The sequence below is a fragment of the Myotis myotis genome, unplaced genomic scaffold, assembly GCF_014108235.1.
Source record: "Myotis myotis isolate mMyoMyo1 unplaced genomic scaffold, mMyoMyo1.p scaffold_m19_p_1, whole genome shotgun sequence".
Classification (NCBI taxonomy): Eukaryota; Metazoa; Chordata; class Mammalia; order Chiroptera; family Vespertilionidae; genus Myotis; species Myotis myotis.
The window spans coordinates 147752027-147820089 of record NW_023416313.1 but is presented as its reverse complement, the minus strand read 5'-3'; the positions used below and the strand labels follow the sequence as shown (position 1 = coordinate 147820089).

Sequence of the window (68063 nt, the reverse complement as noted above, 5' to 3'; positions counted from 1 at the left end):
TAAAATTAAGCAAAAAGTAAATTTCAAAGCAGGAGTCAAAAATGGGCATGAAACTACCAAGAAGCCAAGTATTTATGTTTAGTGAGAAAACTTTTCCCTTCCAGACAAAACTGGAGATATCCTCATTCATTTTACTAATTTAATTCTCCTTTTTGCAATTGCACTGACCATTCACTTCTATTAACACATTTTTCCTTCTTGAGTACATCACTGAGTTTCAGTTTTCCCAAAATTCTTCAGCTCTCTATTGATAGTTTATTACTGAAGGAAAATAATATACATAATGGGTGGATCTCATATTATTACATATACTAACTTTAAAAAAAAATTCTCAGAATCATCTCTTTGATGTTCTTTATACATTAATAACAGGCAAGAAATCAGATTTTACAGAAGATGATTCACTTAGTTACCACTTATTGAGCACACAGGGATAGGGAATGGGTAAATATCAGTAAGATGGCATCCATGCCTTCTAACAGGGAAGTATCTTTACAAGTCACCATTCAAATATCTTTTTTAATATGTTTGAAAAAGTAATCATGCTTATTAGAGTAAGTTTGGAAGTTGGCGTTTTTACAAATTTTAAATAGCCCCCCCCCACACCACCACCACAAAAAAAATAATAATATATGATATTGTGGAAAAATTTTAGAACATAGAAAATTATAAAGAAGATGATCAATCATAATCCTACTACCCGGAAAGAACCACTATTAATGTTTTGGCATATTGCTTTCCCATCTTTTATGATCATACTTATACATAATATATAATTTATACTCCAATTCTGATTATTATTATATAGCAAGCATTTTTCTTTATCATTAAAATATTCTGAAGGTATAATGACTATGAAAAATTACACCTATGTTTGTACAATAATTTTCCTGAAAATGCCCACATGGACATTCAAGTTGTTTACATTTTTCAGTTTGATGGATGTTTTAATTCTCAAATATTTTCCCAGTTTTTAGATTATTTGTTAATGAAATATGTTTTAATTGATTTTAGAGAGCGAGGGAGGCAGAGGGAGAAATAGATAGAAACATAAATGATGACAGAGAATCACTGATCGGCTGCCCCAGTAGGGGACTGGGCATCCAGCGTGCAACCCGGGTATGTGCTCTGACCAAGAATCAAACTATGCTCTCGTTCACACCCACCAGGCTAGATTACTTCTTTAGAACAGATGATAAGAAACACAATTGCTGAGTTAAGAATTTCAACATTTTTTTTCTTTTTTTTTTAACACCAAGCAACTTACAGGGCTACTGCTTCAAGAATTTCAACATTTTAAAAGCTTTTGGTGCCTTAACCGGTTTGGCTCAGTGGATAGAACGTTGGCCTGTGGACTCAAGGGTCCCAGGTTCGATTCTGGTCAAGGGCATGTACCTTGGTTGCAGGCACATCCCCAGTAGGAGGTGTGCAGGAGGAAGCTGATTGATGCTTCTCTCTCATCGATGTTTCTAACTCTCTATTCCTCTCCCTTCCTCTCTGTAAAAAATCAATAAAATATATTTTTAAAAAAGCTTTTGGTACATACTGCCAAAGATAAGACTATACTGGTTTTTGCTCCTTTTTACCCCCAATACCTAATTTTGGGGGTTTTTAAAAAATAAGATATACATAATTTTAGTCATTCTTTATATACAATTTTGCATTCTACTTTTTTGGACTAACAAAAATGTTTATGTTATCACACACTATGTGTAAACCTTTTATTTTTATTTTGTTGGTTAATCCTCACCTGGGATCTTTTTCTATTGATTTTTAGAGAGAGTGGAAGGGAGAGGAAGAGACAAAGAGAAACATCAATGTGAGAGACACATTGATTGGTTGCCTTCTGTACGCACCTCGACCAGGGCTGGAGAACCTGCAACCAAGGTGCGTGCCCTTGACTGGGGTCGAACCTGGGGCCCTTCAGATTGAGGGCCAATGCTCTATCCACTCAGCCAAATCGGCTAGGGCTGTGTAAACCTTTTAATAGGTACATAATAAACTTTCGATGTAGTATAGTTTGCCTACACACTTGTCTATTGTTGGACAAGCTCCTTCTTGGGCACCTCCATTCAGAACCCTCCATTTCAAGTTTTTTTCCAGTTTCAGCATCAGATATAATGTAATCTTTGTGTTTTAAAACAAACCTTACAGTAATTTTGATAGATCTGAACTTTGAAAACTGACTTTTAATTCCCTGCTCACTTCTAATTAGTCTCATGACTTGGGCAAGTTACTTTACTTTTTCCTCATCTGTAAAAAAGATAGGATTTTGGAAATACTTCCTAGGGTGGTCATGAGACTTCAATGAGATAATATAGTAAAGAGGCTAGGATCGTGCCTGTTACAAAATCAAGTGCTCAACAAAATTAGGAATGAAGGCATTTAAAAAAAATCCCATTTCTCTTAATTGGTTTGATTAGATTAAACTAGGTCCCAATAAAACACCCAAATCTTTATTGGATTAGGTACAGTATAAAAGGTTTTTCTTCCAGTGAACTCACATTTTAGAGCTTGTTTTCTGTGCTGAATTTAGTTCTCCCAGACCACTGACGCTGATGAAGAAATTTTCAGTGAAATGTTTAAAGGACTGTGACTGTCACTCTGCTCCAAGTTCCCCTGTTTCTGAGGTAAGGATTTGTGAGAAAAAGTGAGTGAGCGGGGAAGAGTGGGGTATACTGAGAAGCTTTTGACTTTTGTTTTTGCAAACAGGGATGTCCTCTAGTCCAAATCCTCCTGCTCCTATTGGGGTTAACTATTTGGTTGGGCTCGCGTTAAACTGGCTTTCAAACCATAGCTTGGTCTGGCTACAAACATCCCTCTTGCCGACTTAGCACCTCCGTTCTTTCATTCTTAACAAATGCATAGGATCACTATTGAAATATGGCAACCCTGCCTTCCAGGACTAGGTCTCACTGGTATCTAATAGTGCAACAGTGTGGTGGGATCCTGACTGGAAAGTCCTCTGGGGTCTGAAGGAGGGTTTGGGGGCTGGGAAAGCACTGAAGATGAAGGGTGGTACCCAGAGCCCCAGTCAATGCATCCTTTGTCAGCGAACATTATTGGACACTTAACTATGTCTAGGTATATTACCCCACAGGGGAGATGCAAATATAAATAGGATCCAGCCTCTTATCTCCAAGCTCTCAGGACCTAGTTAGGAAACTCAACACAAAATAATTAAGGCCACAGTGAAGTATTCCCCCCACCCCACCACCATGGGAGAGGAGGGGAGGCTAGTGGAAGGCTTCTCAGAAGAGGTTTGTAACGGTCTTGTTGAAGAGGAGCTGCAGGTACAGAGGCTCCGGCGGGTGCAGATACACGCACTGGAGCGAGTGTGGAAATAACATCTGCGTAGTAGTCTAGTCCTGAGGTCTGTAAGCCACGGTGACCTGGACAGCAAGGGGGAGCAAACTCAGTCTGGGAGTGGTGCTGATTGGAGGGGCGACCCTGGAAGCCGAGAGACCCATTACGGGGACAGAGCAAAAAGTCCAAGCAAGACAAGGAAGAGGCGAAACTGGGACATGCGCAGAGGTCTTGGAAAATACGCCCGTGCAGGAAGACGGAACGGAGAGGACTCGTGCCTGGTAGCTCTGGAATAAGGATTCCTCCCTGCTTTCTTGTTTGGGAGACCTGGTGCATGGTAGTACCAATAATTTGAACGGCAAAGGCAAGCTCCATCTTGGGCACCTCCACTCAGAACCCTCCATTTCAAGCAATATCCCATCTGCGGGTGCTTTTCTGGTCAGGAGACCAGTTTCCAAAGACCGCCGCAATGTGTCCGGCTCGTACCTTCCAACAGTTAGCAACCAGTAGTGTCAAATGGTGGCCACCTTAAGACTAGTCACGTGACCTGCGTTTTCCCGTGCGGTAAGCCCGGCATGCCATTTGGGGGCAAGGTTCATCCATCAAAACGGATGTCAGCCCTTCGCGAGCCAATCGACATCTGAGACTGGGCCGCTGCGTCCAAGCAATCGGAGGATTGGTCCTTTCCACTTGTCGAGCCAGCGACCAATCACGAAGCGGCATATACCTCGTGCACCCGCCCATAAACGGAAGAAGCAGGAAAGTCGTCACAGCGTGTCGGTATTGTTACCTAAGGACTTGAGAGGAGGTGGGACGCGTGTTGATTGACTGGCCGATTTCACCTACCGGGATTTGAGAATTTGGAGCAATCCCCCGCCTCGGAGGTGGGGTCTTATTTGATTGCCAAGTAACATTCCCCAATGGAGTCTTAGCTCGTAGTGACGGGCAGGCTGCTTGACTAATGAGTCGTCGGCGTGGCCCGCACAGCTCTCCAATCGCTGGGCGGCGGGCCCCAGTCTGAGCGGCGATGGCGGCGGCGGCGGCGGCGGCAGCGGCAGCGGGGGCTGCGGGCGGTCGGGGCTCCGGGCCGGGGCGGCGGCGCCATCTTGTGCCCGGGGCCGGTGGGGAGGCCGGGGAGGGGGCCCCGGGGGGCGCAGGGGACTACGGGAACGGCCTGGAGTCTGAGGAACTGGAGCCTGAGGAGCTGCTGCTGGAGCCCGAGCCAGAGCCCGAGCCTGAAGAGGAGCCGCCCCGGCCCCGTGCCCCACCGGGCGCCCCAGGCCCTGGGCCTGGCTCGGGAGTCCCCGGCAGCCAGGAGGAGGAGGAGGAGCCGGGACTGGTCGAGGGGGACCCGGGGGACGGCGCCATTGAAGACCCGGTGAGGGAAGGAGGCGAGCGAGCTGGCCGCGGACCGGCCGTGTCACGGGAGGCCCAGGGCCCGGGCGGGGGGTGCGGGTGGGCGGGGAATAACGTGGCTGGGGCCGGGCCCGGATCCTCGGCCGCCTGGAGAGGCCCGGCCGGGTGGATTCGGGCGTCATGGGTGCCTGGTGTTGTTGCACAGAAGATTGCCTGCGTTTCTTCTCGTAATGACCCTCGCCTGGGGTGAGGGAAATGGCCGAGCACGGCCGGGGCCGCGTGCGGTGCGAGAGCAGGCAGAGCCCTGCGGTGGTTCCTCTTCAGCTCTTCTCCATACCTTCCCCGCTCATTGTAGGAGCTGGAAGCGATTAAAGCTCGAGTCAGGGAGATGGAGGAGGAAGCTGAGAAGCTGAAAGAGCTGCAGAACGAGGTGGAGAAGCAGATGAATATGAGTCCACCTCCGGGCAATGGTGAGTGGCTGGCGCTTGCACGCGGAGCCGGTGGCCGGATGGGAAGGGTTGTGCGGGATGAGATGGCCTGGACCTTGGAGCTGCTTGTCGGCAGTGCCGACCAGGTGCCGGCGGGCATAGTCCATCGTGTATTCCGTTGACCTTTGTGAAGCAAGCTGTTTTGGTGAGGGTAGTGGGTGCCTCCCTTTGTCCCTGTTACACACATATTTCTCTTTGTTCTTAGTCTACCTCTACCCTTTGTGGAGGTTGCCAGCTGGCATTTGACCTTCAAGCTTAATAGTTCTTCCTCAAATTGGTGACTCTTTAGTTAGGAACCCTGAGATAAACCGCTCAGCTGCAGGGCTTCCCCTTTAATCAGATCATTTCAACCAAACCTGTTCATTAGGGACTTGACTTGGGAATGGGAGGGGATTCCTGTACTGTTTTCTTTGACTTTTTTTTTTTTTTTTTAAGAATGTATTACCTTATTTCTTCATTTGGCTAGTATTTAGTGAGAACCTACTGTGTGCTAGGCACTATTTTAGGCAGTGGGTACAGCAAAGAATGAACCAAAATCTTCGTGTTCACTAGTGATGATGGTGGTGGTTCATATATTGGTCAAGTAAAAAGCAAGTTTGTTTTTTTTTTTTTCTCCTCCAAAGCTGGCCCAGTGATCATGTCTATCGAAGAGAAGATGGAGGCTGATGCCCGATCCATCTATGTTGGCAATGTATGTACTAAGGCCCAGATTGGGGTTGGTGGGAGGTCTTATTTTGGGGGGGTCATTTAATAGAAGCCTTGAAAGGAACATCTCTAGGATAGGTGATAGATTTGGGGGCTGAGGGAGTGTTGGGAGGTGGTAAAAAGTAATAGTAATCAGCAGAGCCTCGGGTTGGAAAGAAAAGAGATTAGTTCCTTAGAGAACCAGATTTGATGTACTTTCCTCGGTATCAGTGATGGCGAACCTTTTGAGCTCGGCGTGTCAGCATTTTGAAGAACCCTAACTCAACTCTGGTGCCGTGTCACATATAGAAATTTTTTGTTATTTGCAACCATAGTAAAACAAAGACTTATATTTTTGATATTTATTTTATATATTTAAATGCAATTTAACAGAAAAATCAACCAAAAAAATGAGTTCGTGTGTCACCTCTGACATGCGTGTCAAAGGTTCACCATCACTGCTCTATATGGATAACGTATACCTCAAAGGCTAAGCAGTGTATCTATTGAGGTGGGAATTTATCCAGTACCTATGAAATGTACCTCCCCTTCAAATATATATGTGTGTGTGTGTGTATTTATATATCCCCACAGGTGGACTATGGTGCAACAGCAGAAGAGCTGGAAGCACACTTTCATGGCTGTGGTTCAGTCAACCGTGTTACCATACTCTGTGACAAATTTAGTGGCCATCCCAAAGGGTAAGTGTGGGGTCATTTTAGTCACAATTTAAAAATAGATTATTTTAGCCCTCGCTGGTTTGGCCCAGTGGATAGAGTGTTGGCTTGCAGACTGAAGGGTCCTGGGTTTAATTCTGGGCGAGGGTACATACCTCGGTTGTAGGCTCCTCCCTAGTGCGGGTGCTTGTAGGAGGCAACCAATCAATGTATTTATCTCACATCAGTATTTCTCTCTGCCTTTCCCTCTCTCTTCTACTCTCTAAAAATCAATGGAAAAATACTCTCAGGTGAGGCTTTAAACAAACAGATAAAAACAAGTAGATTTTATATTGAGGATTAAGTTAACTTGCTGTTCCAACAAGTGTCCTTTGTCTTTTTTAAGAAATATATTTTTATTGATTTCAGATAGGAAGGAAGAGGGGGAGAGAGGAATAGAAACATCAGTGATGAAAGAGAATCATTGATCGGCTGCCTCCTGCAAGCCCCCTACTGGGGATGGAGCCCGAAATAGGGCATGTGCCCTTGACCAGAATCGAACCCGGGACCCTTCAGTCCGTAGGCCGACGCTCTGTCCACTGAGCCAAACCGACTAGGGCTTAACACATTAATGTTGATGTAAGGGCGTAGGCAAAAGTAGGTTCACAGTAGTGGGTATGGGAGAATATATAATACAAGAATAAACTTGCTTACTCACAACTGTAAACCTACTTTTGCCCATCTTTGCATTTCAGAGGTTGCACATAAATGCTTTCAGGGGCTAGACAAAATAAAGATGAAGGCTAGATATGAATGGGATCATGAACTAGAAGGGGAGGGGCAACTTCTGCTTGGCCTTACCTGGTTCTGTCATAGAAATTCAGGTCCTATATACCCTGTTTTACAATTTTCTAAGAGTAGCTGGACATTTTGATTAAAATTTTTCATTAAAAATTATTTGACCAGCTGGCTGGCATGGCTCGGTGGTTGAGCATCAACCAAGAGGTCACTGGTTCGATTCCTGGTCAGGGCACATGCCCAGGTTATGGGCCAATCAATGGTGTTTTTCTCATTGATGATTCCATCTTTCTCTCCCTTCTCTCTCTAACAATTAATGAAAACATTAAAAAATTTTTTTTAGCCGAAACCGGTTTGGCTCAGTGGATAGAGTGTTGGCCTGCGGACTGAAGGGTCCCAGGTTCGATTCCGGTCAAGGGCATGTACCTGGGTTGCGGGCATATTCCCAGTAGGAGATGTGCAGGAGGCAGCTGATCGATGATTCTCTCTCATCGCTGTTTCTAACTCTCTGTCTCTCTCCCTTCCTCTCTGTAAAAAATCAATAAAATATATTTAAAAAATAAATAAAATAAAATAAATCAATAAAATATATTAAAAAAAAAAATTTTGGCCAATAACTTAAAGGGTGAACACATTGTACCCAAACAAAGCATGCCTGCAAAGTTGAATTTTACCTGTGAGCTACTATTTGCATTCTCAGATAGCTAAAGTCTCACTTTTTTGCAGGTTTGCATATATAGAGTTCTCAGACAAAGAGTCAGTGAGGACTTCCCTGGCCTTAGATGAATCCCTATTTAGAGGAAGACAAATCAAGGTAAGCCCCATGCTCATTGCTATTTTGGTTCTATGTAAACTCTCCAGGTTGATTAAAGCTCTACATTGTACATCCTTCGCTCAGGTAATCCCAAAACGAACCAACAGACCAGGGATCAGCACAACAGACCGGGGTTTCCCACGAGCCCGATACCGTGCCCGGACCACCAACTACAACAGTTCCCGAGCTCGATTCTACAGTGGTTTTAACAGCAGGCCCCGGGGTCGTGTCTACAGGTCAGGATAGATGGGCTGCTCCTCTCCCCCACTTCCCATGAACCTTTATGTTTACTTCTCTCCTGATCTGAGGAACCTTCCCTAACCCACCCCTTGGTCTCCAGGGACTTGGTCTCCTGCCTGTGCAGGGTGAGGAAGGTAGTTGCAGGCCAGGCCAGGCGGCCAGTCTCATCATCTTTTTCTGGAGCAGGAATTGGTCATAAGGGCTGGATTTCTCCACTCTGTGCTGAGATGCTTCTTCCCCCAGCATGATTTTCCTTGAGAGTTGGTGGCAGTGAATGGGTTTACACAGAAAGTTTGGAAGAACAGGGCCTCAGAGCAGCGAAAGTACTGCTTGGACATTTTTACTTTTCCCAGTTAGGGAGGGTTGACGTTTGAAGGTTCCTTGGAAGAATACCAGAGGCTAGTTGATCCTCAACAACCATGAGGGAGGATATTGAGATATTTACTCTTTAACTGAGCCAGTCTTGTGCGGTGCCCATGTTGCTTTACTTCTCTTTTCACTTAAATAGGTAAGTTAGGTATATAGACCTGGGCTTTTCATAGTATTTACCTATCTGTTCCCAGGAGTTAGGTTCTGTTGGTGAGGGCCTAGAGCAGCCGTGGGCAAACTACGGCCCGTGGGCCGGATCCATTTGAAATGAATAAACTAAAAAAAAAAAGACCGTACCCTTTATGTAATGATGTTTACTTTGAATTTATATTAGTTCACACAAACACTCCATCCATGCTTTTGTTCCGGCCCTCCAGTCCAGTTTAAGAACCCATTGTGGCCCTCGAGTCAAAAAGTTTGCCCACCCCTGGCCTAGAGTGTAGACCGTGGAGAATTGAGAAAACTACATACAATGAGTCTTTTTCCTTGCTCTTTTGTCTCGGTTGCACTTCTCTATTGCCACTGTTTGGAGAAGTATTTTGTCAATTCCCCCCTCCCATTTGCCAGCTGTATCATTGTTTCTGAGATTGTGGGGTCAGTTTTAGTATACTTGGACATTTTCTTTGCCCCCCTTCCCTTCACAGTAACTGGGGCGAGGGCCCATGGGGTGGGGCTTGTACTGAGCTATCTAGTGATTGTGTTAACACCTAACTCTCCTTCTTTCTTCCAGGGGCCGGGCTAGAGCGACTTCATGGTATTCCCCTTACTAAAAAAAGTGTGTATTAGGAGGAGAGAGAGGAAAAAAAGAGGAAAGAAGGAAAAAAAAAAAGAATTAAAAAAAAAAAAAAAGAAAACAGAAGATGACCTTGATGGAAAAAAAAAATATTAAAAAAAAAGATATACTGTGGAAGGGGGGAAAATCCCATAACTAACTGCTGAGGAGGGACCTGCTTTGGGGAGTAGGGGAAGGCCCAGGGTGTGGGGCAGGGGGCTGCTTATTCACTCTGGGGATTCGCCATGGACTCGACTCAACTGCGCAAGCTGCTCCCACTGTTTCCCTGTCCCACTTCACCCCTTTGGGGGCTGCTCAAGGGTAGGTGGGCATGGATGGTAGGAGGGATTTTTTTTTAAACCCAGGGCTCTGGAAGGACACCAAACTGTTCTGCTTGTTACCTTCCCTCCATCTTCCTCACTTTCACAGTACCCTCCTGCCTGCTCCTGTCCTGCCAGGTCAACCACCCACCCCACCCCTCTTTTCTGGCTCACTGTTCCTTCAGATTGCCTGGTGATCTATTTTGTTTCCTTTTGTGTTTCTTTTTCTGTTTTGAGTGTCTTTCTTTGCAGGTTTCTGTAGCCGGAAGATCTCCGATCCGCTCCCAGCGGCTCCAGTGTAAATTCCCCTTTCCCCTGGGGAAATGCACTACCTTGTTTTGGGGGGTTTGGTGACTTTTTTTTGTTTTTCAGTTTTGTTTTTTTTTTCCCTTTGCTTTTTTTTTTTTTTCCCTTTTATTTGGAGGGAATGGGAGGAAGTGGGCACAGGGAGGTGGGAGGTGGATTTTGTTTATTTTTCTAGCTCATTTCCAGCGGGTGGGAGTTTTTTTAAAATGTGTCATGAATAAAGTTGTTTTTGAAAATAAAAATTGTTTGGCCTTTTGAGTGTAAGGATTATTTATCTTCCTAGTCTGTCTTAGATTCCAGATGACTGTTAATTCTCCTTTGTGGAAATGCTGGTGTTGTGGAGGGGAAGTTCTTAGTTATGAATTAAGGAATAGGAGTTAAAGTGAACAACTTGCAGCAACATTAAGTGTTTAGTTGAGGATGGTGGGTTTTTTGGATATCATGTAGCCCTGATTGGTATTTGAGAAGTAAATTAAATGAGCTTGGGGAAGTAAAAGAATGGCTAGATTAGAGTGATCTAATAGCACTTTTGTGTGTGTTCCTGATAAAACTTAACGTGCAAATGAATTAACGGCATGAGCACTGCTAGAATCTTAAGATTGTGGTCTGGGTAGCCTATCCTGTCTTTACCCCAAGGTGAGAAAAACAAACATTTAGCTAATAGTTGCAAAGCTTATCTTAGCCATGCAGTGACCACATAACATGGGCTAATTTATTTTGCATCCTTCCCTTAAGGATCAAAACAGGCTTTCATTGTTTTAGTATCCTTAAATTTAGTACAGTGGGCCCTCGGGTTACATTGGAGATCCGTTCCAGTGGCTCAAGGTAATGTGATTTTCACTGTAGTAAGTTGGAACCCACCTACATAAGTGCCTACGTCACTCATGTGGAGCACATACACAGCAGTACTGAAAAAAGGTAAAAACAATTCCTTACCTTTACTTATGGTAAATAATGAAAAACATAAAGCACATATGTACATACGTCATTGAAATGATGGAACTTTTTTTTTGTAAGTAAACTAGTGGCTCGGTGCATGAAATTCGTGCACATTAAGAGGATTAATTAGAGGAAATATTTTAATATTGCTATTTGCCCTTTCTCAGAAGTGTCTTGAGATTAAAGAAAATGAGTAAAATGTATATGAAAAACTATCTGTCAGAGTCTGGGGCACACCACCGGACCCAGAGTCAAGTCCCTGCCCACCCACATGTGCCTCAAAATCGTGCAAGACCCAGACCTGGCCGCCCCCCCACCACTGGGCTAGATCCATTGGTTGGTCCCACCCTTGTCAAGCCCTGCCAGGTGGGGGACACAGCCTCAGGTCCCCTGGCCCAGTGCTGGGGTGGGGGGGGTTGTGGCCTGAGGTCCCCCATCAAGCCCCACCAGGAGGAGGGCTGCATCTTGAAGTCCCCAGGCCTGGGGCAAGGGGAGCAGCCTGAGGTCCCCCCGCCCAGCACTGGGGCAGGGGGCACACTTTGAAGTCACCTGTCTAGCCCTGCTGGGCGGGGAACATGGCCTGAGGTCCCCTGGCCTGGTGCCAGGGTGGGAGGTGGGGCCTGAGGTCCCCTGTCAAGCCCCATGGAGGGCGGGGGGTGAGGGGGTGGATGGCACAGCCTCAGGTCCTTGATGATTGCTTGTTAAGGCTCATTATGAGAACAGCTTCCACTGTGGGTGCAGTCATCTTGTATTACAGAAACCCCCACTGCTGTGGGTGCCGCCATCTTTGTGGTGGAGTGATGGTCAATTTGCATATTCCCTCTTTGTTATATAGGATGGGGAATGGTGACATAATCATGAAATGACGTACGTTGAGTCTGACGTAACCTGAGGACTGTCTGTAGTTCAGTTACTTGGTCATATTAATAACCTAATTTCTCCATTTTATATTCTAATGTCAGATTAGTCTTAAAATCCTTGGGTACTGTAATCACCCCCACTCAAACTTTAATAGAATCTCCATTACTTAGAGGACTTCAAATATTTAAACTTCTGTCCGTGCCATTCACTCATGATCCCAGGATACGTTGTCCATGATTGCCTCAGATCTAGATTCTTAAGTAATCTTCAAAAATGGCTCTATTCCATACCTACAAATCTTTAATCCACCTCTTAAATGGCTTGGTGTTCTGAATTCTTGGGTGGGTAGTTGACCACTTAATTTAGCATTTGATCATTTTTTGTACTGTATGTGACTTAGTAGCATTGGAGGGTCTGTCTTTAACTAGATTTAACTCAGTGCCTTGTAATCTGAGTGCAGATTTCTGCAGAAGCTGATTAGCAAAAGGCTATACTATTTACTGGAAGAAGAAACATCGAAGTGGCTTGATGCTGTTAATGCTGGGAAGGTCTCATCTATCCACCAGGAGGCACTAAATAGCCATCAAAAATCCTTATAAATCTTTTGGATCTTGGAGGATTAATTCATTTTTTGGACTCTTGTTTATAGTTTTGTATGTTTAGTTAACTCAATATCCTATCCATTCTCTCCATTCTTTAACTGCTTGAGCAACCCCTCATCTTCACTGCAATGGGCTCCTAGCAGATGTCTCGGGCTCCAAACTGTTCATGTTGGCAGAAAGGCCCTTATGCTGCTATCGTAAGTATAAACTAAAGTGTGGACCTAAGGCCTTTTCCAGTTTGATCCTGATTAAATTTTCCTGCCACACCCATGAGTTTTACTCTTCATGTGTTGCCCAGGTTCTCAACTCTGCTGTGCCCAGCACATCTATTCTGTCAGAGTCCTAAGTACCACAGTTGAGAAATCTCTCTTGATTTCTTAGAATGAATCACTTGCACTCAGGACAAATTGTTTCTATCTCTAGCACTTCATGGTTTTATAACTAGAATAATTACATCCTCATTTCCCCACTAGACTGCAAGCTCCTTGAGGGCATGGACTTTGCCTTTGTAAGAGCTCACAGTGCCTGCCACTTAATCGGTGCTCAGAAGATGTTAATGGGTCCCTCTATCCTGAACCTGCTGGGTCCTATCCTTATAGGAATCAGATTTCCAACGTCAGCTGGCCTCTTTTTTTCCTGTGGCAGCATCAGTGATTTTAGGAGCCATGGCATGGAAAGTAAGTTGCTTTCCTTGGGAAAGATTGGTTACTTTTCTGTCAATCCTGACAAGCTCCTTCTTAAACAAGAAATAGGAATGAGCCCGGTCTCATTGGGATTCTGTAGGAAGGAAGTGTCTAAGAGAGAGAGGGAGAACCTGTCTACAAGATTTCTTCTCTGGGGTGAGGGTCTGAGCCAGAGATCCTTAAGCTGATAAGTGATACAATGATTGAAGACAACCCAGTATTTTTTAGGTAGATTTGCCCAATCTGACAGCAATAGAGAAAATCAGTTGCTAGGTTTTTTCAATGATATAACTTCTCTTGCTTTTATATGTGGTTTAAATGAGTAGCCTTTCTCAAATCATGACATAATTTTTAAATATCTTTCAAATCTTGATTTCTCATGCCTCTTCCCCTCGCCCCCCTTTTTTTTATGCCTGTGGTAATCGTTTACTGAGGACTTACCAAGTGCTTATTTTAGGTGCTAGAATTTGTTCCAGAAAGAGTTCCTTAGCCCAGCCAGTGTGTCTCAGTGGACTGAGTGTTGTCCCATGTAACAAGAGGTCACCCTTTAATTCTTGGTCAGGGCACATGCTTGGGTTGTAGGCTTGATCCCCAGTAGGGGATGTGCAGGAGGCAGCTGATCCATATTTCATCAATGTTTCTCTCTCTCCCTCTCTCTCTCTAAAAACTATATATATATATATATATATATATATATATATATATATATAGTCACTTAGTAAGGAGACTAATTTTATTTGCCAAAGTGTCAGTTTGCCATACCTATGACTTGCATCTCACCAAAAAGCTCTATGGACCTCTTTTTTTTTGAGATATAATTCACATACCAGAAAATCTACCCTTTAAGTGTACAATTCAATAGTATTTTAACATTTTTAAAAAATATATTTTTTGCCCTGACCAGTTTGGCTCAGTGGATAGAGCGTCGGCCTGCAGACTCAAGGGTCCCGGGTTCGATTCTGGTCAAGGGCATGTACCTTGGTTGCGGGCACATACCCAGTGGGGAGTGTGCAGGAGGCAGCTGATCGATGTCTCTCTCTCATCGATGTTTCTGACTCTCTATCCCTCTCCCTTCCTCTCTGTAAGAAATCAATAAAATATATTTAAAAATATATATATATATATATATATATATATATATATATATATATATATATTATTCATTTCAGAGCAGAAAGGAGAGATAGAAACATCAATGATGAGAATCACTGACCACACTGGGAATCGAGCCTGAGACCCAAGCATGTGCCCTGACCAGGAATCAAACTTTGACTTCCTGGTTCATAGGTTGAAACTCATCCACTGAGCTACACTGGCTGGGCATCAATAGTATCTCTCCATATAAAAGGCTAATATGTAAAGTGTCCCCTCGGGAGTTCAACCGGGAGATGGAGTTTGATCACTCGCTATGACATGTGCTGATCACCAGAGAGTGGCACGGAAGGAAGGAAGGCCCTGGCCGGCAGCTGGCAGCCAGAGAAAGGAGGCCCTGGCCGGCAGCAGCCAGAAGGCCCTGATTGGCCCTGATCACCAGCCAGGCCTAGGGACCCTACCTGTGCATGAATTTCATGCACTGGGCCTCTAGTTTATATATATAATTGTTCCCTTCCCCCAGCCTCTAGCAACCACTTTTTTTTTTTTAAATATATTTTATTGATTTTTTTTTTTACAGAGAGGAGGGGAGAGGGATAGAGAGTTAGAAACATCAATGAGAGAGAAACATTGATCAGCTGCCTCCTGCACGCCCCCCACTGGGGATGTGCCCGCAACCAAGGTGCATGCCCTTGACCGGAACCAAACCTGGGACCCTTGAGTCTGCAGGCCGATGCTCTATCTGCTGAGGCAAACCAGTTAGGGTGCAACCACTTTTTTAAAAATATGTTTTTTAATTGATTTTCAGAGAGAAAGAGAGGTAGAAACATCAATGATGAGAAAGAATAATTGATTGGCTGCCTCCTGCATGCCTCTTACTGGGAATTGAGCCCACAACACAGGCATGTGAGAATCCAACCATGACTTCCTGGTTCATAGGTCAACCACTGAGCCACACCAGCTGGACTATACATCTTCTTTGAAGAAATGTCTATTCAGACAGATACCTGCTCATTTTTAAATTGGGTTGCCTGTCTTTTTATTATTTGCTAGAGGCCTGGTGCACGAATTTGTGCATGGGTGGGGGCCGATCAGGCTGGGTTGGCTGGGGGGAGGGGATGTGGGAGGTTGACCGGTCAGGGGTGGGACTGGCCAGGGGGAGAGTCCACAGGCAGTTGGCCAACTGGCCCCACCCTCTGGTCAAACTCCCAGTCGAGGGGACAATTTGCATATTAGCCTTTTATTATATAGGATTTATTCATTTTAATATATTTTTATTGATTTTAGAAAGAAAGGGAGAGGGAGAGATATTAACATCAATGATGAGAGAGAATCATTGATTGGCTGCCTCCTACACACGTCCCCCACTGGGGATCAGCCCACAACCAGGGCATGTGCCCTTGACTGGAATCGAACCCGGGACCCATCAGTCCCCAGGCCGACACTCTATCCAGTGAGCCAAACCTGCTAGGGCAGTGGTCGGCAAACTGTGGCTTGTGAGCCACATGCGGCTCTTTGGTCCCTTGAGTGTGGCTCTTTCTAAGCCTTAGGAGTACCCTAATTAAGTTAATAACAATGTACCTACTATATAGTTTAAGTTTAAAAACTTTGGCTCTCAAAAGAAATTTCAATCGTTGTACTGTTGATATTTGGCTCTGTTGACTAATGAGTTTGCCGACCACTGTGCTAGGGCATGGTTATTTGTCTTTTTATTGTTGAGTTGTAAGAGTTCTTTATATATTCTGAATTCCAAACCCTTATCAGAGATATACAATTTACAAATATTTAGTCCCATTTGTGGGTGGTTTTTTCACTTTCTTAATAGTGTACTTTGAAGCACAAAAAATCACAAAGATTTACTTCTCCTAAGAGTTTTAAAACTTTAGCTCTTATATTTAGATCTTTGATCCATTTTGAATTGATTTTTGTGCAAGGTGTAAGGTAAAGGTCCAACTTCATTCTTCTGCATGCAGATATGTGTTTGTCCCAGTGTGATTTGTTAAAAAGGCTTTTCTTTCTTTCCCCATTGAATGGTCTTGACATCCTTGAGGAAAATCAATTAACCATAACTGTATGGGTTTATTTCTGGAGTCTCAATTTTATTCCATTGATCTGTATGTCTGCCCTTATGCTTATACCACACTGTCTTCATTACTGTAGCTTTGCAATAAGTTTTGAAAATGTGAATCTTCTTATTTTCTTTCTTTTTTTCCCCAAAAATATATCTTTACTGATTTGAGAGCAAGGGAGAGGGAGAGAGAGGTAGAAACATCAATGATGAGAGAGAATCATTGATCAGCTGCCTCCACACCTGCTACTGGGGATCGAACCTGCAACTCAGGCATGTGCTGGAATCAAACCCAGGACCCTTCAGTCTACAGGCCGATGCTCTATCCACTGAGCCAAATCAGCTAGGGTGAGTCTTCTAATTTTCTAATAATTTTCTCATAATTTTCTCATAATTTTCTAATATTGGAGTCTATCTGAGCCAAACAGATGACATGACTGGAAACAAGATTTCAAATGCTCCCAGTCTTTGCTATTTTAAATGGAATTGTTTTCTTAATTTTGTTTTTAGATTTGCTCATTGCTATTATATAGGAGTAGAATTTATTTTTGAATATTTATCTTGTATCCTGCAAATTCAAGTTTAGTAATCGTGCTGAACGTATTTATTTTTCAGAATATTTTTTAATCATCACCTGAAGACATGCTTTTTAAAAAAATGATTTTTAAAAATTTTTTATTGATTTTTAGAAAGAGAGGAAGATGGAGAGAGATGGAAACTCATGAAAAACATTGATCCACTGCCTCCTGCACGCCCCCTAGTGGGGAATCAAGCCTGCGACTTGAAATTGAACCCCCCACCTCTTGGTGCATGGGAGGACACTCATCCAACTGAGTCACACCAGCTAGGCTAAAATTGATTTTGAGAGAGAGAGAGAGAAAAAAGAAACATCCATCAGTTGCCTCTTGTACATACCCCAAACCAGCAACCTGGGTATGTGCCCTGACGGGAATCGAACCTGACACCTTTTAGTGTATGAAACAGCACTCCAACCAACTGAGCCACACCCAATAGGGAGTAGAATTTATTTAGTTCTTATAGTTTACTTGTGGATTCCTTGGGATTTTTCATATACAAAATCATGTCATCTCCAAATACAGAGTTATATATTGTCTTTTCCATTCTGGGTACATTTTATTTCATTTTTTTTTTTTTTTTTTTTGTAGTCATGATACTTTTTGTTTATTCCATTTTGATAGGCCTTTCTTAACATCAGTCTGGTAAGTGGTTTTTCTTTAGAGGCATAAACCAACATATTTGTTTGTGTAAGTAAAAGAAAGGCTGCCTTGGGAGTTAGGGACTTGGACTCAGAACAAAGTCCCTCAGTTAGGGACTTGGTCAGTGCTCTGGGGCCCTGTGAATCTCCTTCTATATATACACTCTGAGAAGCACAGGTCTCCTCATCATCCTTTTTATGCCAACAATCTGAAAACAGAAAAAAGGTGAGGAAATGAATGTTGATTTTGGTGACAGAGCGAAGTTTCATTACAAAAGTGTTTTGCCCATGGCACCTCGGCTTTATGCAATTTTCTGAAAAGAAGAGATGTGCAGGAAGAAACCATGGACCAGGCCCATTCCCTAGTCAGAGAGAAAGGAATGAAGATCCTGCCAAGAGTTCACAGTATTCAGTATTTATTCAAGCTCAAGGGAGCACACAGGGATTGTGACTGATTCACACTTTTCAGTTGAGCCAGGTGGTAGAGGTGAAATCACTTCAGCCACAATCACTCATAGTGACATCAATCGAATAGGAGGCCTGGACAGAATGGCAAGTTCAAGTAGCTCCTTAAAGACTCACTTGTACCTGAAACTTATGAGGAATCTAGCAGAGTGTCTGTCCTGATAAAAAGGGATCATATTAAGGCAACTGTGTATCATAGAGTCTCTTTCAGTGTTGTTATTCTGAGTAAGAAAAATGAAACATTCCCTTCACATTTATGGCTTTTCTCCAGTGTGAAGTCGCAGGTGTCTCATCAGTCTATATTTTCGGCTAAAATATTTCCCAAATCCGTACACTCATAAGGCTTTTCCCCAAAGTGAACTTGCTTGTGGATAAGGAGGTGACCATTTTGCCTAAAAGACTTCCCACATTCACTACACACATAAGGCTTTTCTCCAGTGAAATCTCTTGTGGATAAGAAGGGAATTATAGTGCGTAAAAGACTTCCCACATTCACCACATTCATAATGTTTTTCTCCAGTGTGAAGTCTCTTGTGGATACGGAGGTGACAATTTTTCCTAAAGGACTTTCCACATTCACCACATTTATAAGGTTTTTCTCCAGTGTGAACTCTCTTGTGGGTAAGGAGGTGACTATTTTGCCTAAAAGACTTCCCACATTCACTACATTCATAAGGTTTTTCTCCAGTGTGAACTCTCTTGTGGATAAGGAGCTGCTTATTATCCCTAAAAGACTTCCCACATTCACCACACTCGTAAGGTTTTTCTCCAGTGTGAACTCTCTTGTGGATAAGGAGCTGCTTATTATCCCTAAAAGACTTCCCACATTCACCACATTCATAAGGTTTTTCTCCAGTGTGAACTCTCTTGTGGATAAGGAGGTGACTATTTTGCCTAAAAGACTTCCCACATTCACTACATTCATAAGGTTTTTCTCCAGTGTGAACTCTCTTATGGATAAGGAGCTGCTTATTATCCCTAAAAGACTTCCCACATTCACCACATTCATAAGGTTTTTCTCCAGTGTGAACTCTGTTGTGGATAAGGAGCTGCTTATTATCCCTAAAAGACTTCCCACATTCACCACATTCATAAGGTTTTTCTCCAGTGTGAACTCTCTTGTGTACAAGAAGGGAATTATTGCGGGTAAAAGCTTTCCCACATTCACAACACTCATAAGGCTTTTCTCCAGTGTGAATTCTCTGATGTCGAATGAGGTTGGAACTCTGACTGAAGGACTTCCCACAATCTGTGCACTCATACCGCTTTCCTCCAGAGTGAACTCTTTTATGTCGAATGAGGTTAAAGATTCCTCCATAATTTTTCCTACATTTGCCACACTCTCCAGAACACACATCCTGACATCCAACAACTTTGAAGTTGTGGCTAGCAGCGTTTTCACATTCATCCCACTGGTGATGACTTTTTCCACTGAGAAATTCCTGTGAAATCTCACTGCCACAGTGTAGCTCCTCAGTGTTATGAGGTGCCTGGTGCTGGAGAAGCTCTGAGGAAGTTTGGGAATGTTCCTCAACCGCCCTGTTGGTTGAAGTCAGCTCTGATAAGTAAAAGCTGCAGCTGGTCACAAATGAGGCCTTGTCCGTAGCTTCTTTCCAGGATATCTTTCCCCTGGCATCCCTCTGTTGCTGGTGAGAGTTTTCTCTGGAACAGAACTCGCTCACAAATGCCTCACTTATGAAGCCTTTGTGCTCCAAGTGTGCTTCTTGTAACTCATTCAGGTGCAAAATATCTTTTAACACCGAGAAACACTGCTTACATGGATGGTTCTTCTGGGTTGATGGAGCTGTCTTAGAATCCCTGACCTGTGACTCTCCTTCCATATATACACTCTGAGAAGCACAGGTCTCCTCATCATCCTTTTTATGCCAACAATCTACAGATGATACAAGTGCAAATACTTCCAGCATCACTTTGCAGTACAGAAGTCTCTGAGCCTCATCAAGGATTCCCCACTCCTCTGGAGAGAAGGCAATGGCCAAATCCTCAAAGTTCATATCTGTTCTGGATGCGGCTTCCTGGGCGGCGGGACCTGCGAGGCTCCGGTCCCCAAGGCTGGGGGGTTAAACGGGGTCAGGCTGCGGGGACGCTGTGGGCAGAGAGGAGTCCCGGAGGGACGGAGGCCCCACTCCCAGCCTGTTGGTGCCCAACCAGCCTCACACACACCCCGCACAGCAAGGACGCTGCCTCCTAGTCCTCCTCCTACTCATGTCCAGTGGGCTGAAGCCTGTGAGTCCTTGAACTGAAGCGGTCAAAATCTTATTTCATTTTCTTGCCTCACTTTCCCAGCTAGAAGAACTTCCAGTACAATGTTGAAGTGGTGAGAACAGATATCCTTGCCTTGCCCTGATCTTAGGGTGAAGGCTTTTAGCCTTTTGCTGATAAATATGATGTTAGCTCTGGGTTTTTCATAGATGCCCTTTATTCCATGGATGTTAAAAATAAACACATTGTTCTCTATGCACACCATATTCTGTTATGTCTCAAGGTTTTGCACTATTGCTTCCTCCTTTCTGTCCCTGGCAAACTCAAGGTTCAATCCAAATATCTGAGATGCTTCCCTTGACTGTTTCTAATAGTGTATATCTTTCCATCCTTAGAGTTGCTACAGCAATTTTTACATTTCTCTGCATGTTTTATACAGGATTGTAATGATTTGTCTCATAGTTTTCTGAGCTCTTGCAGGCAAGGACCATAGCCTTTCCCCAAGATCTGAGGCAGCACCAGACAGTGGATAATCAGTAAAAATTGGTTGTCTGGGGTCCAAGCTAGGTTGACTGAATGGGAGGAACGGGAGTGGCCTTCATGATCTTCATGTAACTTTTTAAGGTTAGAAATGTACCCCGTGTATCCTTTTAATGTTCCCCTCAATCTATTATGGCTCTTAGTTGTGAATCCAGATAAAAACATTTCTAAAATCTGTTCATGTTTCAGTCAGTACAAGCTCTCCAAGGAGAGTAGTAATTTCCTTGTTTGCCTGAAAACTCTACCCAAGTTCCTGGAGTACCTTCTAAACTTAATATTACAGGTTAAGTAATACTTTCTTTCGCAGTGTTTAGACATATTTTCTATCTGGTATTTAGTAAGAAGATTGAGGCTCCCAGTTTCAAGATCTGGCTACTCTAATTGCTTACTAGTCATAGAACCTTCAATACCTTACCTTTCAAATCTCAGTAAAAGCCCCTCCCAAAAATAATCGTTTTTTCATGGAGTATTGATGAGGATCCAATGAGATCATATGGTTGGTGAATTTTAGAGCAACTGACAAGATCTTAGTTTTTTTAGCTACACACATTGACCCTTTCCATCTAGACTGTGAATTGCGTGGGAACAAGCATCTGTATCTTATGTGCTTCATTGGTTCTCTGCAAATGCTCTCATTATGTTTTTAAAAATTTTTATTTAATGATTTAAGAGAGAGAGAGAGAGAGAGAGAGAGAGAGAGAGAAGAAGAAGAAGAAGAAGAAGAAGAAGAAGAAGAAGAAGAAGAAGAAGAAGAAGAAGGAGAAGAAAAAGAAGGAGAAGAAGAAGAAGAAGAAGAAGAAGAAGAAGAAGAAGAAGAAGAAGAAGAAAAGAAGAAGGAGGTAGAGATGGAGAGAGAGAAAAACTTCAGTTTGTTGTTCCACTTATTTATGCATTCATTAGGTGCTTCTTGTATGTGCCCTGACTGGGCATAGAACCCAAAACCTTGGTTTTTTTTTTTTTTTTTTTTTTAATTAAATCTTTATTGTTCAGATTATTACATTTGTTCCTCTTTTTTTTCCCCCCATAACACCCCTCCTCCCAGTTCCCGCCCCACCCTCCGCCCTCACTCCCCACCCACTGTCCTCATCCATAGGTGCACAATTTTTGTCCAGTCTCTTCCCGAATCTCCCACACCCCTTTCCCCCCCAGGAATAGTCAGTCCATTCCCTTTCTATGTCCCTGATTCTATTATAATCGACAGTTCATTCTGTTCATCAGATTATTTATTCACTTGATTCTTAGATTCACTTGTTGATAGATGCATATTTGTTGTTCATAATTTGTATCTTTACCTTTTTCTTCCTCTTCCTCTTCTTAAAGGATACCTTTCAGCATTTCATATAATCCTGGTTTGGTGGTGATGAACTCCTTTAGCTTTTCCTTATCTGTGAAGCTCTTTATCTGACCTTCAATTCTGAATGATAGCTTTGCTGGATAAAGTAATCTTGGTTGTAGGTTCTTGGTATTCATCACTTTGAATATTTCTTGCCACTCCCTTCTGGCCTGCAAAGTTTCTGTTGAGAAATCAGCTGACAGTCGTATGGGTATTCCCTTGTAGGTAACTGAGGTTCTTTCTCTTGCTGTTTTTAAGATTCTCTCTTTGTCTTTTGCCCTTGGCATTTTAATTATGATGTGTCTTGGTGTGGTCCTCTTTGGATTCCTTTTGTTTGGGGTTCTCCGCGCTTCTTGGACCTGTAAGTCCATTTCTTTCACCAGGTGGGGGAAGTTTTCTGTCATTATTTCTTCAAATAGGTTTTCAATATCTTGCTCTCTCTCATCTTCTGGCACCCCTATAATTCTGATGTTGGTACGCTTGAAGCTGTCCCAGAGGCTCCTTACACTATCCTCGCATTTTTGGATTCTTTTTTCATTTTGCTTTTCCAGTTGGGTGTTTTTTGCTTCCTCGCATTTCAAATCATTGACTTGATTCTTGCGCTCCTCTGGTCTGCTGTCGGGAGTCTGTATAATATTCGTTATTTCAGTCCGTGTATGCTTAATTTCTAGTTGGTTCCCCAATATAAGATCGAGGGTCTCATTAGTTTTCTTGTAGATCTCATTAAGTTTATCGGCAGCTTCTAAACAGTTCTTGAGAGACCTTAAAAGTGTGGTTCTGAACTCTATATCTTCCATTGACAATTTTGTCCTGTTTCTTTGTCTCCGCATTTTGTTATGCTTCCTTGGTGCACCCCCTAGTGGTCTTTGTTCGCAGTCTTATAGTTAAATCTTGATTGTTTGTTGTAGCTAATTCCAGGGAGGGTTTGACCTCCAGGCCAAGTGGCTATGAGAATCAGCTGTGTCAGCAGTGAGAGAACTTCTGTCCTCTAGGGAGGTGCTAATCTAGCCTTTGCCTGAGGCTATCCGGCAAATGCCTGTGTGCAGGGCTTGGGCGGGGCGGGTCGCACAGGATCAACAGGGTGTGCCGGAGAGAGCAGTTATGGCGGCTCTCAGTCCTGTCCCCAGGGGCTCTGCCTCTCTGAGTCCCAGCACCCGCTGCAAAGCTCGGAGAGAAAGCTGCACTCGCTCTGACCGAAGCCAGACAGTCCCGCTGCTCCCGTTTGAGTCTGGGTCCCTAAAGACTCGCCCGGATCTGGAGCTCAGAGTCTGCGACTCCCTCCCGATTGAAAACGCCAACCGCGCCCTCCGCCGCCAGCCTGCTCCGCGCACTCCGCACCTCAGAATTTGACTTCAGCACTGTGCCTCCTCTGAGTGTCCGTATGCGTTTCTCTTTCCTCCTAGTTGTAGGACTTCCACTCAGCTGGCGTTCCTGTGGTTCTGGGTGCTGTCCCTTCTGTTTTTTGGTTTCACTTTTGAAGTAGTTGTTCAAAGCAGCAAACTCCGGCGTTAACCTATGCCGCCATCTTGGTTCTCCTCCTATCTCGGTCCCAAAACCTTGGTTCTTTAACCTTGGCAGCCGATCAATGATTCTCTCTAATCATTGATGTTACTATCTCTATCCCCTTCTCCCTTCCTCTCTGAAATCAATAAAAATATTTTTAAAAAGATCAATATTGGAGTCAAAAGTTAAAACCCCACAGACATTATTCTACAGAATGTGTGATGCAGTTTATAACTGTGAAGGCACTGTGGTGTAGAAAGAGCAGCTAGAGGGGTTTGAGGCCTGGCTCTGCCACTTAATGGCAGGTCCCTGATTTTCGCTCATTTCCATTTTCTCAGTAGTTAAGTAGAATAAAAATAATAATACCTATTTCAGGGGACTGTGGAGGTTAAAATTCTTATGAGTTCTCAGATAATATTATGATTATTACTGAGAGCCCAGTAGCATGGCCTCAGAATGGATTGGCAGAGGGGAAGGAGATAGGAACACTGGTGCGGTGGGAACCTGTGGGTAATGGTCCTATCTTCTCTGGAAGAGGCTGGCCTCAAATTTTTGATTTTTCTATGAATCCCTCTCTCCAGGACCAGGCCACGCTTTCCTACCTCCAGGCCTTTGCTCTCCCTTTATCTTTTGAGTTGAGAGCACTGTATCTGTCTCCTAAGCTCTTGCTTGAGGGCTTCCTGCCTCTAAGTAAAGTCTTACTTCCTTTGAGATGCAGACTTTTGGTGTCCAAACCACTGGCCTCTCCCTCCTCTTTAATATTCTTTTTTGTTTTAATATATTTTATTGATTTTTTATAGAGAGGAAGGGAGAGGGATAGAGAGTCAGAAACATCGATGAGAGAGAAACTTCAATCAGCTGCCTCCTGCACACTCCCTACTGGGTATGTGCCCGCAACCAAGGTACATGCCCTTGACCGGAATTGAACCCGGGACCCTTGAGTCCGCAGGCCGACGCTCTATCCACTGAGCCAAACCGGTTAGGACTCCTCTTTAATATTCTTAGTATTAGATGGATTACTCTTGAAGGATGGCCTGTGCCCTGTATTTCGGTTGGTACTGATCTATAAAACAGGCACTGTTTGTTAAAAGAATGAACAAATATTAACTTTTTGAACTTCTATCATGTGTCAGACTTTGGTGTTTCAAAGTTGAGTAAGACCAAGTTCCTTCCCTTAAGGAGCTTACCATTTAGTGGAATAATTTAAGAGGCACTTGTGTTTTCTTGTTTAACCTCAGAGCAACCCTTGAAGGAAGCTGAAGGTTTAGAGATTTGCCCAAAGTGGCAAAGCCAGGCCAGGGCTGGTCTGAGAGGCAGACCCAGAGGTGGAAACCCTAGTCTCCTACGACCCCACCACCGAGTGCCTAGTTCACCTCTCACTTCCAAGAGTAGTGCCCAAAGCTGGGAAGGAGTTGGGAAGGTGGCTATAGTGTGCATCAATGGAGAGGTCCAGCTCCTGGCTCTAGTCCATCCCGGCTCTGGCACGCACTAGCTTTGCTATTGAGTTACTGAGTCTCTCAGAGCATCTGTTTTCTCATGTTAAAGAAGAACACTGTAGTGGCATCCACTGTTTTCACCCATACAATAGCCAGTCCTGCTTTTGCAAACAGCACCCAGGCGTTGCTTCCCTCTCCCCAGTAGTCAGTGGTGTGGCTCGGGTGGCAGGTACACAGGCTAGCCAGTCACTTGCTCTCTGGAAATGAATCTTCAGTGGGTGACCCAAAGATTGAATCCCACTGGAGTTTATTCACCCAGGTGACAAAAATATTACTGGTTTTAGCCGAAACCGGTTTGGCTCAGTGGATAGAGCATCGGCCTGCAGACTGAAAGGTCCCGGGTTCGATTCCGGTCAAGGGCATGTACCTGGGTTGCGGGCACATCCCCGGTGGGGGATGTGCAGGAGGCGGCTGGTCGATGTTTCTCTCTCATCGATGTTTCTGACTCTCTGTCTCTCTCCCTTCCTCTCTGTAAAAAATCAATAAAATATATTAAAAAAAAATATTACTGGTTTTACTCCCTGGACCTCAGGGACCTTACTGGTTCCTGAAGTTTTGTTTTTTTAAAATATATTTTTATTGATTTCAGAGAGGAAGAGATAGAAACAAGAATGATGAGAGAGAATCATTGATTGGCTGCCTCCTGCACGCCCCCCACTGGGAATAGAGCCTGCATCCTGTGCCCTTGACCGGAATTGAACCTGGGACCCTTCAGTCCGCAGGCTGACGCTCTATCCATTGAGTCAAACCAGCTAGGCTGTTCCTGACCTTTTATGACTAGTTCTGCTTCTCCTTCCATTCTGTTAGCTTCCCACCACACCCCTCTAATAATTTCCCTTTTTGTTTAAGTTCATTAGAACCCGTTGTTATTTCTTGCAACAACAAAAAAACTTTAATTGATCCAAACACCTACCTTGCAGTGCTGTAAGGATTAAGTGATTAAATGAAGTTTGTAAAGTGCCTAACCCAGTCCTAGCATCGTAGCAATCAGTAATGGGCGGTAGCTATCTATAAGTTAACACAGGGTGGGGGACGAGGGGGCATGGCACAGGGAGGAGGAGAGAGATTGTCATTGGTTTTGGTTCCACTGAGAAATTTTCCCCCAAGAGGCAATTGAAGGACCACAGAAGGGAGGGAAGTCCAGGCTATGGTATGCTCATTTAATCAAAATGTCTTTATTGAAACAATGATAGAGCAAGAAAGAATGAGGTCTGGGAGGATGTCTTTGGGCACAGGATGAAGCCCAGACCAGGTGGTTACAGTGTGGAGCTCTCTCCCTGTCCCCTGACTCTTGCCAAGGGAGTGAACACAAAGCAGCAGGGAGGAGATGGGGGTAGGGGCAGCCCTCTGAGCTCTACTTGATGGCTGGCCTGAGGTGCCTCTGAGCCTCCCAATCTTCTTACCAGGCCGGGCCTTATGTCACCTTTCCGTACGGGCCAGCCTCCTGCCAGGGTGCTCAGAGGCCACTCAGAGGGCAGGGTTGGGGGTGGCAAGCAGCGGGACATGGTCACAGCGGTTAGGGGGTGGCTGCCGCAGCAGAGAAGGCCGGCGGCACAGCTCCCCGTCCCGGAGCACCTCAGGCAGGAGCTTGCGCTTGGTTTCCGGCAGAAGCATGATGCTGAGGATGCAGAGAAGGGCACAGGCCGCCAGCACTACATGCTGCAGGAAGGCTCCATGGCCCATGTGGAGGCGCTGGGCTGGGTCACTCAGCCCTCCAAGTGCCCCCAGTGCCATGATCAGGCCCAGGCCTCGGCCCCTGGGAGAGATGGAGTTGGCACTCAGCCTCTAGCTGTGGGAATCACCCCCACCCTTCTCCAGCAGCCTTCCCTCCTTCATCCCTTGGGCTTTGTCCTTGATGGATGACTAGGAGGCCTGGCCCTGCCCCTGGCAGCACCCTTCCTCTCACCGGACAGTGGTGGGGATGACTTCAGAAGCAAGGAGGGTACTGAGGATTCCAGCAGCTTGGGAGGAGAAGAGGCCAAGGACAGAGAAGGTGGTGATGGCGGCCTCGTTCAGATCTGAAGGACCAAGGAGGAACCGTGAATGGAGGCGGGAGACCATGCTTGACCTAGTCCCTCGCTTCCTCCCCTCGCTCTTTGATCCTGTGGCTAGGTGGATGGGCTCTGGGCATTCACTGATTGATTGGGAGAACAGGTAGGGTGTGTGGCCAAGGAAGGACTGTGGAGATCCGGGCAGGGGCTGGTCTTGTCTTAAGAGGCCTGTGCAAGAAGCAGTGGCTGAGCCTGTCTGAGGCTCCTCTGCCTGGGTTCCTTTGCTGAGCCCACACTATGGGGAAGAGAGGATGCTCACAATCCCACAGGCCCAGCAGGACCAGGGACGCAATGCCCGTGAGAGTCATCAAGAGAAGCAGGATGCCCCGGCGGCCAAATCGGTCCACGGTGACTCCCAGGAAGACGCAGGCCAGGGCCGCTGTGCCACTGGCTAGCAGGGAGCACAGGTAGAAGTCCGATGGGCTCCCTCCTCCTCCCACGGGCTGGTAGCAGTGGCGAATGGCGTGGGCAATAAAGCTGTGAGGAGGAGTGGGAAAACAGAAGGGTGCCTGCATCCCCACCCGCAGCTTTCCACGGCCTTGGCTGCCCTCTGTGGGGGTCCTCAGGCCTCCCCCCACCAGTCAGCCCCCATCCCAGCTACTGGCCTGGCCCTTGGCTCAGACCCCAGGCTCACTTGGTGAAGCCCAGGATAAGCAGATTTTTCCAGATGTTGCGGTAGTTGAGGAGGGATGCCAGGGAAAAGGAGGATGTTGCAGGGAGAGGGCAGGTGTTCTCCAGGTCTTTGGGAGAGAGAAAGGGAGGAACTGTCTGTTAAAGGAGCAGCAGAGAACCCAGGGTCCTCCCACATGAGGGGTGGGGCCTTGGGAGAAGGTGCACAGCTATAACCATGCAGAGGGCACCATCATGTGTGCAGGTGAGAGAGCATCTGTGGGGACCCCTGTCTCCTACCCTGCAGGGCCTCCTGAGCCTCCTCTCCCAGCATCTGCCCATGGGGCCGGTTCCGCTCAGCCAGGATCCTCAGCACCGACTGGGCCTCCTCAATTTGTCGCTTCACTATCAACCATCGTGCAGACTCCAGAAACAGACCAGGCCAGCTGGGGGCAGGGATGTGGGGGACACAGTGAAGCCTCTCATCTTCTGGCACAGGGATGGGAAACTGCCCCCCTCTGAGGGGCTGGGGCTGGGGTAGGCCTGGACGAGGGGTAGTGGAGAAGAGGGGGGTCTCTGGGCGAGAGCTGAGCTGGAGGGGGAGATGAGACCGGACAGCAGGTGGAGGGTGATACTGACCCATAAAACAGGAAGAGGATGCAGGGAGCGGTGATCATTCGCTGCAGAAATCGCCAGTCCTTAGAGACAAGGGCCAGGCCCAGGAACAGGAAGTGCCCCCCCACCCCAACTAACTCCCCTGCCAGGGCCACCCGAAGCCTCTGGGTTGGGTCGCACAGCTCCAGGCCTGGAGATACAGCAGGAACAGGGAGGAGAGGTCAGGGAGGAAGGAGGCATGGGAGAGAGAGAGAGGGAGGGAGGAGGACAGAGAGTGAGGTCAGACCCTGATTGGAGGCTGCAGCTGTCGCCTCCCACAGACTAACCTCTAAATGGCAAAGAGTGGAGAGATTATTCAGTCCGCTCTCCTCTCCTGTTCAAATGTGGGAGGGCCGGAGGGTCAGAGTCCCTGATGGGTGTTCAGCATTCCCAATTACAGGCCCTTTCACATCAGACCTTATATAACCTTCATAACAACCCTTGTTCAAGGTCACACAGCTAGTTAGGATTTCATTTTTAAAATAGGACTATTCCCTGACAGCAGTAAGTCTAGGGCAAGGAAATCCTTAAAGATAGTGGAAGGAGATGGGTGTGGATAGATGAAAGACCCCTGGATCCTTCAAAGGCCTGGGCAGTAAGACAACTTAGAGTCTGGACAGCTGAAACTTGGGGCTGAAGATGGGACTGAGAGGACCCTAGGGGGCAGTGGGAATGGCCTGGGTTGTAGACAGGCAGGGGTGAGCCCCAGGGAAGGACCTCTTTGGAGGGTGCCACTCACGCATCAGGTAGACACCAAGGTCAACACCGGCAAGCAGGAAGCCCAGGAGGAATCGAAGGGCCATGACACCAGTGGAGGAGCCTGCAGCGGCCCCTCCCACTCCACAAGGGCCCACCAGCCCCAAGGTCAGCAGCACAATCCCACGACGGCCAAACCTGGAAAGTGTGCAGGGCCTCTGGTCACCCAGACTCCCCAGGGAAGGCAGCACTGAGTGGGGCCCAGTTGCTCAATTCACAGCTGGAGGTATGAGGATGAGGCCTTGGAGAAAGAGCTGGACTGAGGCGAGAGAAGATGGACGGGATTGGGACCATGGGTGAGCAATGTCTGGCAACCGGGCACTGGGGTATGGCTATGGTTCTGTGGGGGTGGGATCAGACTCTTGTGAATGGGGCCATTGATCAGAGCTTAGGGCATTTCTCTGTGGAAGTGGGACCGATCATCAGAGGGGGTGGGATATCGCTTAGGGGACTTGGCACCATTCATCCTTAGTGATAGAGGTCAGTTGGGACGAAGCTTGTCTCGCTCAGACTGGTCAGAGGAGATGGGGTCATTGATATATGTATGGGGTTGGAGTTACTGATCAACGGAGGTGGGTCCATTGGCCACTTGTGCCTGGGGATAGTATTGGTCAGTGAAGATGGAGCTATTGATCTTAGGGAACTGAGTAATTGATTTTGGGGGGTGAGGCCATTGTCCCATGGGGTTGGGGCATGGGTCTGTTTGTCCATAAGGATGGTGAGTGGAAATGGGGCCACTGGCCAGAAGATGGGGCCACTAATCCATGGGCATGGAAATATTAATCCATGGGTTAGGACTATGGATCAGTGGGGATAATTCCTAATCTTGAAGATTGGTCAATTGATCTTTGGGGATGGAGCCATTGATTCATGGGGTGGGGAATCTTAGTCTATGAGGGTGGGGCTATTGTTCAGTGGGGATGAATCTATGAATCCAGGGGGATAATCAGTAAGGATTGGATCACAGACCAGAGGAAATTAGACTAATGGTCAGTGATGATGGCTAGGGCTACTGATCCTTGGAGGCTAGGCTATGATCTTTGGGGATAAGACAAAAGATCTATGGGGATGAAGATTGGGATTGCTGGTCATTGGGAGTAATACTATTGACCCAATAGAGTGGGGCCATATTTCCATGGAATGAGTTTATTGGTTAATGGGGCTAAAGCTACTGAATTTAGAAGACTGAATTATTGGTCTTAGGTAATGAGGCTATGATTTCATAGGAATGATGCTACTGGTCTGTGAGAGTGAGACCATTAATGCATGAGGATGGGCTGTTGACCTATGGATTTAGAATAATTTGCCCAAAAGGATGTGTGACTACTGGGCAGTAAGGATAGGTATTGATTTTAGGGAATTGGATTATTGAATGTTGGGTTGCCTTTGATCCATGAGAGTTGAGCTATTAATCCATTTGGATAGGACTGTAGATTAAGTAGAAATTAGTCTAATAATCCAAGGGGATGGTCAGTGGAGATGGAGCACTTGGTCAGCGGTGACAGTATTGAGAATCAGAGGAGATGGGAGTTCTGATTCCTGGGGAAAGCTATTGGTTGGTGGGGATAAGCTGATCCTTGAGATGAGGCCACTGATTCATGGAAAAGGGGCGCGTTTGGTTTGAGAGGGTCTGAGAGCACTGAAGACCCATGAGGATGGAGCTTTTAATTTCTGGAGGGAGTGGTGCTATTGTGGTCCTTGATCCACGGGGATTGGACTATTGACCCATGAGTGTGGAATCATTTGTTTATAGAGTTGAACTATTGGTCAGTGGGAATGGGGTTGATGACAGTTAGGAATTAACATAATTATCTTTAGAAATGAGGCCATTGAGATGGAGCTAGTAGTCCACAAGGATGGGGCTCTTAATGGGGATGAATCCATTAATCTAGGAAGATGGTGAAGGAGGCGGTTAGTGATGACAGGAGCACTAGAGGAGGAGCTAGGACTTTTTATATGTAGAGATAGGGTTTTTGGTCATGGAGATGGAGCTACGTGTCCGGAGATGATGCCGTTGATCCATGGATATGGGGAATTGGGGTGAAGTCATTCCCTGGTGCAGAAGGAGTATTTCTTGATGGGGAGTACAGCTGAGACAGGGGTGGGGAGGCATATCATTGAACAGAAGTCCCGAGAAGGCTGCAGAGTCCAGCGACTACTCTTGCCAACACCAGCTGCCTGGGCTAGCCTGCCTAGCACCCCCTCCTCTCTGCTTGCCCTGTCCCTGGCAGCCCTCACCTGTCCGCAGGGTAGCCCAGGAACAAGTAGCCGGAGGCAAAGCCCAAGATGAAGAGGATCTGCTCCAGGATCACCTGCCAGCCCAGGTCACACACCAGATCCCACTGGGGATGTGAGAGGGGATGGAGTGGGTGTGAGGCCCTGAGTGGGTGGCTCCCAGCCCGCCCTCAGACCCGGAGCCCACCCAGGCGCCTCACCTGGCCGATGGCATTGGTGGTGAGCACTGGCAAGCCGTTGTAGTCCCAGTCCTTGAGACAGTGGTTGAAGTCCGGCGGGGCAAAGCCACTGCACGAGGGGTCTGTACTGGTGGCGACACGGCTGGCGACGCTGGCTGCAATCGCGGCGCTGGCGACGCCAACACCGCTGGCGTTGGGGGGCTGCTCCCAGCCAGAGGCGTTGGGGGCAAAGCCCCCGTAGTGGCAGTGCAGTGGGGGCGCCAGCGTGAAGATGGGGTCCGAGGCCAGGCCCAGCGCCACGAAGAGCACAGGCAGGCAGCAGAGGCCGAGCTGCAGCTGCTGGCCCCCACCCAGCGCCCCTATCTGGGCAAGCAGCGCCTCGAAGCTGAGGGGGCCGGGAGGCACGGCCAGCGACAGGCTGCTGCCCAGCCCTCCGCGGCCCGCGTCGCCCTCCCCCTCCCGCTCGCGCTCTCGCTCACCCTGCAGCTGCTCAGTGGGCACCGCATCTCCGAGGGTTCCGACCTGCTTGCGGGGCGGGGGGTGGGGCGGGGAGAGGCAGAAGAAGGGTGAATGGGAGAAAACTGCAAAGCAAGGGAAGAGGGTGGGCGCTCGAGGGAGGAAGGTAGTCAAGGGCCTGGGATGCGCGGAGGAAAACGCCAGGCGCGGGTGCGGAAGGTGATGGCGTAGCCCTCAGCGCGCAGGCACTTACTCCGTTGGGGTTGGGGGTGATCTCTACATTGCTGTCGATTTTGCTGCCGCCCCCGCCATTGGGCTCCGGGGTGCCGGTGGCCACCCGGGGAGCCAGCTTGTCGACCTCAGGGGCCCTGCGGGGCCTCGCCGAAAGGATGCGCTGTCCTCTGGCCCAGTGGTGCCCTGGATGCCCGGACACAGAGCCCAGAGACCCCGCTCTGCAGCTCTGCAGCCGCGGGCGCCTCCTTCGTCTCTGCGATCTCAGCGCCGATTTCTCCTCCCCTTCCTCCAGACTCTCCTCCCCTTCTCACGTCAGCAGAACCTTCGGTCCAGACTCTTCGTCAGACAGAGGAAGGGGGGCCAGGGCCCAGGAGAGGGAGGGGACGGGCTCTGTCTCTGGTCCCTGCGTCTGAGGGCTATTGCGGTAAAAAGGGAAAAAAGCTGAAGGATAGTAGCTAACCCACATAGGTGCCAGAGATTCCTTCTTTGCTTCCAATTCTTCCTTATCAACTAGCCACCCACCCATCCATCCACTCATTCATTCATCAAGAAAATTTATGAAGCTTCTACTCTGTGCTTGGCCTTGTGCGAGGCTTGGATATAACAGAATGAACAACACACCTTGGAGTAGCTTCCTGGGGGCAGAAGAGTGTAATGACAATTACAGTACAGGACATGCATGTGGAGGGCTGGGTCAGGCGCTGCCTCAGCCCTGCTGCCCTCCCGCACAAGACCACTTCTCCATGTTTCACTCTGGTGAGGTACCATTTCTCAACAGCATTTGGCCACCCCTTCCTCTAAGGGCTTTCTTCCTTGACTGCTAAGTCCCACATACTCCTGGTTTTCTTTCTCTCTTTTTTGGAAGTTTTTTTTTTTCAAAGAAAGTTTAAAAACATATTTTTATTGATTTCAGAGAGGAAGGGAGAGGGAGAGAGAGATACATCAGTGATGAGAGAGAATCACTGATTGGCTGCCTCCAATAGGCTTCCTACTGGGGATGGAGTACACAACCCAGGCATGTGCCCTTGACCAGAATTGAACTCGGGACCCTTCAGTCCATAGGCCAATGCTCTATCCACTGAGCCAAACCAGCTAGGGCTTGATTTTCTTTCTCTTGCTCCTCTTTTCTCCACTGCAGGCTCATCCTCTTCATCATCACTCAGTGTCTGATCCTCAGAGGCTTAGTCCTACCAAGGCCTCCTCGTAGCTCACACTGTTCCCTGCACCCGGGGATCTCGCCCATGCCCACAGCGTCACCCTCAATATAAACCATACAAACCAACACATATCTGGTCCCCAGATTTACATTTCCAGCTCCTGTTACTGAACCACCTCCCAAAAGTCAGGTTTGCGTGTCCAGTGCACTAGTAAGATAAACACTGAAACAATGGTGCTTGGAGATCAAGGATTATTTGATTTGGCCAAATCAAGAAGACAGAAGAGCAAGGGCTCTCAAATCCATCTTCGGAAAAAAGCAACAGTAGAGAGTTTTTGTGTAGCTAGGGAGTAGGGGAGGGGGCGTTTCAGGGAACCGAGGGAGAAATCTGTTTCTCCAGTCACTGTTGACCATCAGTTTCATTCCCACCTCTCATCTGAGTCTGACCCTTGAAGCCTTCTTCTGTGACCTCGTACCTTGGATGACTCATAGGGACCTCAAACCCCATGTGGCCATGCTCTTCCCCTACTAACCCGGTTGTTTTCAAGTGTGTCCTCCATGCGTGGCGCCCTCACCATCCAATTGTGGCCAGATGCTCAGGTGACAGTCCCCAGAGAGCCCTCTTCCTTACCGCCCCATCAAATCCTTTCAAAACCCTGCCCATTTTACTTCCTCCATTCCGCTTCTCTTCTACCTCCTCTATTCCGCTTCTCTCCATCTCTACCACCATTCGTCAAGCTACCTGCCGCACAGGCTGCTTTAGCCTCCTCATTCTTAACTGGTGCTCTGTGTCCACCGTGTTTCAACATCCTTTCCCCATCTGTTATGTATAGTGCAGATGGCGTGATCTTTTCAAAATGCAGATCTGTTCATGTCCCTTTCCTGCTTAACAACCTTGAGTGGCTTCTCCTCGCCATCAAGGTAGATAGTATTTTAGCTCATACATGGTTCTGCACGCTTCACCCCATGCTCTCTGCAGCTCCATCTCACTTTTCAAACATTCACTGCAGTCACACTGGATTTTCTTTCTTTTTATTGCCACAAGCTTGACTTATATTAGGCTTCTCCTTCCCCTTAGCCAAGTCCTTAGCGTTCAGCGGTCAGCTCAAGCATATTTGCCTGAGAAGCCTTCCCCAACTCCTAGAATTGCTACTCAGTGTGATTTACAGACCAGCAGCACCCACATCACCTGGGAGCTTGTTAGAAATGCAGAATCACAGGCCTTTTAACCAGATCCCCATTAGAGATACACTTGTCTAAGAGTTTGATACCTAATAGATACTTTTTTCTCTTATCTCAGATAAGGACTGGAAAGGAGTATCCTGTCAGTCAGGAAATCCATTCCCTCTTCTCTTCACCGAACCAACTTCTAATTTGTCTCCTCTGTTGTGAAATTTTCCAAATATGGGGAACTCTTCTAATGCCTTTAGCAGCCTCCCACCTCTTCCCTCCCCCCCAACTCATTTCAGCACCTCCTCAGGATTTACTTTGGTGCTGGCACAGCCGCCAACATTCCCTGAAGATTTATGTATCTGTGTTCTTGTGTCTGCCCTGGAATCATTCCCCTAACTTTATGTGGTGCTGGGCTGTTCATATACGTTATCTTGTTAGGGCCTCGCAACAACCCTGTGAGAATATTATGATCAACCTCACATCAAAGCTGAAACGGACTCCGAGGGGTTGACAGGATTTACTGCAGACACATAGGTACCTGATGTTTCTGGGACTTGCTCTAATTCCAAGTCGATCTCTTAAAATTCTTTCTGGATGATGGAAGACTGCCCCTGTTATAGGTCTTCAACACAGAGGGGTGAATTTTGGTGGAAATGAGTTTTCTTTTAAGAGTGAAATGAGCAAGGAACCCATAATGAAGAGGAAAATGCATAGGGAATGCCAAGACATTAGGATGTGATTGAACTTTGGGGTGCTGCGACTCCAATCACTGTGCCAGGGCATCATCTTAGGAAAGCAGGACTGAGCCCTGGCCAGTGTGTTCAGTGGTTAGAACAGGGGTGGGCAAACTTTTTGACTCGAGGGCCACAATGGGTTCTTAAACTGGACCGGAGGGCCAGAACAAAAGCATGGATGGAGTGTTTATAAATATAAATTCAAAGTAAACATCATTACATAAAAGGGTAAGGTCTTTTTTCTTCTTCAGTTTTATTCATTTCAAACGGGCCGGATCCGGCCCGCGGGCCGTAGTTTGCCCACGGCTGGGTTAGAGCATCAGCTCATGGACTAAAGCAGTGGTTGCCAACTGATGGTCCGCGGACCACTGGTGGTCCATGAGGTCCGAAAGGTTGGCAACCGCTGGTTTAAGGGGAACCTTTGGAGCAGCGGTCACCAACTGGTGGTCCATGAGATCCGAAAGGTTGGCAACTGCTGGACTGAAGGACTGCCAGTTCGATTCCCAGTCAAGGGTATGTACTTTGGTTGCAGGTTCCCCAGTCTGGGTAGGCAACCTGCAGTAGGCAACCAATCGATGTTCCTCTTTCTCCCCCTCCTCCCTCCCTCCCTTCTACTTCTCTAGAAACCAATGGAAAAAATATCCTAGGGTGAAGATTAATAAAGAAAAAAGGAAAGCAGGACTGAAGCAATGGATCTGTGGCTTGGACTTGCTTTTTGGCAGATGGCTGGTGATCCCCATCTATGCTTTAGTTCACCTGTTTCACCAAAGCCCTGAGGACTACGGACTTCCAACACACTACATTCATCAGCCCCTCAGCTTCTCTAAAAGATGGTGTCCAGAATGGTGGTCAGCAGGAAGCCTGGGAAGAAGACTTTAAGGGACTGACCTTCTTGGGTTAACTCAAGGGACAGGCCCCCAGGCTGGCCAGCAGCACTCTCCAGCTGACCAGAGCCACCCTATGGTACAAAGGTGAGAGCTGGGGTGACCCTTTAGCACAGCACTTTCAAAGGCTCCGTGTGGCCAGCCTCTCCACATGTGCACCTCTCAGATAGCATCATTGGTGACAGTGAGGTCTTGGAGAGGCCTCCAATCAGTCATCAGTGTCTGTCTTCCTGGAATGCTAATTGTCAAATTCTTCTGGGTCCTCATAGCCTTGGCGTCTCAGTTCCATTATCACCTCCCAACCATCCTAAAGTCTTCCCATGGCCTCTCCCCTCATCTAGTTAGTTCTTCACATCACCCTGTTCATTTCCATTACCAGCAACTGTCAAATCTGTGGCAGATTTTTAAAAAATTTACTTCTTTAAAATTGATTTGTTTGTGTCCATTCCATCCCCACAATGTACCTTCAGAACTACGGCACGTCATGGGAGCTGAGACCCTGCTGAATGAACAGTTGTTAATTTTCCCCAAGCCCTTAAAGGCATCCTGTCCATAGTGTGTACCCCATAGGTTGGGCTCAGGGGCACCAGACCTATGCGCCCCCCCCCCCCCTGCCCCCAGGCTCCCAAGAAACAGTCAGGGAGCCAGACAGCAGGGTTTATTGAGATGAACACCCAGTGCCTGAGGCCAGCTCTCTCCAGCTTCCTGTGGGAAGGAGGCCTCTGGCTTCTCCCAGACCTGCACATTCTGGGCAATCAATGTACTGCTCTTATTCTCAACTAACAGTGAGGCACAGATGCTCTACAGCCAAGAACAGGACAAGAAAGGTGGCCTAGGTTTCAGTCACCTGATTCTCTGTGGGGCCAAGCTTGCAGAGGTGGGCGGCAGTGCCGTGACCAAGTACCTCGACCCCAGGCTGACGGAGGAGGAAGAGTCCAGTCCCCCCTGCCCCAGAGGGCCTCACACCTGCTCCTGACAAAGCAGGGAATAATATTAAATAAAAATAATTTATACAAAATGGCTCATACAAAAAGCTGCGGATGGAGGGAAGAGACGCCTCAGAGATTGAGATGACTGGAAGGGACAGGAAGGGGGAAGGACTGCCACTTCTCCTAGTCCCTAAAGCAGAGCCCTCCAGCCGCCCAAGGACTGGAAGGAGCTCTGGCAGGCAGGGGAGGGGCAGAGCAGGGCTGGGGGCCCTCAGGGGGCCAGGCTGGTGAGAAGGTTGGTGAATTGCAGGGCCTGCCCTGCCAGCTGTGTCACACACTGTGCCATCTCTTGGGCTGCAGAACCAGATGGGTAGCCCAGAGCGGCCCCCTTGACAGCAAGCACAGTAGCCTGCAACGCCTGGCCCAGCGCTGTACCTGCAGCCCCAACCTGTGCTCGGAGAGGGGCGGAGGTCGCCAGCCGGCCCAGGGTGTCCCCAACAAACACCAGGCGGTGAGCAGCCACCACCACCTGCTTGCCATGGGGCACGAAGAGGCGTGGGGGCTGGCGGGCCCTGCTGCTGGACATCAGGGCTGCCACGGCTGCCTGCAATGCTGAGTAGTGGTTCTGGCACTGCCCTGCATAGAAGTGCAGGAGCTGTAGGTCTCCGGCGGGCAGAACCAGATGCTCCCCTGGGGACAGGACCTCCTAAGGGCAAGAGGAGTGGTCAGTGGGATCGCGCTCAGTGTCACTTCTGCTCTCTCTTCCTTTCTCCTCCCCTCTTTTTGTCCCCCAGCCCTGCCTTTCTTCCTAGTACAATCCCTTTAGCTCTTACCTCTGCCATCAGAAAATTTAGGTGCTCATAGCGAGCGGCAGGAAAGTGCTCAGAGTTGACGCCAGACAAATCTGGATTCAAACAACCTTGAACAAGCCTCTGAACGTCTTTACTTCCTTAATCGCTAAACTGTGGAATCTAGTTCTGCACTGTCCAAAATAAACATAATGTGAACACACATGTAATTTTAACATTTATAGTAGCCACATTAAGAAAAGTAAAAAGAAACTTTGTTTTTAATCTCCCAATATACAAAAATGTTAATTTCAACATGGCCTCAATATATAAATTGTTGAGATTTTTTTTCATACTAAGTCGGCAAAATCTGGTGTGCATTTTGTATCACACACACTTCCATTCAGACTAGCCACAGTTCAAGCAATCAATAACCATATGTGACTAGTGACTACCATATTGGATAGTGCAGGTCTAGTATCTGCCCCCTAAGGCTGCAGGGAAGATAACTCCATGCAGTATATAGAAAGGGCTCAGAACAGAGCATTGCACACTGTATGCCCTGTATGAGTACTTGCTATGGCTATGATTAGTGTTGACTCATGTGATGTGCTTAGTACAGGGTCTGGCACTTGGTAAATACTTGATAAATGGTAGCCACTGTGATTAAGACTAAGGAGACCACCTCACTTTCCTAAGGCCCAGAGAGATTAGCCACTTCAGAGCCCCTGGCGTCTTAACGGTGGAGCCGGGATTAGGAGCCAGGTCTCTTAGGAACCCAGGAATTCAGCTGAAGGAGCCTCAGAACTCACCTGGCCCAGCTCTGACCCACAGCCCAGAGACTTGCTGCTCTCAACTGCTTGGTTTTCTGATTCCTCTCCAACATTCTTTCCCCGCTTTCTGAATTCCTGAAATCCTTTCCTAAGTTCCAGCTCCTTCCTCTTGAATTTTAACTCGTCTTCTCCAACTGCTCGGAGCCAATGAGCTTTGATCCCTGTCCTATTCTAGTTCCCTTGATGGTTCGGTTAAGAACATTCCTCCTCCTACGTTCCTGCCCCCCTTCCCCAGCATCACCCCCACAGGATTACCTGCTGCTCCGGTGGCCCCCTCTCCAGCACTTCAGGATCCCCGGGGAAGGCTTCATCCAGGGGCCTAGATCCCTGAGCTTTATCCATACCCTGCAGGAAGGGTCAGGGTCTCAGTGCAGGGGTGGAGGAACAGGGCAGGGTGGCCTCCTTGGCCCTCGCCACTTCCCCTTCCTTCTGGAGGTCTCTGCTGCCATCAGAGGTTGCAGTCCTGGACTCCAGGTCTGAGACAGCTCTGGTGGCAAGTCAGAGGGCTCAGGGGCCCTAGGATGGGTTTAGGGGAGGAACATAGCACTGGTACAAGTGGTGTGGCCAAGTACTAGGGTCCCAGGCCAGAGGGTGCAGGGCCAGTAGAGGGGAAGGAGGGAAGGGAGGAAGGGAGGGTCTGCAGGTGGGCCCCAGGCCTCCTCCCTCCTCCCTGTGGTTCTCCAGGGGGCACTTTGGGAGGGGCTGGCTGGAGGTGAGCTCACCTTCAGGTGGACGTAGTCGTACTCCTCGGCCACCGGGATGCCTTCATACTCATTGTGGTGTCCTGCTGAACTGTCCTCTGCCTCTCGACCCTCTGAATCCCCCTCGACCTTAGGGCCCCCATAGCCAGGCAGGCGGGGTGGAGGTGGGGGCAGAGGCCTGTCCTGGATGCTGCCCTTTCTGCCTGGAGCAGGAGAAGGAGCCGGGGAAGGACTGGGGGCCTCAGGGACAGGCAGGGCGGGCAGAGGGCGGCGGGACAGGTTCTCTGCAGAGGGCAGCCGGGGCCTGTGTGCGGGTGGAGGGCTTCTGGCCAGAAGCAGGGCCAGGGCGTCCGGGTCATTGGGGGCTGAGGCTCCTGGGGGCTCTGGAGGTGCCTCTGGCCCCAGCAGGGGCACGTCGTAGATGCCCTCCTCAGTGCCGCCTTCCCCATCTGCTAGCAGCTCCTCAGGCGCTTCATACAGATTGAGCAGGGCTGATGCCCGTTTCAGGTTGGAGGGGGCAGCATAGAGGGGGGGCCCTGGCTCTCGGCCCTCCTCCCATTCCACATCTGGCTCCAGCTCTGACGGTGACTTCGGGGCCAGAGGCACATCATAGGGAGCTTCGTCCTCTCCAGGGGGTTGCGGGGTGACCCGGGCCAGAGGGCGGGAAAAGGAGGCAGGGGAGTCATAGGGGTCACTGGAGGGAACTCGGAGGGCAGAGGAGGGCACGTCGTAGACCTGGAGAGGGAGCAGCTAGTTACCCTCAGGTTCAGCACTGGCCTCCCTCCAGAGCTGTCGGTTCCCTGCCCAACGTACATGCAGACCTCTGGTCCTCACCTCCAAGACACCTCCAGGGGCAGCCAGTTGGGTCCCGGTGCCTCTGGGGACCTTGTAGATGGGGTCAGGGGAGGGCAGGCAGAGTCCAGTTGGAGATCCTGAGGTCAGGCAGGGCCGAGCTGGGGGTGGCACCACATACACCTGGGGAACCAAGACATGTGGGTCAGGAAGAGGGTGGGGACCAGGGAATCAGATAACAAGTGCCTTGAAGGAGCATAGACACCTTCTGGCCCCCTCCCTGTCCCAAGGGCAAGGAGAACCCAGAAAGGGCTGGCAGACAGGCTTCCTACAGCAGAGCCCCTTAGGGCTCTCCCCGCCCAGCCTCACTGCAGGCACCCGCAGAAGGGAAAGGGGTGTCCGGGCTTGGGGTTGGGAGGGCTCTAGCTCTCACCTCCTGGTCTTCATTGCTGTGCTCTGGGGCTGGATATGGTGAGCCAGGCTCGGCTGGGGGCACCTGGGAGAGGCTGGGCTTGGGTGCCGGGCCATCAGGAAGGAGCTTCACTCTGTTGGCGGGCACAATGCCCTGCTGGCCATGCAGGGAGCAGAGGCACCAGCCGTCCAGCCCACCAGCACCCTCCCTCTGCAGTACCCGTAGAACGTCCCCTCTGCGGAAGGACAGCTCCTGGGGGGACTCAGCGGTGTTGTCGTAGAGTGCCCGGGCCAGCTGGGCCTGGTGGGAGTGGGAAGAGGGGGTCTTCACAAACATATTAGGTCATGGCACCTCCTGCTCAAAACACTTTAGAGCTCATTTCCCTCAAGCTAAAAATCTGACCTCCTGGCTCAGCTCTTCCAGGTGGCCCTGCCTCGTCTCCCACTTCATTCCCTGCACTCTTCCTCTTTCTTTCTATTCCTGAACGAGACAGCGTGTTCCCACCTCAGGGCCTTTGCACTTACTGTTTCTTTTACCCAGAAGGCTCTTCCCCTGACTGGCCCCTTTTCACCCTTCAGTTCTGCTTAAATGTCACCTTCTCAGAGATCTTTTCTTCACTCTTCTTCCACCCCATTCTGTGTCTGTCTCCATCCATGGTTTCCTTCATAATACTTTATACTATTTGCCTATTTTTATCATTGATTTCTACCCATACAGTGTAAGCTCTGTGAGAAGGACTATTATATTCCTAGCCTCTGCAAACGGGCCTGACCTGGTATCAGTCCTCAATAAATATATGCTAAATGAATTTCTTTCAAAACCTCATGTAGACAAGGAAGTTCTGCTAAGGTCTCCCGTAGAATTTCCTTTACCTTCCGTTTCCCAGTCAGCATGCCCCACAAGCCCAAGGTTAGATGAAGCAACTGCAGAGAGCCCTTACTTTGAGAGGGGCTGGGAGAGGCCCAGCCCAGACAGTACCTAGGCATAATAAGGAAGAAAACAGAAACCCAAGCAACTGTTTTGTTCTCAATCTGAGCAAATAAGGTTCAGAAGAGGATGAGGTTACCATGGAGAAAAGTCCGTAGCTGTGTGTGTGTGTGTGTGTGTGTGTGTGTGTGTGTGTGTGTGTAGGGGGGCTGATGCACCAACCAAGAGCAAGCATTTATCAGTCTGTTTTTAGTCTGTCTGGTAGGGACATCTAAGCTTTTTCCTTGGAGAGCCACAAGCTCAGGTAGAAGTCACAGATACCAAGTGCAAATTATGTATCCAGACACTGTGCAAGTCTTCGCACTAATCATCTCATCTCATTGCATCCTCACAGCAACCTTAGCGGGAGGAGCCATCATTATCCCCATTTGGAAAGAAAACCGGAAGAGAGAGGTTAGTACTTTATCCAATAACATACAGCTGGTGCAGCTGGTGGGGCATGATTTGAACCCCAGGCTGCTTGATTCCAGAGCCTGCTCTCTCTCTCTCTCTCTCTTTTAAAAATATGATTTTATTGATTTCAGAGAGAGGAAGGGAGAGGGAGAAATAGAAACATCAATGATGCCCTAGCCAGTTTGGCTCAGTGGATAGAGGGTCAGCATGCCCCCTCTTGGGAACTGGGGATCAAGCGCACAACCCGGCAGGTGCCCTGACTGGGAATCGAACTGTGACCTCCTGGTTCATGGGTTGATGCTCAGCCACTGAGCCACATTGACCAAGCCAGAGTCTACACTCTCAATCACTCTTCTACTGCCTCTACACAATCACAAACATTAAGGATCTACTTTTGCCCTGGCTGGTGTGGCTCAGTTGGTTAGGTGTTGTCCCCATGCACGGAGAGGTTGCCAGTTCAATTCCTGGTCAGGGCACATGCCTGGATCGGCCTGGTAGGAGGCAGCTGATCAATGCTTCTCTCTCACATTAATGTTCCTCTTTCTCTCTTCCTCTCTCTAAAAACAAATAATCCTATCTAATAAAGAGGGAATATGCTTATTGACCCTCACACTGTCATCGAAAAATGGCGACACCCACAGCCAATAAGGAGGGAATATGCTAATTGACTGCCCCACCCTCAAAGATAGCAGCACCCAGAGCCACAAGATGGCTGGCAGGGGAGGGCAGTTGTGGGTGATCAGGCCAGCAGGGGAGGGCAGTTGGGGGCAATCGGGCCAGCAGGGGAGCAGTTAAGTGTCAATCAGGCTGGTAGGGGAGTGGTTAGGGGGTGATCAGGCTGGCAGGCAGAAGCAGTTAGGGGCAATCAGGCAGGCAGGCAGGTGAGCGGTTGGGAGCCAGCAGTCCTGGATTGTGAGAAGGATGTCCCAGATTGGAGAGGGTGCAGGCTGGGCTGAGGGACAACCCCCACCCCAGAGCATGAATTTTGTGCACCGGGCCTCTAGTCCTATATAATAAAAGGCTAATATGCAAATAGACTGAACAGCGAAACAACCGCAACAACCAGTCACTAGTATGTGCACTGACCACCAGGGGGTGTGCGCGGAACACAGCGGGATGGAGGAGCAGGTGAGCGGGGGTGCCAGATCAAGGGGTGCCGGTTGTTGCCATTGGGGTGAGCCTCTCATGGTTACTGAAAATTCTTTGCTCCCGTGCACCATGGTCCCGCCCAGCACTTGCACCTGCTGCTGGCTCCAGTCCCGCTCGCACCCACTGCTGGCGCCCCAAACACCCCTCAGGGCTTCTCCACCTCCCCTTGCTCCTGAGGGGAGTAGGGCTGGCAACCGCCTCTCACACCTGCTGCCGGCAACGGCCCCAATCACACCCACTGCTGGAGCCACCACTCGCACTCAATGCCAGCCCTGGCTCCGCCGCTCGCACCCACAGCCGGTGCTGCCACTTGCACCCGCTGTTCGTGCCCAGCACGGGTCCTGAGCGGGTATGAGCAGCGGCTGCCAGCCCTGATTGCCCCTGAGGGCTTCTCCACCTCCCCCTGCTCCTGAGGGGCAATTGGGACAGCAGCTGCTGCTTGCACCCGCTGACGGCACAGGCCCCAATTGCTCAGTGGCTGCAGCAGGGGAGCGGGAGCTGAGCTGCTGGCAGACAGGGGACTGGGGCTCGGCGGGAGGGGCCAGGGCGGGGGCAAGGAGGATGGGCCGAGACCTGCCCCTGTGCCTACTGCAGCCTCGCAGACCACAGTTCCTTTCAAGGTGCAAGAATTCGTGCACTGGGCCCCTAGTATATATATTTAAAAGGAATCTACTTTTTTCTTCTTATATTAGTAACAGTGGTTAAGTCAAGAAAGTCCATGACTCAAGTATGATTCAAGCATATTATACACAATTTCCCTTTGCTAGCCACCTCATAGGGCTCTGAGTCCACAATGTCCTTTGGTAGAATCAAGTTCAAACCACTCACAGTATTGAAACATATTTCGCTTCAGTTATGTTTGCTAGATGACTGCCCCTGCTGGCAGCATCCCAAGCAGCGGTGGCTTACACAGTGATGGTGGAGAGTGTGTAGTTAGGCATTATTGAGCAAGTAATCCCCATGGGCTAACTCAATAAAAGTCTCAAGCTGAAGGTCTCCGGCAGGCTGTATGTGGCCACCAGGCCCCGGGGAGGAGAATGCTCTGCTCAGCCAACATGAGTGCATGTGTCCCTTGGCCAGTGTCCCCCTCAGATGGAGAGGTTGTCCAGCCCTTCATGGCTGGATGATGTCAACAACAAACTGACTTCTTTTGCCTGATTCCAAACTCATCAAACCATTTTCTGATTGTATTGGCTTCTGAAGGATATTGTCCCACCGAAAGAAAACATGCTAACCAGACGACACAAATTCCTGGTTAGCATGGCACTGTTCTTTCTAACTGTAAATTACAACTTAGTATTTTGGGTCCAGCCTGACTGGGTTTAAGAGCACAGTTTGGACGGAGGCAGACAGTACTGGGTTTGAGTCTTGGCTCTTTCACTTTCTAACTGGGTGACTTTGGCACGTTGTTAAACCTTTCTGAACCTGTTTCTTCTGTAGAACTCCATATCCATATCCGAATATCCATTTGGATAATAATAGTACTAGCTTCACAGGGATGTTGTGAAGACTGGATGAGATAATGTCTCAAGCAATCAGGGCAAAGCTTAGAGCCAGTAAATGCTCAATAAATATTAGCTGTTACTAGGATCCTGTGAGTTTCATTAGCATAAATATCCCCACCCCCAGCTCTGGTAAAAAGGGAAATCTACCTCCTGGGACTACAGAGCTGATCAGCTGGCTTCTGAGCCAGCATCTTTATGTCAGAGTACACCCACTATTTTCAGGATCTCCCCCTTTCCCAGCTCTGAAAACTATGATGGTTTTCCCCACCATCATACAGATGGAAGAACTAAAAGGAGTTTGGTCTGAGGAGGAGTGAAAATTGAACACTTCCTACAGGAATATGGGAGGTTGTGGGGAGGCATACTTCTCTTTCCAGCCTCCTTCCCAGAGTACCCATTCAGAGGGGGCCAGAAAGCAGATGGCAGCCTCCCTTTCACTGAGAATCCTAGAACCGAGGGAAGGGTGGTTAAGAGAACAGAGTTGTTTAGAATTCAGATGGCAAGGAGTGTAAGACAGCAAGTAGAGGTGGGGCTGTGGAGAGCGCCTCCCAGTGTTAGGTTTGAATTCTGTCCAATCGGGCCAAACCTCTGGGCCTTGCAATTGCAAGCACCCAGGCCAGAGTCGCTGATAGACTGATTGATGATGGGTGTGGTCACTCCTGCTCTACCCGCCTCCTCAGGGACTAAGCTGATTTGTGAGAGAGGGGCTGCCTTAATGGGGGGTGGCAGTGGGCCACACGCTCTCTGGGATGCCTCCTCCCACTGTGCCATCTCGCCAGCCAGCTGTCACTTCGCTTTGTACCCAGAAAGTGGCCAGAGGCTGGCTGACATCACCTCCCCACTCCGTCTATTTTCTTTTTCTCCCTGCCTGATCTCTCTGCCTTTGCTTCATTTCCTCCCTTTCCTTCATCCCTCCTCTAGAGAAGGGCCTTCTCGGGCCCTCCAGCCTCTCCCATTTTTCTGAGCCACCTCCATTCTTCCAGCCCCCTCCCAACCTTTCACTGGCCTCCCAATCACAAGCCCCTGCCAGCCACCACCGGCCATCTGTTCCCGCCAATAAATGAGCACATAGGACTCGGGCTAGACTTGCCCCCTCCCCTCTTTGCAGGACAGCCTCTAGAAAGAAAAAGAGAAGAAGGGGAGGGGGTGGGGAAAAGGGGGACTCCAGACACAGAGGGATGAGGAGAGAACACGAAACAAAAGTGGAGGGACACAGCCTCCTGGAGAAGAAAGGGACCAAGAAGAGAGACAAAGAGAAGGCAGAAATAAAAGGGACAGAGTGCAGGGCAGCTGTGAAGGTCTCTACCCAGCCGCCTCCTCTCCCGGGTGGACTCACCGACGTGGCTATGGCCATGGCCGTAGCCTCCAGCGTGGCCTGCTCCAGGCCAGGCTCAGTTTCGCTGACTTCAGCAGCGGCTGCCCCGCACCATGGAGGCGGCCCCCCGCTTTGGCGCCTGAGTCGTGGCCTCCGCAGAGGTTGGAGGAGGAGAAAGAGAAAAACCCACAAACTCCCCAAATGGGAGGCAGCTTGGCCAGGCAGGAGGAGGAGCAGCGGGGCGGGCTGGGGCGTCGCTGCGGGACCTTATCCAAAGGCGCGCGCTCCGTACTGTCCCCGCGGCCTCCCGGGGGCCGCCGGGTTGGCCAGGCCCCCGGAGCTGCCTGCCCCAGGCCGTGGAGACACCCCAGGTCCGCAGGGTCCAGCTCCCTTGCGGGGCAGGGACAGGCCAGGAGGAGGGAGCTACTCGGAAGGCGCTCGACGCCTCGCCAGGGCGCCCAGAATGGCCCCGAGGGCTGGGCGAAGCCGCCGGGGCGGTTGGGCTGGACGAGCGAGTTTAGGAACCGGCCCAACCCCACCCGGGACCGGAGAGCGGGGCTCCCGGGGCCGCGGTCTGGGCGGCAGGGGCAATGCGGCGGCCTCGCTGCTGGGGACGGAGGGAAAGCTAGAGCGGAGCCATATGTCCCTCTTCAAACTCGCCCAACTTGGCGAGAGGAGGCCCGCGGACACCCAAGGGCCTGCGAGAACGTGGCGGTGGGGCTGCGTCGGCCGGGCGGTTCGCACCCACGCGCGCCCGCTCTCAGCGCGCCCCGGGCCAGGGGTGCCGCGAAGGCAGCGGGGCAAGACTCGAGTGGGCGGGACGGCCTTTCCAAAGCCAGCGGGGCTCAGCGGGGCTCACCGGGGCCCACCCGCCCTCCACCCCTCGGCCGCCGCGCGCGGGGCCACCGACGCCAGCTCCCACCCTCGGCCCGCTGCCCTGGGCGCCGGTTCGCAGCCCGCTCCCGCGCACGCTGGAGAGGGCCTCTCGCCACCCCCTCGCCCCCCTCCCCCCAACTCGGGGCAGCTCCCAGGTGTCTCTGGGGACGGAGAAAAAGGCCACAAAGCAAAGGGAGCAAAGAGGAGGCGAAAGAGGGGCAGGGGCCGGGGACCTGTGGACTCGCCTGGAGGTGGGGTGGGCACTAAGAGGGCTGTGAAGGCTCACTTCTGCTCGCGGCTCCCCTTCCCTTCCCGCCCCTTCCCGGGCTCCAGGCTGCCCTCTCAGCGCCGTTTCTTTCTCCTCCCCTCCGGCCCCCTCCGCTCCCGCGCGGGGCTCCGTCCTGGGGATTAAGAGAAAGGAGGGAGGGGAAAGGGAGGGGAGGGGCGGAGGAGAAAGGAAGACGCTCCCTCCAAAGGCCGGTGTTGAGTTTCAGCTGAAGACCCTGGGGCCAAACTGCACGCCCCCTCCCCGCCCCTTTCCCCTGCGCCCTCTTCCTCCCGTAGTCTCGGCGGCCCTCGGGGTGGTCTGCTCCGCTCGCTCCCGGGGGCCGGCCTCTCCCCGCCACGCCCCCGCTCTCCCCCGCCAGCCCCGCGCCTCTCGGACTCCCTTTCATTAGCCCACATCTGTCTTTCCCGTGGCAGGGGAGGGAGCGCGCTCCTTCCGCCTTCCTGGGCTCCTCAGTGGAGCCTCTCTTCTCCCTTGGCATTGCCTTTGCACGGGTGGCAGGCTTAGCCGCCTTTCCTTCGGGGGCCAGCCCGGGGGTCTGGGCTGGACGTGGATTCTGGCCCTGACGGAAGACAGTGGAATGAAACCTGACCGTCTGGTCCCAGAGAGGCAGGCGGGCGAGTGGTGCGGTCCCTACACTCCTCCGCCAGTCTGGGCCTGCCCCCAGCCCTCTGCTGGCACACTTCTGCCCCGAAAAGCGGGAGTGGGGACCCTGGGCACAAAAGGCCAGCACTCTTTCAGAGCTGGGATCTGGCTTTCCAGGAGTTTCAGCTGCAAGGACAGGGCTCGTGGGTCTCCACCGCTCCTGCCATATTACTGCTCCTTGGTGTGTGCGCACTCTCTCCAGACCCCCCCCCCCCCTTCTTTTGGGGCACAACACACATCAAGGCCTCACAGAGGCTGGAGTGAAGCCTTCTTTCTTCCGTTTTCGAAGTTCTTGGTATTTAAAAAGTGAGATGCCAAACAGGATTGAAAAGTTGTAGTCTATTTTCAATATTTACATGTAACAAATTAACACTTCAAATAGTTGATGTAAGAAACGTCTAAACCTGTAGAGATTTTTATAAGCAGTCATTTGAGCCAAACTGAGGACAGTGTCAGGACGCACGATCTCAAATGGGCCTGGCCGGTTTGGCTCAGCGGATAGAGCATGGCCTGCAGACCCATGGGTCAAGGGCACGACCTTGGTTGCAGGCTCCTCCTTGTCCCTGGGTGAGTGCAGGAGGCAACCAATCAATGTGCTTCTCTCACATCGATGTTTCTGTCTTTTCCTCTCTCTTCCCCCTCCCTAAAAATCAATGGAAAAATACCCCCAGGTGAGGATTAACAACAATAAATAAATAAATATTTCAAATGCTTGGGGGGTGGGTGGGAGGGGGGGGGAGATGATTAAGGAAGGAACTTAAGGAAGATTACATGAAGGTAAGAGAAAGCAAGGTAACCAGATAGGTAACTAGATTATGGGCTCCCTTGAAGGTGGTCAAGGGAGCCCATAATCTAGTCACCTTCAAGGGGTCTGGAAAAGAGGATTATTTCTGGCATTTCAAAGGTATGTTAACCTAGATGCACAAGAACAATGGGCAGGACTTGCTTAAAAAACCTTTTACTAAAGAAGTTATACCCACCATGACCTGCCCAGTTAGGCATTTATGATCAGATCACCCTGTGAAGTTATTTTTGGTCACTGAACTTGTTCATATCTCCTTCTATATCCACACACACACACACACACACACACACACACACACACACACACACAATAGACTCTATACCGTTGAAAGTCTACTTTAAGGCCCTTTGGGAGCTTTAGGCCTTGGGCAGATAGATGCTTTCCCTCCACATTCCACAGGCCCACACATCCAGGCATTTTTCAGGGGAGGAGGAGGTGAGACACCGGCTTTGACTGGTATTCTGAAAATACCACCATCCCTTCCCTACTGCCTGGGTACCTATGAAGAAACCTCTGCAGAGGGGAGGGGTGGAACCTACACAGTGGATTAGGGAGAGATTCTGGGGTGAACATGAGGATGGACAATATTGGTTCTGGGCTTGGCTCTGAGATGGAGTGCAGACCTGGGCATGCGTCTGGGAATCCTGAACAGACTCCAACTCTCTTAGGCTGGTAGAGGAATTTTTAAAGTTCCAGATGCGTCTGAAGGGAGAGCTCCTCCATTCCCACTCCAGTCTGATCCAACTTCCATCAGACCCCAGCCCTAGGGGCCCTGGCCGCTGGAACACAGACACTCAGGGGGTCACTGTATGCCCAGGGGACTGCCAAGGCAAATTGGGGTGGACAGGAAACCTAGTTCCTGATGCTCTAACGGGCACAGGAGAAATAGATGGAGGTCAGAAAGGGCTAAGCAGGAAGGAAACTATAGGGCCAGGCAAAATGGTTGTTTGGGAGGTGGGCAATGGGGCTTAGTACCTGGGGGAATGTAGGTGGGGGCAGCAGAGTGCAAACCTGCAGGAAAATAAGACTGCCCCTGGAGTGCCTGGGCACTGCGCAGCGACAGTCAGACGTGGAAGTGAATCCTGGTTTATTAGCTGTGTGATCTTGGTCAAGCTATGTGACCTCTGGCCTCAGTTCCTCATCTATAACTGACTTGGGTGAAGCGTGAATATGTGTAAAGTGCCCAGCACAGTGCTCTCCCTCCGTGGCTGTTCCTCTTCACCTTGGCTCTCCCTGCAACTTGTGCTTTCATGAGAGATGAAAGGGTTTTTGGCTGAGGGCAGGAGGAGCCTTTTTTCTTGCCTTATGCCTTATCCTTGCCCTCTCTTTCACAGAGGTTTAGAGGGATTCTAACTTGTTCAGAGAGAGCTGGGGGCCCCAGGTTAGGCTGGAGAAAGCCCAGAGTGGGTGGGCAGCTAAGACCCGGGAGGTCAGCCTTGGGCAGCCAGGTCCTCAGCTTTGAGGCCTGTCTTTGCTATATTCAGAGGAAGATAGGAAGGGACCCCTCCACCTGGCTTTCTGGGTCCCAGTCTTCTCTCCCCTTTCTAGCAGGACCAACCAGCTAGTCTTTCTCTCATCCCAACCTAGGATTTCATTGACCTGTTCTTGTTCCTCCTGCTATTCAGAACTTCTCAGGAGCTCACGAATTCTCCTAGTTCTTCCCTTGGACTCGTCAGCATCCAGATTGCCTGGGTTCCAATCCTGGTTCTAACACTAGCTGGCGACTTTGACAAGCTACATGACCTCTTGGAGCCTCTGGTTCCCTGTCTGTAATGTGGGATAATAATGGAACTGATAGCATTGATTCGTTGTGAGGATTAAGAGAATCCCGAGAACAGTGCCTGGCCCATGATGTATAAATGTTGGATAAAAGCAACTGTTACTGTTATGTGATGCCAGCCCTGGAGAGGAGGGGGGAGCAGAATATTAAGGTCACAGTGCTGCTCTCTGGGAACTCACATCACTGAGATCATGCTTGAATCCAGTCAGCACCTCCCCACTGAACTTGGAATAAAATCCAAATGCTCCACCACAGTACCCTATGTGATCTGGTCCCTACCCACCTCTTCCACCTCCTCGCATCCCACTCTCCCCCCAGCCTCTGTTTTCCATTCACACTGTCTTTTCTGTTTCTCAAATATACCCAGCTGTTTCTCACCTCCAGGACTCTGCATGTCCCACTCCCTCTGCCTGGGCCATTCATCCTTCCCTGCCTTTCTAAATTAAGGCAAACCCCTGCCCCATAACTTCCTATCTCATAATACTATTTCATTTTCTTCATAGCATTTGTTATTATCAGAAATTATCTTGTTTCCTTATTTATCATCTGTCTCCTCCTAAGATAGAAGTTTCATGAGGCAAGGACCTTATCTGGCTTGTACTCCTCTGCATTCCTACCATTTAAAATAGTGCCTATCCTGGCTGGTGTAGCTCAGTGGTTGAGTGTCAAGCCAGGAACCAAGAGGCCACTGGTTCAATTCCTGGTCAGGGCACATGCCCGGGTTGTGGGCTCGATCCCTTGTGGGGGGCGTGCAGGAGCAGCTGATCAATGATGTTTCTCTCTCATGATGTTTCTATCTCTCTCCCTAAAAAATCATATATATATTAGAGGCCCGCTACATGAAAATTCGTGCAAGAATGGGCCTTCCTTCTCTTGGCTGCGGGCATCGCCTTTGCTCTGGCCCGGAGCTGCCTTTCCGCCTTCCCATGCTGCCCAGAGGACCAGAGCTGCTGGGGCGGTGAGGAAGGCCTGTGTCCCACCCTGCCCAGGGCTGTTTCGCGCCTGCATATGCAAATTAACCCAACAGCTTTGTTGGGTTAATTTGCATACTCACTCCTGATTGGCTGATGGGTGTCATGAAGGTACAGTCAATTAGCATCTTTGTCTTTTATGAGTGTAGATATATGTATACTCATATATGTAGATATACATATATCTACACTCATAAAAGATAAAGATGCTAGACGAAACCGGTTTGGCTCAGTGGATAGAGCGTCGGCCTGCGGGCTGAAAGGTCCCAGGTTCGATTCCGGTCAGGGGCATGTACCTGGGTTGCGGGCACATCCCCAGTAGGGTGTGTGCAGGAGGCAGCTGATCGATGTTTCTCTCTCATCGATGTTTCTAGCTCTCTATCTCTCTCCCTTTCTCTCTGTAAAAAATCAATAAAATATATTAAAAAAAAAAAAGATAAAGATGCTAATTGACTGTACCTTCACGACACCCACCAGCCAATCAGAAGAGTATGCAAATTAATCCAACAAAGAAGCCATTAAATTTGAATACTGCAGGTGGGGCGGGTAGCGCCAGACACTGCCAGCATGTCTGGGGACCGGGGAGGCGTGGCGGGCAGCGCCAGAAGCCACCCGTGGGATCCGGGTGCAGATCAGGGACCAGGGAGGCGGAGCTGGTGATCGCCCCAGCCAGAATCCTGATGCCTGGGCCGGGGCGGAGCAGGCAATCACACAGGGCTGGGGTTCCCCTGCCCAGGCCTAATGCCCCAGCCAGAGGTCTGAGGCCAGGGCAGGGGTGGAGCGGGCCATCGGAGTGGGCTGGGGGTCCCCTGCCCAGGCCTAATGCCCGGCCAGAGGCCTGAGGCCTGGGTAGGGGCGGAGCCAGTGATCACCTGGGGCTGGAGGTCCCTTTCCCAGGCCTAACACCCCAGCCAGAGGCCTGAAGCCTGGGTAGGCGATCAGAGCGGGCTGAGGGTCCCCTGTCCAGGCCTAATGCCCTGGCCAGAGGCCTGAGGCCTGGGCAGGGGCGGAGCCTGTGATCGGAGCTGGCTGGGGGTCCCCTGCCCAGGCCTAAGGCCCCAGCTAGAGGCCTGAGGCCTGGGTAGGCGATTGGAGCAGGCTGGCGGTCCCCTGTCCAGGCCTAATGCCCTGGCCAGATGCCTAAGGCCCTGGCCAGAGGTCTTAGGCCTGGGCAGGCGATCGGAGCGGACTGGGGGTCCCCTGCCCAGGCCTAACGCCCCAGCCAGAGGCCTGAGGCCTGGGCAGGGGCCGAGCCGGGGATCGGTGTGAACTGCAGAGGAAACACCTTTTCTGACTGCTCATTGGCTGAGCTCCCTGTATGCCACTGGTAATATTCTTAGCAACTTGGGTAATAAGAATCCAAAAAGGTGATGTAGGGTTTTCCCACCTCACTCCTGGAGAAAAAAACAAAGGTCTGCTGCTGGAGGGCTAAGAAATGTAATATCCTGCCCTAGCCGGTTTGGCTCAGTGGATAATGCCTCGGCCTGCCTACCACAGGGTCTGGGTTCAATTCTGACCAAGGGCATGTACCTAGGTTGCAGGCTCTTCCTTGGCTGGGGCTCAGGTCAGCGCTCATGCAGGAGGCAACCAATCAAAGTGTTCCTCTTGCTTTGATGTTTCTCTCTGTCTTTCCCTTTCTCTTCCACATTCTCTAAAAATCAATGGAAACATATCCTCAGGTGAGGATAAAAAAAAAAAAATAATGAAGAAAGGTCATATCCTATGAAAGGTACATCTTGAAAATGCCTAAAGAAAGCTGTCATTTTTTCACGGTGAAGGGACTAGAGTCTGTGTTGATGAAAACACCTTGGTGTCTGTGGTGACTGGCAGTGGCTGCAGCAGTGGGGTGAAGGGGCTGGTGCCTTCCCCTGATCAGCCTGGTCGCCTCCCACAAAGGGAGGCCAGACTGTGGCTTAGGCCCACTCCCCAAGGGGAGCAGGGAGCAGGCCTAAGCCATCAGTAGGACATCCCCTGAGGACTCCCAGTATGTGAGAGGGGGCAGGCTGGGCTGAGGGACCACCTCCCACCCAGTGAATGAATTTTGTGCACCGGGCCTCTAATATATATATATATATATATATATATATATATATATATATATATACACTAGAGGCCCGGTGCACAAAAATTTGTGCACTTGGGGGGGAGGGAGGGTCCCTCAGCCCGGCCTGTGCCCTCTCGCATCTGGGACCCCTCGGGAGATAACGACCTGCTGGCTTAGGCCTGCTCCCGGGTGGCAGAGGGCAGGCCCAATCCCTAGGTGCAGCCCCTGTCATGCACAGAGCAGGGTGAATCGGGAGGTTGTGATGCCACCCTCAGTCACGCTCAGGGTAGGGCCGATTGGGGGGTTGGGGCACCACCCCTTGTCACACTCAAGGCAGGGTTGATGGGGAGGTTGCGGCGCCACCCCCTGTCACTCACAGAGCAGGGCCAATCAGGGGGTTGGGGCACTGCCCCCTGTCACTCACATAGCAGGGCCCAATAGAAGGGTTGGGGCTCTATATGTACCCTGTCACGCACAGAGCAGGGCCAATCAGGGGGTTGGGGCACTGCCCCCTGTCACTCACATAGCAGGGCCCAATAGAAGGGTTGGGGCTCTATATGTACCCTGTCACGCACAGAGCAGGGCCAATCAGGGGGTTGGGGCGCTGCCCTCTATCACCCACAGAGCAGGGCTGATCTGGGGGTTGGGGCGCCGCCACTCTCACACTCAGGGCAGGGCCGATGGGGAGGTTATGGCTCTACCCCATCACACACAGAGCAGGGCCCGTGGGGGGCGGGGGGGTTGGGGCGCCGCACCCTGTCACACAGAGAGCAGCAGGGTGATCAGGGGGTTGGGGAGCTCCCCCTTATTAGGCACAGAGCAGGGCTGATCAGGGGGTTGGGGCGCCTTCCCCTGTCACAAACAGAGCAGGGCGATAGGGAGGTTGTGGCCCAGCCCCCTGTCACACACAGAGCCGCAGGGCGATCAGGGGGTTTGGGCGCTGCCCCCTGTCATGCTGATCCTGGTGCCGGGAGGCCTCTCGGCTCCGCTGATCCTGGTGCTGGGAGGCATATTACCCTTTTACTATATAGGATAGAGGCCTGGTGCACGGGTGGGGGCTGGCTGGTTTGCCCTGAAGGGTGTCCTGGATCAGGGTGGGGGTCCCCACTGGGGTGCCTGGCCAGTCTGGGTGAGGGGCTGAGGGCAGTTTTCAGGCTGGCGGGTGACTGAAGCTCCCAACCACTCCTTTTTTTCTTTCTTTCTTTTTTTTTTTTTATTCTGGGCCAGCTTTAGCTCTGAGGCTTGGCTCCAGCTCTTAGGCCTCGGCTGCTGAAAGCAGGTATCTGGTTTGTTTGGGTTCTATAATCGAAACACTGTTTCAACTCCAGCTCTGAGATCCCGGCTGGCTGAAAGCAGGTTTCTGGGGTTTTGTTTAGCTTCTATATTTGTAACAATGTTTTTAGCTCAGAGGCTGGCAGTGGCAGGCGGGGAATGTTGGAGTCCTCCGTCACTGAAGCAAGCAAGCCTCATGTTCGTTTCAAGCTGCCTGGCTGCTGGCTGCCACCTTGGCTGGCAGTTAATTTGCATATCGCCCTGATTAGCCAATGGGAAGGGTAGCGGATGTACGGCTAATTACCATGTTTCTCTTTTATTAGATAGGATGTGTGTGTGTGTGTGTGTGTGTGTGTGTGTGTGTGTGTGTGTGTGGTGCCTGACAGGTGGCTCAGTGGTTGAGCATCAACCCATGAACCAATAGGTCATGGTTCAGGTCAGGGCACATGCCTGGGTTTTGGGCTTGACTCCCAGTAGGGGGCATGCGGGAGGCAGCCAATCAATGATTCTTTCTCCTCATAGGGGTTTCTATCTCTCTCTCCCTCTCCCTTTCTCTCTCTGAAATCAATAAAAACATAGAATGTTTCTTAAAAAAAAAAAAATAGTGCCTGGTGTAAAGTAGGTGCTCAATATGTATTTGGTGAATGGGGAGGCACCAGCACCCAGCTGGAGAGGGAGTTGTGGGGCTTCTTGTCCTGTGCACTCTGATTCTCTGTGTGTCTCCAAGCCCAGATGGAGTTTTCTTTGAAGGCAGGCTCCTGAGCCTAAACATCTTTGTAACTAAAGGTGACATGACAAATAATTAGCAACTAGTACTGTTATCGCCTACCAAGCAGTACAGGCAGCAGTGTTCTGGAGGCCTTATTTGAGCCAGGCCTTTAGTTGCAGGACCACAGGGAGGTTGTGATAGTGGGATGCCCGGAGCTGAGGAGATCATCTATTTACCAGCAGGAGCAGAGGTATCTCAGCATTTTAAACACCAGTGCCCCTGCTTCACATCCGGTGATTGCAGATGAGCTATTTCAGAAGCTGAGGTCCAGAACAGCTAAGCTGGTTGGCACTTTTGTGGCCATCCAGGTCAAAACCTCCTACCCCACCCCCACCACACTTCTCCAAATGAGAAAGGACCAGAGGGGGCCCAAGGTCAAGAGCTGATCAGAGGCAGTGTCCGGACATCAAACTAGCAGGTGAGGATTTGAATTTCTTTCTGAGAAAGGGCAGGGCAGCCGTATTCTAGCTTTCTGCAAGCCCCTGGAGCCTTTCCTGACCAAGGGAGGGGTGTATTCCATCCATCACATCTTCCCTGCCTTTCCTGCTAGGGACTGATCTCTCTTTCCAGAGCACAGGGGCGGATCTCCAGGTCAGGCTCAGGCAGGTGAAGTCACACTGGGAGGCACCCTTGATGTCAGGTGCTGGGTGAACTTTTCTTTGCTCCCACTTCAGCATTCTCCCCATTGCCACACCCGTCTTCCCACACCTCCAAGGATTCCCTGGAAGCTGAAGTGACTCAGGGATTCCAAAACTAGTCACCCCAGGAGGGAACCCTCTGGAAAATGTTTCTCATGTCAGGGAGTCACCCTAAGGAGTCCCACAGAGATGTTACTGAGATAAGGACGGAGGCTGAACAAACAGGGGTGGGTGGGGTGGGGAGGGGAGGAGAGGGGTGGCGCAGAGCACATGTTCTCTGTCAGGCCTGAGCATCCCTGGAGGAGACTGTGTGGGTGGAGGGACCCTGTCTCTGCCTTTCAGGGGTTTTCTCAGAGGAAGTCCTGCTATGGAGGCAGGGGACACCCCAAAGGTCTCTCCTGAAGGTCAATGGCCTGGGCAACCACTGTGGGTTTTTTGCAGCATCAGCAAGTAATAAGTAGCTAGAATCACTTCCAGCTCTTTTGAACACCCCCTCCTGAACTGGGGTGGGGGTGGGATGGGCAAGGTCAGGAGATCTGGGCCAATGTCAGGCTCTGAGGCTCTGATTGGCTTTGGGGAGACCCCTAAGGATTCAGGTCTTCTGGAAGAGCACCGCCCTCTCAGAGCCTTTTCTGGGGTTGGAGGCTGCTCAGGAACACCAAGAGGCTGGGGAAGAGGAGTGGGAGCAGTGGGTCCCAGCCAGCGGTGCTGAATGCCTGAGTGGGCAGGAAGGCCCTGTGACCTTGGGCAGGTGCAGGTGAGACCCGTTCCAGCCCAAGCCCAGGTGAGCCGGAAAGCACGTACTGAATGGACTTCCCTTCCCTTTGCAACCAATAAGGGCAGCACAGGGTGGCACCTCCATGCCAGGATCTTAGATTTGGAGTTGGTCAGGGCTGGGGTGGAAAACCAGCCTCGCCCCTTCCTGAGTGACCTTGAGGAGGTTACTCAATTTCTTTGGGTCTCAGTTTCATCCTCTTAATATGGGATAATAGGGATAATAGTTTTCGCCCCATGGTTTTATTGGAAGGTAAAATGAGCTGATGCACCTACAGGCCTTGGCACCGTCCTGGCACATGACCCCCAGGACTGAGGCCAGCAGAGCGTGCAGTGAGAGTGCCTGGGAGCACAGGGGCGGAGAGGGGCAGTGGGAGCATGGTGATGCCCCCTTACTAGTGCTCTCCTCAAAAGCCGCCACCTGTTTCCTCTGAGCCCTGTGCCATTCTTACTTCCAGGACCTTCACCACAGCAGCTTCCCACAATCCTCCAGAATGCCCCCTGACCTCATTACTGCTATGCTTTGGGGCTGCTTTGCCCCAAAGCAGCGATTTTCAACTCGTGTGCCTCAAGAATATTAAAACAGGCAATATCTGGCTAGTCAAATAGAAAAATGACAACAGGCAACACAACAATAACTGTTGGGTGTGAATGAATCAAAATTATACCAATTATTTTTGTCAGGTTGGCAAAAGATAGGATATATTTTTTGGTATGCTGCAGAATTTTAGTAATTAGTTTATGTGTGCTATGCGACGAAAAAGGCTAAAAATCGCTGCCCTACAGCATTTGAAGGATTCCTCCTCACTCTATAGTTAAAATTATTCCTGGTTCTCTTTGTTTACTTCCGGTGTCCTGGGTTACGAGACGAATACTTTCTAAGGGAAAGCACATGCAAATCAGGGATCATCATGCTAGAGACCATGTCAACACACGGTGTGTAGGCGTGTGTGTATGGGGGGTGTCCTGGAGGATGTTTGAGGGGGGTCAATGGGCAAGGATGAAGAGACAAGGCATGGAGGGAGTGGGCATGGACTGCTCAGTGCCTCTCAGGCTGGATGGTCCCTGGCTGACCTGTGTCTTTGGGGTCAGGCCCAGCTTGAGCCATTGTGAAGCACACAATCTCGCCTTTCCCCCATCCCTGCCCCAGCTGACAGTGGCCCATGCAACTGGGGGCTCTAAGGCTGGGTCATGGCCTAAGAACAGCAGCTACCCCTACAATGACCTTGTTCCAATGGCCTTGTGATTGGGGTGGGGGAAGGCTGGTTCCTGGAACTGGGGGCCTCCTGTTGGGTCTTAGGTGGGGGAGTTACCAGGCCCCCCCTCTTCTTGGCTTTACTTTCTCATTTGTGCAATGGAAACAGACACCCACAGCTTCTTCCATCAGACCCTGCGCATCCAGCTGACAAACTGATGGGATGGGAGCCTTTTTGGCAGTCCTGTGGGATTAGGGAAAGGGTGGGGGTGGGGGGCCATGGGGTTTGTGCAGCCTCTGGAGCAGGTAATGGATGATGGGGAGAAGTCATAGATGATGGGGGTTGTAGAAGTTGGGGTCATTGAAGATGAGGAAGGGGCCAGAGAACAGAAGGGTTAATGGTCACAGGAGATAGAGTGGAAATTTCACTAAGGTGGTTGATCAGGGGGACTTCTGAGAAGAAAGGGAATGATGGAGATAAGACCCAAGTGGGAGCAGCAGAGACCATGGAAATGAGGCTTCTTTAAGAGAGGCCAGAAAATGTTCCCTAATTTTGGCTGCCAAGCCAACCAGGGAAATTCCCATAATGCCAGTTTTCAAAGTCTCAGAATTGCAGAATACTATTGCTTTGACCTCATACAAAGAATAAAATTTACCCAATAGGTTTCCAGGCTTACAATTATGTTCATCACAACTTCCATGAGTAGAACATTTTAAGCAGCTCTGGAAACACTGTCTGGTTTTCTTTGGTTTTGTTTTGTTTTTTAATCTCAGGTCACTCCCTCCAAAAGGTAGTGGAAATAAATTTGAATAAACAAAACAGGTTTGCTGAAAATAAAACCAGGACTCTCAACTGCTCCAGCCAGCCTGCCTCCACAGGGCCCTGCCTATCAGCCTGTACAGCACTGCGCTGGGCGAGCAGCATCTGGCAGCCGGCATGAACCAGGTGAGTGTGCGGAGGCTCAGTGGGGAGGGTGCCAAGTAGGAAAGCCGCAGGATGTTGCTGTGTGTGGAGGGAGGCTGGGCTCCAAGGTTTGGGGCTGGGGGTCAGGTGAAGCTAGAATCCAGGACCTTAGGGAACATCTGGGAGAGCGGAACCCAGACTAGATTGGAGCAGTTCTCTCACTGGCCTTTTCCTACAGGTGGTTGCCTTCTTAGCAATAGTCATGGGAACACACACCCTCAATATTCGGCCTCAGAAGGACTGCATCCACTGGCCCCGCTGCTTCTCCATCAAACAACAGGACTCCGCTGAAGAGCTGAACACGGTGCTCACACCTCCCCCAGAGATTGAGAGCCACCACCCAGTATCCTGCAGGGCCAGCGAAGATGGACCCCTCAACCGCAGGTCCATCTCTCCATGGAGATATGTGTGAGTCCACTGTCCCCTCCCGCATGCTTGCCAGGCAGGGTGTGTCTGCGGGGCCAAGGGCGTTGTACCCAGTTCCAACCTACCTGCTACTTTTTATCTCAGAGGCCATAAAGGTTTGGGGGTTAGACAAAGCTTAGTCTGGGTCCTAGCTCTGACTCTTATTGGGCAACCTTGGGCCAATTACTCAAGGTTTGAAAGCTCAGGTTTTTTTCATCTGTAAAATAAGATAATACTGCATAAGTCTATGTGCAGATTGCATGAAATAATATATGTAAAACCTATATTTAGTACGTAAAATATTGGTTCTCTCCTTTACTCCTGCTCCTCCTCCACCTCTACAATGGTCATGCTTTTCTAACTAGAATATCAGGGAATCTTAGTATGATACAGATGCGAAGCATCTCAATAGCAATGCTCTGCACTGGGATGTGAGTGGGTCATAAATATACCAGGACAATGAAACCCCCAACTCGGGGGCAGCTGGGTGGCTGCTGACTTTGGATCATGAGCAGGCTTATTCTTTCACTCAGTGCCACACAAATATATATATAAAGTGTAATATGCTAATTAGACTGGACGACCTTCTGGACAAAGCCGGGGTTGCAAGGGAAGCCCGGGTCCTGAGTGCCAGAGGGAAGCTGGTGCTGGCAGCCGGGGGAAGGAAGGCCTACACTTGCACGAATTTCATGCATCGGGCCTCTAGTATATATATATAATTTTAATCCTCACCTGAGGATATTTTTTCCATTGCTTTTTAGAGAGTGGAAGGGAGGGAGGAGGGAGGGGGGAGGGAGAGAGAGAGAGAGAGAGAGAGAGAGAGAGAGAGAAAGAGAGAGATATCGACGTGAGAGAGACACGATGGTTGCCTCCTACATGTGCCCTGACCAGGGCCGAGGATCAAACCTGTAACTGAGGTATGTGCCCTTGACCAGGAATTGAACTGGCAACCCTTAACTCCTTGGGCTGATGCTCTAACCACTGAGAAAAACCGGCAAGGGCAACAAATATCATAATTCTCTATTTGTGCCACGATGTGAAAAATATTAGGAAGCACTGAAATCAGGACAGTGAAACAAAATACTAAAAACTAGGCCTTAGGGATCCCCCCAAATTTCTCCTTCTGTCTTGTCCTCATGGGGTGCCTGTGTCCCCACTCCTCATAAACCTAGGCTGGCTTAACCTTAGCGTTGGGGATGGAAAGAGAAGTTCAGTGGGTAGGGAGAAGGTTGGCTCTGATTGAGACTGGACCCAGGGTGGAGTCTCCGGTCACCATGCTTTGAAGTGGTGGTCTCAGGAGGTTGGCCGGGCCCTGGGAAAGCTGCGGGTCAGTTGGCTAACTCGGCTGGGGTCCAGACCTGTCGTTGGGAGGCTGTGAGCCCCTGGAAACCACTCAGGTGGCCTTTCCCAAAGTGGCTTCTTTGCAACACTCCTCCCACAAGCTGCTCCTCAGAAAAAAAGTGATGATGTCAAGCAAGTGTGGGTAAAGCTACTTTAGCCCTGCCCCGCTTGGAGACTCAATGTGCTCAGCACATTAAAGTCTGAGAGGAGTCTGCAGAAAAGAAACCATTAAACTCACCTGGCCACCCTTCTCTTGCAAGGAACCTAACAGGGAACTCGCTTTGGAAAATGCAATGCTAGCGGAGCCCCAGCTTCTGCGGGCTTCTGCGTGGAGAATGGTCTTACAACCTAGCAGCTATTTCCTGCTAGGCTTCTGGAATCCCAGGCCTGTGGAACTCCTACTTTTCACCTGTTTGGACCACAAGATCCTTTCAGAATAAATAAATGAGTCTCACCGTGCCCTCTAACATGTGCTTATAATATGTGCACAGTGTCCGGAGGAAGTGCAGGAAATGGTTGACAGTGGCGCCCTCTGGGGAGTGGGACTGGTGGGGAGATAAGACTATTAGTCTTATATATATATATATATGACTAATGGTCTTCTATCTATTAAATATATATATATTAAATTAAGAACAGTTTTTACTTTTATAATTAAAAACATCCTAAAATGTAATAACAATTACAAAGAGAAACCTCATGCCAGAGTCCAGTGTGTACATCAGATGAACGTGGAGCTGGTCTGGTGGCCGGTTGGAAAGCCACGCTTCCATCCTGACCCTCACGCTGGGGAGGAGGGGGTGATTTGTTCAAAGTCACCCGGCACGTGGGTGCCAGAGCTAGGGCAAGAAGCCAGGCCTCCCGACCACACCATTTCCTTCCTCTGACATTTCCACCCACACTGGGCCCAGGCCCTGTCTGCCCAGCCAGCTTCCCTCCAAGGCCTGACTGACACATGCCATCCCCACAGGTTGGACAGGGACTTGAACCGGCTCCCTCAGGACCTGTATCACGCCCGTTGCCTGTGTCCACACTGCGTCAGCCTACAGACAGGCTCCCACATGGACCCCCTGGGCAACTCGGAGCTCCTCTACCACAACCAGACCGTCTTCTACCGCCGGCGGTGCCCCGGAGAGCAGGGTGCCCATGATGGCTATTGCCTGGAGCGCAGGCTCTACCGTGTCTCCTTTGCTTGTGTGTGCGTGCGGCCCCGTGTGATGGCCTAGTCATGCTGCCCAGGGCTGGCCTCCGGTCGGAACACTGGAGCTGGGCGGACAAGCATGTGCCAGGGTGAGCCAGGACGCCCCAGTGCTCAGCCCCCCCCCAAAGCATCATCTGGAGCAATAGGATCGTGGGACAGGATAGGGACCTTAGAGGAAACACACTTTGCACTTTTTGGAGTGGATGGGAAGTGCAGGTGAAGCGAAGGGGGCAGCAGCTGCTGTGGCTGCTGGAACTGGCATCCTGATTTCCTCCCATCAAGCCCTGCGCATTCCAGGAGGCCACCGCCTGGCTCTTCCTTCCCTCCCCTTCCCAGCTGCCCTCGTGAAGCACAGGCACTTTCTTGATATTTTCCCTCCTGCCAACAAAGAACCCCTCATTTCATTCATTTGTTCATTCATTCATTCATTCATTCATTCATTCATTCATTCATTCAACACTCTGAGCATACTAGTCTCTTGACATGGTGACTCTGAGGACTAGGTTGTTATTGAGCATGGAGAGACTTATCCAAATAAATAATCTGTATTGAAAAGTGGCTTAATTTGTCTTCGGCATCCTGGTGCCTGAGCATCTTCTGGCACCAGCCCAGTCCCTTGTCTTCCCCATGGTCAGCCCTCACCTACCGCTCTCTCCAGAGTTTCCGCTGTGGCCTCCCATGCCTCTCCTTCTCTGGCTCCCTGGTCCACCCCTGAACACCGGGATGAGGGTCAGGCCATCCCCCTGGCATGCTGGAGAGACAGAGGCCCATTGAGGCACTGCAGCAAGAACACAGCACCCCCTTGTCCCCCCAACAATCTGCTTTTGTCCTTCATCTTGGCTGCTACAGCTGGGTCCTGGGGGTGCTGCCTGGCCGGGCTCCAGCTCCCACCCTCCCTAAAAGGAAAAGGGAGAAAAGATGGGCCAAGGAAAAGGGTTAAGGTTAGGGGAGGGGACACAAACTTCTTCAGGCTTAGGTCCTTGGGGGTTCCTAGTCCAGCCTGTTTCTTGGCTCCACTCCCAACTCCTCCCGGTCTCCACAGACCTCCTCCTCTTCGCCCGCCCTCCTCCCTTCTCCAAGTCCGGGGAGGGTTGGCCACTCCTCTACAGCCTCTCCCCTCCCCTCCCCACCCTGTGGGGGCTGGTGCAGGCACCAGCAGGGCCACTCTGGGCAGCTGGGTGAAGGCCCATGTGGGCAGGCCTCCCCAGCGGCGGCTGCCTTCTCCCAGGACCCCACAGCAGGCCTGCGCGCTTCACTTTCAGGTTTCTCAAGTGCCTTCCTTCTCTTGTCTGCTTCCCCATCTGCCAGGTTTCCATCTTCCTGTTTCCCTTCCTGGGCTGCTGGCAGTGAGGGGCTGTGCCTGGTGGCCCCTGGAGATGCTCAGTGCTCTGGATCGCCGGGACCGGGCCCCTGAAGAGGGGGCAGCTGCAGGGCTCCAGGGCTTCGCTGTGGACAAGACCTTCCTCTCCTCCCTCAAAGGCATCCTGCTGGAAACTGAGCTGGTAACAGCAGCCACCCCAACCTGGCACCTCCATGTCTCCTAGCCCTGGTCCCCCTGCCCCACCCACCGCCCCCCTTCCCAGGCTTTCTGGGCACCCCTCTACCCCCAGCTGCCCCTCCTTCATCTTCTCCCTGCCTGCCTGCGGCCTCTCTTCTGGAGGCAGTTACAGCCGGTTTCAGCTGTGGTAGGCAGATTGAAGGTAGACAGGACAGCTTTCTGGGACATCGAGGGAGTGCAAGACACAGGGACAGGGTGGGGGGAGCACCAGCCTGTCTTTCCCGGGCTCTAAGATGGCCACTTCCTGGCATGTCCAAGAAGCCCAACTATCGAAAAGGGCAGACTGCCTGCAGCCCCGTTGTACTGTTGTCTGCTCCTCATGAACATCTGTTCCCAGGAAAGAATCTTCCTGTAGTTACTTAGTTACTCGCCTTCTTGTAAAGGCGAGTCTTCTGCGTAGGTGCCCCCGACAGTGCCAGAGCCGACCGGGCCCCAGAATCCACTGTGGGGCATTTTGTCTTCTAACCCTTGTCTCTTGCCTTGGCTCTGGGCCTTGTTGGAGGAGTTTGAAGCATTGGGAGTGGGGAAAGGATTATGGGGCATGGGCTGCTTCCTGGGGCAGAGGATGCCAGGGGCTGCGGTTGTGCTGTGTTCTGTGCCCCAGCAGGACACCAAGCTGCCCGGGCTACTGGGATGGGCAGGGGCAGGTGGAGGCTGGTCATCCCTAAATTAAAAGATTCACCTGGGCTGGCAGAGGTGGGAGGCTGGAGACTACCCCTGGGCAAAAGCCCTGCAAGTGGTTCCGGCCACCAGGGGTGGGGAGACCTTGAAGGACAGTGGTGGGGGCCAGCCTGGGGGTACCCTTGAGGAGGAAAAGTCCAAGGCCAGGCCCTGCCTGTGTCCCCTTCCTGGCAAGTCCACACACTTGGTCCCGCAGGCCCTGACCTTCATCATCTTCATCTGCTTCACGGCCTCCATCTCCGCCTACATGGCCGCCGCACTGCTCGAGTTCTTCATCACCCTCGCCTTCCTCTTCCTCTACGCCACCCAGTACTACCAGCGCTTCGATCGGCTGAACTGGCCCTGTCTGGTGAGGGACCCCTCTCCCCCGCCCTATTCTTCTCCTCTGAATGCAGAGTTTTCCTTTCCTCTCCAGCCTCTCCCCTTTTCCTGGGTCCCTCAACCAGACAGGGCTTTGCCCCAAGCTGTGCCCTGTACTCAAAAACTGCTTAGACCACACTGATTCCCAGCTGCCGGGTCACTGGCAGTGAGGACACACATCCTTTAAAAACTTTTTTTAGTTGATTTTTTAGAAAGAGAGGAAGAGAGAGGGGAGAGACAAACATCCGTGTGAGAGAGAAACATCCATTGGTTGCCTCCCGTATGTGCTCGACCAGGGATCGATGCTTTAGGATACAGGAAGACACTGCAACCAGCTGAGCCACACCGGCCAGGGCAGGACACACCCCCTTTAGTTCTGCTCTCCCACTCATCAAAGGCCTAGTCCCAGCCCCAGCCCTGCCCCTTGGCCTCAGCTGCTGAGCCTGGGTCAGCTGCAGCCCAGGCCCCTGGCTTTCTGTCCTGGTCACTCTGCATTCCTTCCCTGGAGAGCACGTGAGCTCCCTCCCTCTTTTCTCTTAAGTGCTGCATGTAGTCTCCAGGGGTGTCTTTACGCAGGAATTCAGTGCTCGAGGGCCAAGTGCTGACTAGCCTGGAAAAGTTCAGGGGAATGCTCCTGCTCTCTGACTTCCCTTTGATTTGGAACCTCGACCCCCCAGGACTTCCTCCGCTGTGTCAGTGCCATCATCATCTTCCTGGTGGTCTCCTTTGCAGCTGTGACCTCCCGGGATGGAGCGGCCATTGCTGCTTTTGTGAGTCCAGACCCCCAGAGCTCTCCAGTTCCCCAAGGACCTCTAGCTGGTGCTACTCACTTCCTGTGCCCCTGCCCCCAAACCAGTGCCTGAGGCTCTGACCCACACTTTGCCCCCACCCACCCACTCTCTCTCCCTAATACTGGATGGGCTTTGTGGTGCCATCCACACTCCTGCTCCACAGGTTTTTGGCATCATCCTGGTTTCCGTCTTTGCCTACGATGCCTTCAAGATCTACCGGACTGAGATAGTGCCCAGGGCTACTCAGGGTGAGTGCCTGAGCTCTGGGAGAGGAGGTGCCCTTCACCCCCTGCCCCAGTGGCCCCAGCCTTACATGCCCTTTCCTGCCTGGCTCCATCTTCACAGGGGACCAGCAGTGACCCAGGACTACAGCCGGAGCAAGGGGACAGTGGAGCTCAGGCACATCTCTCTAGGATTCACTAGCTCCCTAGCCCACTGTCCCCACCCCAGATCGACAGAGATGGAGACTGGCCTGAGAAGTCACGTGGACCTGTTTGTGGGCCTGGTGCTCTAAGATCCAACTCCTGAGGAAGCTGGGCTGAAGAGGGGTATTATGGAGAGAGGAGTGGGTAGGAGGAAGCTGGTCATTTCCAAATTAAAAGATTCAAATCCTACTGGTCAGTCTTTTTCTTCCCCAGAAGTTAGACATATCAGGAATCCAGGGAACGATCATGGAAATGCTGCCTGGATGGTCCCTTCTCTGGGACTTGGCCTCAGCACTGAGGAAGTGGAGCTCTAGACTGAAGATGCTGAAGGCATCCTTCAACACAGACTTCCATTCCACAGCTCTCTGTGTGCAAGGGCACTTTGTGGTGTGCCTGGTGGCTGGGCACCTGGAGTTCTGTGAGTAGGAACAGCCTTCCAGATGTGAGTGCCCATCTGCCACTCCTGTGTACACAGATTTGTTAGCGGGTTTGAAAGTTGTTTGCCTGGAGTGTGTTAGAGCTCCCCCTCGTGGTGTGGGGAGGACTTGGCCTGCAGGCGCAGGGGAGAGGTCAGCCTGTGGCTTCAGATGGCGGCCAGCCAAAGTTCCCAAAAGACAGTCACTGGAAGAGGCATTGAATATCAGCTCTCATTCCGCTGAAGAGAAAGCAGGCCTGGTTAGGGGACGTGACATCCTTATTTGTGACTTAGCTGGGACTAGAGCCCAGTGCTCCTAACACCTCAACTGGTGTTTGGTTACTGTACAGAGCCCCTTACTCGTTTATCTCAGAAAACATGGTCCAACCTCGCTTCCAGCTCCCGCCACCAGTGGGTCCACCTTCCCAGCTTGCCAGCACCCAGTAAATATTTCCTGAGCATCTTCTGTATGCAAGATCCCTGTGCTGGGCCCCAGGGCTTCAGAGGTGACAGGTGGGCCTGTCCTTTAAGACTGGGGAGAAGGCAGGCTAATGAAAGGTGGTCATGATTCCCCTCGATGAATGCTCTGGGAGAGCTCTGCTCAGGGGGAGTTTGGAGCAGGCACTGCCACAGCCCGGATAGCCCTGTGCAGCCAGGCTGTCCCCAGCCCACAGAATCCAGTGTGGCCTAGCTCAGCAGCTCATCCAAGCTGACTTGCTATCTCCATTCTCTAATGCTTGTTTGCTCCTATCCTGAAATGCCTTCCTTCTTCTGAGGTGCTCCTTCTAGATGCAGGCCCTTAAGCCCTGCCTGGGACTTAAGTCTACCCTGGCCTCTGGTAGAGGTGCTCTGCTCCCCTTGGTAATAACCACAGGTCTCTTGATCTGACTTCTCTGGCCTCCTGCTTCTTGTGCCATTTTGGTGTGTAGCCCAGTGGTCGGCAAACCGCGGCTCACGAGCCACATGCGGCTCTTTGGCCCCTTGAGTGTGGCTCTTCCACAAAATACCACGTGCGGGCGCGCACGTACAGTGCGATTGAAACTTCGTGGCCCATGTGCAGAAGTCGGTTTTCGGCCTGGGCGAGTCTATTTTGAAGAAGTGGCGTTAGAAGAAGTGGGGGGTGTTGGTCGGTGGGGCGACGGGAGACACGGCGCGGGGGAGGTACATTGTTTTGAGGTACATTCGCTGAGGTCGACCCCTTCCAACTCTCCCATGATAGACGCGTGTGGATGGGAGAGTTGGAAGGGGTCGACCTCAGCGAACGTACCTCAGTCAGATTGAGGACGTTTTTAGCAAAGGCCAGCTTAGGAGTACCCTAATTAAGTTAATAACAATGTACCTACTATATAGTTTAAGTTTAAAAACTTTGGCTCTCAAAAGAAATTTCAATCGTTGTACTGTTGATATTTGGCTCTGTTGACTAATGAGTTTGCCGACCACTGTCTTAGCCTCATGCTCTTAGCTCCTCAGCAGAGCTGGAACCAACCTTTTTGTGTTTCTCTGATCTCTGCTCCCTGTTCTCGGGGCTTTATGCTTCTCTCATTCTGAAGACTGGTGGCCGGCCTTGGTGGGTGGGGTCAAGGCCTCTGAAGAGAGCTAGAAGGGCTTAGCCAGGGCCATTCAGGAGATGAGTTGCCAGGTGAGGGGATCAGAAGGTGCTCAGGAGAGTCTGGCTGTAAGCCCAGCATGGGGCAGGGATCTGCGTGGAGCAGAATGAGGTCAGGACCAGCTTTGTTTCCTGAGCAGCCATATGACCCAGACCAGACAGTCCCTAGTGGGAGCTCAGAGAGAGCAGAGTGCCATTTTGGTGTG

The 68063-nt window shown here is 50.3% G+C and overlaps 5 protein-coding genes across 8 annotated transcripts in view; 3 read left to right on the top strand and 2 right to left on the bottom strand.

Annotated features, from left to right (window-relative positions):
- Window positions 1-9570, top strand: part of LOC118679075 (bcl-2-like protein 2) — a 19859-nt gene extending 10289 nt beyond the window's left edge. Inside the window, exons 1-7 of one of the 2 annotated variants that reach the window (XM_036355424.1) lie at window positions 4319-4684; window positions 5018-5132; window positions 5774-5841; window positions 6429-6535; window positions 8015-8102; window positions 8187-8338; window positions 9442-9570. In XM_036355424.1, the coding sequence (XP_036211317.1) occupies window positions 4334-4684; window positions 5018-5132; window positions 5774-5841; window positions 6429-6535; window positions 8015-8102; window positions 8187-8338; window positions 9442-9481 (921 nt within the window). In that variant the 5' untranslated portion in view covers window positions 4319-4333 and the 3' untranslated portion in view covers window positions 9482-9570. Of the gene's footprint in view, window positions 4685-4773; window positions 4909-5017; window positions 5133-5773; window positions 5842-6428; window positions 6536-8014; window positions 8103-8186; window positions 8339-9441 lie in introns of those variants that run through there. The other variant, XM_036355451.1, reaches the window with a different exon arrangement.
- A 16706-nt stretch (window positions 9571-26276) lies between these two features.
- On the bottom strand, window positions 26277-33968 carry SLC22A17 (solute carrier family 22 member 17). Its single transcript, XM_036341862.1, has 11 exons — window positions 33890-33968; window positions 32324-32607; window positions 31636-32136; window positions 31439-31542; window positions 29184-29338; window positions 28430-28595; window positions 28091-28236; window positions 27816-27921; window positions 27441-27658; window positions 27037-27148; window positions 26277-26886 (listed from the first exon to the last, which is right to left on the bottom strand). Exons 1-11 carry the CDS (start codon window positions 33966-33968, stop codon window positions 26598-26600), a joined length of 2160 nt encoding a protein of 719 aa, XP_036197755.1. The 3' UTR covers window positions 26277-26597.
- A 2926-nt stretch (window positions 33969-36894) lies between these two features.
- EFS (embryonal Fyn-associated substrate) lies at window positions 36895-46914 on the bottom strand. 2 transcript variants are annotated; one of them, XM_036355398.1, is made up of 6 exons: window positions 46077-46914; window positions 40728-41030; window positions 40337-40477; window positions 39524-40237; window positions 39057-39146; window positions 36895-37886 (listed from the first exon to the last, which is right to left on the bottom strand). In XM_036355398.1, exons 1-6 carry the CDS (start codon window positions 46092-46094, stop codon window positions 37452-37454), a joined length of 1701 nt encoding a protein of 566 aa, XP_036211291.1. In that variant the 5' UTR covers window positions 46095-46914; the 3' UTR covers window positions 36895-37451. The 2 variants fall into 2 exon arrangements, with proteins under 2 accessions (XP_036211291.1, XP_036211301.1); XM_036355408.1 differs by having other exon boundaries at window positions 40728-41006; window positions 46077-46913.
- Window positions 46915-57625: 10711 nt separating this feature from the next.
- IL25 (interleukin 25) lies at window positions 57626-62666 on the top strand. The gene is made up of 3 exons (XM_036323921.1): window positions 57626-59056; window positions 59253-59482; window positions 61791-62666. Exons 1-3 carry the CDS (start codon window positions 59048-59050, stop codon window positions 62044-62046), a joined length of 495 nt encoding a protein of 164 aa, XP_036179814.1. The 5' UTR covers window positions 57626-59047; the 3' UTR covers window positions 62047-62666.
- Window positions 62667-63134: 468 nt separating this feature from the next.
- On the top strand, window positions 63135-66015 carry CMTM5 (CKLF like MARVEL transmembrane domain containing 5). 2 transcript variants are annotated; one of them, XM_036355376.1, is made up of 5 exons: window positions 63137-63523; window positions 64457-64609; window positions 65298-65390; window positions 65575-65659; window positions 65757-66015. In XM_036355376.1, exons 1-5 carry the CDS (start codon window positions 63398-63400, stop codon window positions 65768-65770), a joined length of 471 nt encoding a protein of 156 aa, XP_036211269.1. In that variant the 5' UTR covers window positions 63137-63397; the 3' UTR covers window positions 65771-66015. The 2 variants fall into 2 exon arrangements, with proteins under 2 accessions (XP_036211278.1, XP_036211269.1); XM_036355385.1 differs by lacking the exon at window positions 65298-65390 and having other exon boundaries at window positions 63135-63523.
- Window positions 66016-68063: the final 2048 nt, after the last annotated feature.

What these genes read in the sequence shown, in the direction of transcription:
- CMTM5 (XM_036355376.1), top strand. Translation starts at nt 63,398, where the DNA reads ATGCTCAGTGCTCTGGATCGCCGGGACCGGGCCCCTGAAGAGGGGGCA. An exon ending in TCCTGCTGGAAACTGAGCTG is followed by an intron (nt 63,524 to 64,456) that starts GTAACAGCAGCC and finishes TTGGTCCCGCAG; the next exon opens with GCCCTGACCTTCATCATCTT. An exon ending in GGCTGAACTGGCCCTGTCTG is followed by an intron (nt 64,610 to 65,297) that starts GTGAGGGACCCC and finishes TCGACCCCCCAG; the next exon opens with GACTTCCTCCGCTGTGTCAG.
- IL25 (XM_036323921.1), top strand. An exon ending in ATCTCTCCATGGAGATATGT is followed by an intron (nt 59,483 to 61,790) that starts GTGAGTCCACTG and finishes CCATCCCCACAG; the next exon opens with GTTGGACAGGGACTTGAACC.
- SLC22A17 (XM_036341862.1), bottom strand. Translation starts at nt 33,968, where the DNA reads ATGGGGTTTGAGGTCCCTATGAGTCATCCAAGGTACGAGGTCACAGAA. An exon ending in CTGGGCTACCCTGCGGACAG is followed by an intron (nt 29,339 to 31,438) that starts GTGAGGGCTGCC and finishes CACACTTTCCAG; the next exon opens with GTTTGGCCGTCGTGGGATTG. An exon ending in CCTTGGTGTCTACCTGATGC is followed by an intron (nt 28,596 to 29,183) that starts GTGAGTGGCACC and finishes CTGTATCTCCAG; the next exon opens with GCCTGGAGCTGTGCGACCCA.
- EFS (XM_036355398.1), bottom strand. An exon ending in ACAGCAATGAAGACCAGGAG is followed by an intron (nt 40,478 to 40,727) that starts GTGAGAGCTAGA and finishes TTGGTTCCCCAG; the next exon opens with GTGTATGTGGTGCCACCCCC. An exon ending in ACGACTACGTCCACCTGAAG is followed by an intron (nt 39,147 to 39,523) that starts GTGAGCTCACCT and finishes CCCTTCCTGCAG; the next exon opens with GGTATGGATAAAGCTCAGGG.